The 72,089-nt window shown below is 45.6% G+C and overlaps 1 long non-coding RNA gene across 1 annotated transcript; it reads left to right on the top strand.

The window, feature by feature from the left end:
• The first annotated feature begins 15,454 nt into the window (after nucleotides 1–15,454).
• On the top strand, nucleotides 15,455–51,431 carry LOC147344513 (uncharacterized). The gene is made up of 3 exons (XR_015155520.1): nucleotides 15,455–15,703; nucleotides 45,658–45,776; nucleotides 51,169–51,431. It is a non-coding gene; the product is annotated as an uncharacterized LOC147344513 (long non-coding RNA).
• Nucleotides 51,432–72,089: the final 20,658 nt, after the last annotated feature.

Genomic DNA, 72,089 nt, shown 5'->3' with positions numbered 1-72,089 from the left:
CACATCCTCAGGAATCAATAAGATACTTAGACAAAGATTTAGGGGAAAAGATGCTTATTACAGAGTCATTTATAACAGTTCAAAGACCAGAGCTAAACATCTGGCAAATGGAAAAATGCTTAGGTAAGAGATGAAAAATTATGTAGCTACTAAAAATCATATCCTAGAAAAATAATAATGTAAGAAATTTTTACAGTTATATGTACATATAGATTATGCATGTAATAAGATTAGTTTTATATTAAAAAATTGAAAACAGAGAGGAAATAGAGACGTAGACACAGAGAAGAGATTCACGGACACAGTGGGGATGCGGAAGGAGGGACAAATTGAAGCAGTAACACTGAAACGCATACACTGCCACCCGTAAAACAGGCCACCAGTGGGAATTCGCTGGATGACACAGGGAGCTCAAACCTGGTGGTCTCTGACAACCTAGAGGCATGGGAACTGACGGGGGGTTTCAAGAGGGAGGGGACATATATCCATGGCTGATTCATGCTGATGTATGACAGAAACCAACACAATATTGAAAAGCAATTATCTTCCAATTAAAAATTTTGAAAATGTAATGTTTAATTTCTGGATGAGATGAGTGATTGATTTTCCTATACCTTTCTCTAGCTCCTGAAAGTGAAAGTCACTCAGTCATGTCCAACTCTTTGTGACCTCATGAACTATACAGTTCATGGAATTCTCCGGGTCAGAATACCGGAGTGGGTAGCCTTTCCCTTCACCAGGGGATCTTCCCAACCCAGGTTTCCTGCATTGCAGGTGGATTCTTTACCAGCTGAGCCACCAGGGAAGCCCAAGAATACTGGAGTAGGTAGCCTATCCCTTCTCCAGGGGATCTTCCTGACCCAGGAATCTGGGGTCTCCAACATTACAGGTGGGTTCTTTACCAACTGAGCTATCAGAGAAGTGCTCATATTCTAAAATAAGCATTTGATATTTTTATAATTAAAAAACATGATTAAAAAATAAGCATTTGATATTTTTATAATTAAAAAAATAATTAAAAATGATTTTATAATTAAAATATGATTGAATATAATTAAAAATAAGCATTTGATATTTTTATAATTAAAAAATATAATTAAAAAATAATATTATGTCACCATCTGAGCAACTGAAAGGGCTCGGTGAAGGCAAAAGCGGCAAGGCTGTTCCCTGTCCTCAAGCTGTGGTGATGCGGTTGGGAGAGCTCTGCCATGGTGCTAGGAGTCTTGGTGTGAGGGTGACAGACAGGATGCAGGAAGGCTCTGCAGAGGGGTCGTGCTTGGGTAGCGGCGAAGGATTGGAACCTTTGTCTCTATTTCCACTGGACTTGGTGGTGCTTCCTCTGCCTCTCCTTCCCTAAGATCACTCGTCTTGGGCACACTGCCCCTATGGTGGGTTGACTGTGCTTTAGGGTTTATTCTCTCTGTGATCTACGTAGGCTCAACTCAACCAACACAGGATATTCTCCAAGGTTTATCTCCTTAATACCCTTGCTGCAGCAGGCTTTCAAGTCAGTGCTTATTTAAGGCATCACTTGGCTTGCATTTGCACTGGCAAGGATCACATTGCCCAGAGATCGGGGCTAGACTGTGGCAAGACCCACACTCTTTGAAGGGCTGTTCCAACAAAAGTCTGGAATCCCAGGCCGCAGAGCTAGGAGGTGGATGCCTTGACTCAAAAGTGGGGAAATGAGACCTGTAGAGGGGCAGTGGCTTGTCCCAGACAGGATACCATCTCAATGCCAGAGCTGGGACTGGGTCCTAGCTCTCCTGGCACCTGGGCAGTGTGCCTGTCCACTGCTCCCTGCTGCTGGAGGACTGGCATTACCCTCTCTTCCCACCAGAACACTGGACTCACTGCAGTGGTGCAAAAGGAGACCAGGGCGGGCTGCTGGGATGTGGGGGTGGATGGAGGCTACTTTTAGTATGAGAATATGAGAGTGACGAAAATTATCTTTGTGTGCACATCAGGAGACCATCTGGATATCTTTTGAAATTTATAATTGAAAGAAATTTCAATCTAAATACAATATAACCATCTTCTGTTTTGGTTTGTATAGTTTCTTTCTTGTTTATTAAAGAACTACATGTTCTGGAAGTTTTAGCCAATGTGATAAATAAAAAATGTGAATTATGACTAGTAGACGTAAGACTAACTAAATTAGTTTTAGATATTGTGTTTGCTTGCTTATAAAGTCCAGGGGCACTACCTAGAGAACTATTGCTGAGAAGAGAACAGTTCAGTTCAGTTCAGTTGCTCAGTTGTGTCCAACTCTTTGAGACCCCATGGATTGCAGCACACCAGGCTTCCCTGTCCTTCACCAACTCCTAGGGCTTCCTCAAACTCATGTCCATCGAGTTGGTGATGTCATCCAACCATCTCATCTCTCATCCCCTTCTCCCACCTTCAATCTTTCCCAGCGTCAGGACCATTTCAAATGAGTCAGTGTGGCCATCAGGTGGCCAAAGTATTGGAGTTTCAGCTTCAGGATCAGTCCTTCCAATGAATATTCAGGTCTGATTTCCTTTAGGATTGACTGGTTGGATCTCCTTGCAGTCCAAGGGACTCTCAGAAGTCTTCTCTAACACCACAGTTTAAAAGCATCAGTTCTTTGGTGCTCAACTTTCTTTATAGTCCAACTCTCACATCCATACATGACTACTAGAAAAACCATAGCTTTGACTAGATGGACCTTTGTTGGCAAAGTAATGTCTCTGCTTTTTAACATGCTATCTAGGTTGGTTATAGCTTTTCTTCCAAGGAGCAAGTGTCTTTTAGTTTCATGGCTGCAGTCACCATCTGTAGTGATTTTGGAGCCCAAGAAAATAAAGTCTCTCACTGCTTCCATTGTTTCCCCATCCATTTGCCATGAAGTGATTGGACTGGATGCCTTGATCTTAGTATTCTGAATGTTGAGTTTTAAGCTGAGAAGAGAATGACACAGTCAAATGAGCCAAGGCAGATCCTCAACTGGCTGCAGACTCATAAAAAGGCTGGATAGGATACAACTCTATAAGCATAAAACTATATACACACATATGTCTATTAGTTAAGCTGAATAGATATAAGGGCTGATAGGAATAAGTGGAAATTATCATATGCCCTAAACGAAGCTAGAGGGATAGCACATGAGTGGAAGCAGGAGCCTGACGTTCTGATGGTGCTGGGGACACAAAGGTGGAGGAGAGACAGGGACGCTGCCCTCACCAGGCTTGCATGCTACAGCAGGAAATGACATTCATGGAAGAATCACATACCATGAAACATCACCATCATGAAACTGGTAAGAGGGAAGGTACCTGGGGCTCAGCGGGTAAAGAATCCGCCTGCAATGCAGGAGATACAAGAGACACGGGTTCAATTCCTGGGTCAGGAAGATCCCATGGAGAAGGAAATGGCAACCCACTCCAGTGTTCTTGCCTGGAGAATCCCATAGACAGAGGAGCCTGGCGGACTACAGTCTGTGGGGTCACAAAGAGTCAGCCATGACTGAGAGTTTAAGCAGAGCACAACACACAGGGAGATTTCCCTACGCCAAATAAGACAGGAAAGACACAGTTGCCACATGCAGATTGAACATAGTTAGCAAGTGAATTAAACAATAAAATGTGAAAAACAAAATCTAAAAGAACCAAAAGAACACATCAAGGAATGGTTTGGGGTAGAATCTTTTTTTTCCCCTCTCAGTATAATATTAAAGGAAAAGATTGCTAGACTTGATCATCTTAACATTTAAAGCTTCTGCACATTAGGAAACTACCACAAGCGAAAGTAAAGTGTAAATTACAAAGGAATTTGTAACCTACATAAGCAAGAATTGTCATTTTTCATATATAAAGAGCTTTATCCATAAATAAGAAAACTTGCACTTACACACAGATAGGCTTAGAACAGGATGGTTTCACACATATATGTTAAAATAAACAAATACAAAGGCCAATAAACATGAAAATGTTCGTCATCAATCCGTCATAAAAGGCCCATGAATTACAGTGGTATGTCTTCATAGATTTTTCCCCATGAAATTGGCAGAGATTTAAATGCTGATGAATTAAAATGTTAGGAAGGTGGCAGGAAACAGGTGGAAATATAAATAGGTACAATTTTTCTGGAGGGCAACTTGGCAAAATCTATCCAGTGCTTTAAAAGTATGCCTACTTGCTAATTTCGCTCAAAGACTTTATCTTAAATCAATATGTGTTTGAGCAAAGATGGTGTGAAGGATATTCACTCCAGTGTTATTTACAACAGAACAAAACTGAAAAAAATCTCACAGCCTAATGAAATGAAGGATGGCAGACTATTACACAGTTAATGGAAAAACCTCATTATGGGGACAAAATATGTTGCAATATATGGTTACCTAAGAAAACAACAGGTTACACAACAGAAGAATTTGAGTAGGGAGACCAGAGGCATGAACCCCTCACGTATGGAAACTTGGTTGGGTAGCATTACAATCCAGTAGGGAATAGATGGATGAGTCATTGAATGGCTCTCAGGTAATTATTATCCGTATGAAAAAATAAAAGGAGAGCCTAACGGCACACCACAGACCAACAAATTTCAGGTGGAAGGACAAAATGTGAAAAAAAACTTTAAAACTTCTAGAAGAAAATATAGCATAATGTCGGTGTGATCTCAGAGAAGAATTTCTTAAAAGACAAAGAGATCATACAAGCCATAAACTAAAATTTTGATAAATACTACAATGTGAAACATCAAAAAAAACAAAAATATGTACATGAGAGGATAGAGCCAAAAAATGGAAAGATAGCAGCAGGCTGGAAGAAAATGAATTCAATGCATATAAAGGATGTGGAATTACTGCAGAAGCTCCCAGGTGGCTCAGTAGTGAAGAATTCACCTGCCAATGGAGGATATGTGGGTTTGATTCTTGCGTAGGAACGATCCCCTGGAGAAGGAAATGGAAACCCACTCCAGTATTCTTGCCTGGAAAATCTCATGGACAGAGGAACCTGGTGTGCTACACTCTACCCCGGTCACAAAGAGTTGGACATGACTTGGGAACTACACAACAACAACAGTTACTGCAGAATATGTGAAGTACTGCTGCTCAGCTTGTTACCAACATTCTGAGTCAGTCCCCAGCCAAGGTCCTTCTCCTCTGTATCATCTGAGCCAATAGAATGAGAGTGAATTTGCTTCAAATACAAATGAAAGCCTCATTCTTTGATCACAGGATGGAGAGAAGCGAGCACATATTCTTCCACACCAGCCAGTGGGCGTGGCTGCTGTGCAGGGATCTAATTGGGGGAAGGGGAGGGGGCGGGGCTATCAAGGGGGCGTGGCAAATGCACTGCTCATGCTCCAGATCCAGTGCCAGGCTCAGCCTCTGTGCACACGGCCCGCTGCTGCCATCTTGAATCTTGAGTGCAGTCTTCTGGTTCAGCCCGGAGGCTGAGGTGTCAGCGTGGCCATTTTGCACCAGGAACTGTGGTCTGACCTGCTGAGTGAGGCTTCTGCCTATGACCCCCTGTGAACAAGTAACAGCAGACTAAGCACAAAGGAAAAAAACAAAGGTTAGATGTATTATCCACATTCTGTTTTTACTTCCCGGGAATTGTTAATGGGGCTTTGCTGGTGATGAAGGTTGACAGTGCACAGGAATCGCTGGATTTTTGGAAAAGGTGGCTTGTTTGAGCAGGTGCAGGTGGGGCTGGAGAGCCTGCATTTTTAACAAGGTTCCAGGTGAAGCTTATGCTGCTGGTCTGTAGACCACCTTTTGAGTAGCAAGCCTATTAAGGACTCCTACAGAGTCCCTTGGACTGCAAGAAGATCCAACCAGTCCATTGGGAAGGAGATCAGTCCTGGGATTTCTTTGGAAGGAATGATGCTAAAGCTGAAACTCCAGTACTTTGGCCACCTCATGCGAGGAGTTGACTCATTGGAAAAGACCCTGATGCTGGGAGGGATTGGGGGCAGGAGGAGAATGGGACGACAGAGGATGAGATGGCCGGATGGCATCACTGACTCGATGGACATGAGTCTGAGTGAACTCTGGGTGTTGGTGATAGACAGGGAGGCCTGGTGTGCTGCGATTCACGGAGTCGCAAAGAGTCGGACAGGACTGAGCAACTGAACTGAACTGAATTGAACAGATAAATAAGAAAGGAGAAATAAGCCCACCCTAAGTCTGGCAGAGGGTCTGAACAGCTGATGCTCAGAAGACAAACCCTAGGAGCATTAAGCTTCTCAGTTGGGATGGGCTTGTGCTGTCACTCCAAGGCCCCACGACAGAGGTTTGTTTCTTGCTCTTGTAAAGGAGGCGCGTGTTCTCCATTGGTGGGGGCAGGATGGGGCGCTCTCCTCACAGCAGCCTGGAGCCCAGCTGCTGGAAGCCCTGCCATTTTCACAGTGGAACTGGCAAAGCTGCTCTGGGAACTGGGCAGCTGGAAGAACAAAAGAGGTTTTTATGGGTCAGTCTTGGAAATGATGAGGACTCTTGTTTATTCGCTTGGTCGTGTCCACCTCTTTTGTGACCTCGTGGACTGTAGCCCGCCAAGCTCCTCTGTCCATGGGATTTCCCAGGCAAGAATACTGGAGAGGGTTGCCGTTTCTTCCTCCAGGGGATCTTCCTGACCCAGAGATGGAACCCGTGTCTCCTGCTTGACAGGCAGATTCTCTACCACTGAGCCACCTGGTGAGGACGCTACTGCTCACCTTTTACTGGTTAAAACGCTGAGGTTGCAGCCAACTGCATGGGAGGCTGGGAAGTGTAATCCAGCTGGACCCAGGAAAAAGAGGAACTGCATTTGGTGACCAGCTAGCAGTCTGCCACACATCTGAAGAGATGCTCAGTGCCCTAGTAACCAGGGAAAAGCAATTAAAGCTGCATCATTGTACAGCACTGTTAGAGCAAGATATCAGGACTGGAGGAGGTGCCTTTCACACCGAATATGCTCTTCCCCATCTCTTCATTCCACGCACGTATTACCTCCAACATACCATCAGTTTACTTGATAATGTTCGTTACTTACAGTGTGTCTTCTGTTAACTCCAGCAGGACAAAGATATTTGTCTGTTACGTTAACTGCTGTATTCTTAGTGTCCACACACTGCCTGAATGGAGGTGCTTCAGGTGACATTCTTCCAGTCACCCCAGCACAGAGCCCAGACTCCTGACACGTGAGAGCAGGGGCTCCTCAGCTGTTTGGACACGTCCGCCCTGTGGCTCTTCCCAGCTAAGGCCCCAGGATAAGCATGCCTGCTATGTCAGCCCAGACTCCCAGTCCAAAGCATCCAAGAGGATAACCAAGGACTGTTGTTTTCAGCCTCCAAAGTTGCTTTAGTTTTTAAAGTTGGTTATTCAGGTATAGCTTACATTATTACAAAAAGCTGTGGAAAATTCTTAAAGAGGTGGGAATACCAGACCACCTTACCTGCCTTCTGAGAAACCTATATGCAGATCAAGAAGCAACACTTAGAACCAGACATGGAACAATGGATTGGTTCAAATTTGGTAAAGGAGTATGTCAAGGCTGTATATTGTCACCCTGCTTCCTTAACTTATATGTGGAATACACCATGAGAAATGCCGGGCTGGATGAATCATCAGCTAGAATCAAGATTGCTGGGAGAAATATCAACAATCTCAGATATGCAGATGATATCACTCTATTGGCAGAAAGCAAAGAGGAACTAAAGAGCGTCTTGATGAAAGTGAAAGAGGAGAGTAAAAAGACTGGCTGGAAACTCAACATTTAAAAAACAGATCATGGCATCCAGTCCCATCACTTCATGGCAAATAGATGGGGGAAAAAATGGAAACAGTGGCAGATTTTATTTTCTTGAACTCCAAAATCACTATGAATAGTGACTGCACCCATGAAATTAAAAGACACTTGCTCCTTGGAAGAAGAGCTATGACAAACATAGACAGTGTATTAAAAGAAGAGACATCATTTTGCTGGCAAAGGTCCGTATAGTCAAAACTGTGGTCTTTCCAGGAGTCACGTATGGATGTGAGAGCTGGACCAATAAAGAAGGCTGAGCACTGAAGAACGATGCTTTCGAACTGTGGTGCTGGAGAAGACTCTTGGGAGTCCCTTGGACTGCAAGGAGATCAAGCTAGTCAATCCTAAAGGAAATCAATCCTGAATGTTCATTGAGAGGACCAATGCTGAAGCTGAAGCTCCAATACTTTGGCCACCTGATGTAAAGAGCTGACTCATTGGAAAAGACCCTGATGCTGGGAAAGATTGAAGGCAGGAGGAGAAGGGGACAACAGAGGATGAGATGGTTGGACGGCATCACTGACTCAATGGACATGCGTTTGAGCTAACTCTAGGAGATAGTAGAAGATAGGGAAGCCTGGCTTGCTGCAGCCCGTGGGGTCACAAAGAATCGGACACGACTTAGTGACTGAATGACAACAACAACTTTCATTAAGTAAAATTCACTCCTTTTAAGTGTACACTTTGGTGATATATACTTATAGCCATGAAAACGTATAGTCATGAAACCATCATCACAACCGAGAAATACAGCATTTCAATTGTCCCTCAAAGTCACCTCCTAGGCCACCAAGCTCCGGCTACACTGTCACACAGCAGGCGTGGCAGGCAGCACATTCTCCTGGCTGTACTGTGTACTCATTGGATGACTGTTTTTCCTACTCTGGGAATCTCCTTTCTTGGGAGCTCTGGCTAAGGTCTGTTTTCCCATTAGACAAGAAGCTCTGTGTGACTTGTTCCTAGCGTAGTTCCTAGCATGTAGTTGGTGCTCATTAAATCACTGTTTAATAAATGGAATGTGATGGAGCATGATGGTCTGGAGACTCTGGCTTCAGACATGTGTGAGAAAGTCACATGGCTTCTCAGCCTCATTCCGTTTGAATATCCGGTAGTCATACTACCCTTCGGAAGGTGAAAGGCATATATATACCTGGTCCGGATTAACGCCCTCAGTCATGTCTTAATTTCTTATAAATATTTATCAAGCCCCTACTGTGTGCTAGGCCCTGTCCTAGGTGTTGAGGATGTGAAGGGGAGCATATGTAGATACAGCCTGTATGCCCATGGGGTTTACCATCTCCGGGGGAGGGGGCAAGATGGTAAATGCGATGATCACACACATATGTGCCCTGGTAAATCACGGCACGTGTCCTAGAACCCACCCCCCTCCTCATCCCATCAATGGTCCTACAGTGTGCTCTGGGGCATGAATTGCCATCTTCTCTTAGAATCATTGCTCAGAAGGGGAATTGCTCTTCTATCATGGTTATTTGCTATCAGGGTTAGAGATGTTCTGAGAATCATTCTGTTTATAGTAATAGTGGATTCTTCTGAAATAAACGCGCAGAAGGCAGAAATGGGCAAAACCACCAGGCGGTCGGTTCTCTCTAATAATCTCTGGCTTTAAAACAACAAAATAGACCTTTTAGATAAACTGAGCAGCCTCACAAAGGTTGTCCTGAGAATTCAACCTGGGGACACTTGCCTGAGAATACCAGAAATTTCCACTACTTCCCCCTTACCCTTCAAGGACTTTATGGTTGGGAAAGAAGCTTACTGGATTATAAATATTTCCCATTATGGAACTTTCTGGTAAGCTCCTCAAGTAATTTTAGGTCTCAGCTAGTTTTGTTCTCCCTGCTGCCCAATACAATATCTTCCAGGGCTGCCGTACTGAAGCGATCTAGAGAAAAGAGAAATTAAGATAATTTCCTCACGTCCTGTAAGCATTTACTTGTAAATGCAGGCTGTCCTGCTGTTAGATAAATCAGATATGTAAGAAAACCACGAGAATCAAAGTTCACATCCAGTTGGGCGCTTTAGATGTACGTTGCGAAGGTTGCTACAAAATGTGATAATATCCTTCCAAGGATATGACTAATGAGACTACGGATAGCACATTGGAGACAGCTCAAATGTGTAATTATTGTGAGAATTTCACAGACACATAAATATAATGATCTTCAGCTAAGTAAATTGCTAGCTACCAATGAAATAAATAGGGTCCCTTCAGAATTTGAAATAATTTGGAGTGGTGGGTGGTGGGAAATGATTCACCTTAGCTGCTGTCTCTGGAACAGTAATACAGAAATATATCTGCCAACTCTGGTGCATTTGCATTGTTCTTCATATCCCGTGGAGTTTGTCAGAAGAGCTCTGGGCCCCGCTGCCTTCCGCCCCCTTATTCTGATAGGCCTCTGCGCAGCATGGCTCGGTGCTGGGTAGGAGCAGCTAATATTGTTTACCTCGGTCGGCATCCCAGCCATAATATTTTTCCAAGAAACACTGATGTGTTTAAAGGTCAGGTTGATACTGATTTGACGGAATAACATAAATTCATCTTTCGAGGAGTAAAATGGTGTACATGACTTGGTTTAAAGGTTAAACTGTTTTTTGTGCACTGGGTAGGTCAGAGATAGAAGACTTTAATACCCAAAGTATAATTACCTGTTTAGATAGACACAGAGATGTGGACCAGGGTTTGGATTTTCGGAGAGATGTCGGAAAACAGGAGTCTAGTGACATCTCGTCATTCTTGAATGTATTTCATTGTAAGGGGGAAAAATTCTACAAAGGTGCTCAGTTAGAAGGAGTATCTTTTCCTACTCCTAGTTAGGTGTCTGTTGGGATTCTAGGAGTTGAGTTTTAGAGCACCAGGAGAGTCTAAGAATGTCCTCAGATACAAAGACCCCTCAGGGCCAATAAACTCCCCAATACAGAACTCATACAGTAGGCGATTCATTGGTAGATGAATGAACTGGTGGCGGTTTAGTCACTAAGTTGTGTCCGAATCTTATGACCTCCTCTGTCCATGGGATTTCCAGGCAAGAACCCTGGAGTAGGTTGTCATTTCCTTCTCCAGGGCGTCTTCCTGACTCAGTTTTTGAACCTGGGTCTCCTGTATAGGCGGTCTCCTGCCTTGCAGGTGGATTTTTTTACTGACTGAGCCACCAGTGAAGCCAGATAAATGAATTAAATCCATCTTTTCATTTTTTAACCCACACAATGTGTGTGTGTGTGTGTGTGTGTGTGCGCTCAGTCACTTCAGTCATGTTTGACTCTTTGTGACCCCATGGACTATCCATGGGATTCTGTAGGCAAGAATACTGGAGTGGGTTACCATGCCCTCCTACAGAGGATCTTCTCGACCCAGGGATTGATCCCCTATCTCTTATGGCTTCTGCATTGGCAGGAGGGTTCTTTACCACCAGAGCAACTTGGAAAGCCTGGGGAGTGGTGGTGCTTTTATTCAAATTATTTTACTGCCTTACCCCAGGCAGCACTCACATGTGAGAAGTTATCCCAACCTCTTTCTGTCCCCTTTCTGCCCAAGGGAGCCCTTCATACCTTGCCTGTGTATTGGAGCACCAGGTGAGAGCATGGGCCCAGGAAACACAGATTCAGAGAGATGGAATCCTCCGTGTGCCCTTTAGCAATCACACTTCACTCCAAAGTCTCATTCGTACCACATTCGTGTGGTGTATTTTGATAGGAATTCCATGGAAAGAGCAACAGTGTTAGTTTTCTTTTAAAAGGAATGCAGTTCTGTACATCGATAACTTAGACATATAAACAGGAATATAAACTGGATGGAGAGAGTTTGGGGATACAGGTAGCTTATTCAGTTAGGTTTTCACCTGTGCCCTCTACCCACCTGAGATGCCATAGGTCTTCTCTGGTCCTCCATTGAGCATCTTGTGGGCAAGGAGTCAGCCCTCAGCATGTGTTCGATGAATGACTGAGTGGGTCACATATCACTACAGTCAGAGTAATGCAGTGCCCTGCGGGGAGCACACAGGAGGGTGCATGAATTCTAGAGAGGCTTCCAGAGGCGGGGGCTTCACAAGGGGTTTCAGGTTGACTCCTAAAGGGCAGACAGGAGGCAGCAGAGTGAGAAAGGGCAGAAAAGTGCCAGGTGGTGTCTGGGGAGTAAGGAAATCTGTCCAGAGTAGTACACAGAGTGGGGAGGGATGTATTGGTAGTTGAGATTTTTTTCTTTTTTTTTAAGTAATTGAAAAGTGGTTCCTCTCCTGTATTTTAAAGCACAAGAATGACAATTTTTACTCCAAATTACAAACAGGAATACTGGAGTGGGTTGCCGTTTCCTCCTCCAGGGTATCTTCCCGACCCAGGGATTGAACCCACGTCTCCTGCATTGCAGGCAGATTCTTTACCTGCTGAGCAGTCGGGGAAGTCTGATGAGAGTGAAAGCTTTGTATATCCCCAGAAATGAGATAGAAATATTGGTGAAGGATCTGTCAGGAGGTGGGCCCTGGGTTTCCCCTGGATCCCATCCCAAGAGTAAGTGTCTCTGTCTCACTGAGTCACAGCTGAACCCCCTTTTCCTCCCTGAGGCCACCGCCACCCATTTGGACAAATAAGGAAGTTGAAGCAAGGAAGACAGGCAATGACTGGCCCAGCAGGAGGGGCAGCACGTGGGCAGGTCTTTTCCTGCTGGATCTCACTAGGAATCTGTCCAGTTCCCTCTTGGGAGTGGGGTGGCCAGGACAGTCCCTGAATGCATGGCCTAGGCATCCCACAGAGCATCCAGAGTAGGGACAAAGAAGGCTCCCAGAGGCCAGTTCCTGCCCTGGGGCCCTGTCCAGAGCAAAGGCAAGAGGACTCTGAAGACCCTCAGGACGCATTTCGTCAAGGATTGCTGAGCATCTGCTGTTGCCCCAAGGATGCACAGTCAGGATTTCCTGGAAGGTGTCTGAATAGTTGCCTTTTATACATCAGCCTCCCTAAAAAATGTGTCAGGGCCACAACTCACCCTACAGATGTAGGACTGAAGCCAGGGATTGCCCACTAACAGTGCAGGATGGGGAGGGGGATCCCTGGATTTCTGGTTGAGTCACTGACAGTGGGGAGCAGCTGGAAGCAGTGAGGACCGGCTTTTTCCAGTATTTTCTAAAGCAAGCGGGCAAGCTGGTGAGTGCCATTGTGCATAGGTAATAACTCAGCCGGAAACAAGTGTCATGATTCACATGTCATGGCTAATGTCTAGCTAATATCCCCCAGCAGGGATGAGCAATTACAAATTCCTGAATTATCTTCCCTGTCTGTACCTCAAACAAACAAGCAATCATCTGTTTCCTTAGCTAACCTCCCCTGGGGTGAGATGACTGAAAGGTTGAGAGAGACTGGGCCTCTGAGGTGGAGGCCTGGCGTTGCCACTTCCTGGCTGTGCGTCCTGGGCAAGTTCCTGCGAGGTCCCTGTGTAGTAATTATTCTCATATCTGTAATAATATACTTGTCCCATAGGGTTACTGTGAAGATTAAAGATGATTATTTGCTAAAAGCTCCTTGCACATATAAGCACATAATAAACATCAGCTGTTATTTTTAACTGAAAATTAAATTAAAAAAATTAGGATATGGATATTAATAGATAAAAGTATGCTTAGATTTCACAAATATGTTTAATTTTTCCAAGTTTTATGTTTTAACAAGAGAGCCAAATTGAATCAACAGTTACACATGCCAACTCCTCTGGCCAAGCAAGAAAGCTAAAACAAAATTGCTTTTGCATTTGGCAGATATATTGTGTTCTTCAGCATTTGTTCTCAGGGGCTCAGGTCATCAGCTAGGCTTTTGTTATTTGCACATTTCAAGAAAGACCCAGATAGAAATGGCCAGAGTTGGGGGATATTCAGCATCTCACATTTATAAAATCAAGCCTTTGTATTTTTTCATAGACAATGCTTCATGTAATCCTTCCTTGAAATGCTAATGAGATTCCAGGAGGTTTCCAGGTTTTTCCATGGGGTTGTATTTAGAAACAGACTGGTTTGTGTTTAAAGATGGAAGTGTGTGTCTTGTCCTCTTGAGCTCTTCAAATCAAAGGCCATCGCCGTGAGGACTGTGACTGGGATCCTGGGGTGTCACTGGGCAGCCTGGGTTCAAGTTCTTGATTATTTGTGATTTTTGGTTTACACAGAGATTGAAAGTGGTGGTTTAGCAGTGAGTGCTTCCTTTTCTTTGATTATAAATAATTCAAATAGGACTTCGACTCACCCACAGTGGCCTTAGTAAAGGGACGTCTGTTGGACTGCAGCATGGAAGGCTGAGGAGCCTGGGTCTCCAGGCTGAGCGGTTCTCACCAGAGTGGGGACAGTGATGGGACAGTCATGTGGCTTTTCCCAGGACACCCCTCCATCTCTTTTTGCATCTGCTCAGATCTCTCTCTTCCCTCCCCTGGGTTCCCAGTCTCCATTCCATCACCAGCCACACATGACCCATCACAACTTCTCCAGCCCCCTCTACACAAACTCACAATTCATCTCCACAGCCAACCGCCCCATCTCTTAGTTTTCTCATGCTGACTGTTTGAGAAAGGAATTGCATTGGCTCAGCTCACCTTATCAAATGAGGGCTACAGATCCTGAGTTACTGACCAGCCTGTAGAGGGGCTCCCCTGAGATCAGTGGCCTGCCTGGGTTTGGGGGAGAGGCGGACTGGGGGAAGAGAGGAGAATGCATTTCCCTGCATAAACCTTTGGGTGGGCGGGCAGCATGAAACCACCCAGAAGATGCCCAAAGAGCAGTCCTGCGTCTAGATCCTTCTTGCCTCTTTCCCATGTGCTGAGAAGGTTGTTGACGCTTAAGAAAGCCTCTGGAGCCTTCTCTCTACTTGGACCAGCTCCATCAGTGCCTTCTCTATACAGGCTTTTCTGATTGTTTGCTTTGTTAGTGTTGCCCTGGTCAGATGGAGTGAAGGCCTTGGGCAGGGGGATGAGACTTGGCCTGTGCGTCTGAAGAGAAGTTCCCTTCTCTGCTCCTTTCCTTCCTCATCCAGTGCCCTCATCTCTCTGAGCCCAGGTTTTCTCATCTACTACAGGATGTATTGAAAGCTTCTGTCTTCCTGGGATATTGGTGAAGATTAGGTGAGATACAGGCTTTGAAATCGGTGGAGGGCTTTTCAAGTGTGAGATTATTGTGAACAACACAGGGGAAAGTGGGAGGGAGCCTCTTCGTTTTGAAGGATCCCTTCTCCTTCCCCCCATGTCCCCAAGCTGGAGTTCAGCAGTGAGGGTCTCACTTTTCGGGGTATGAGGAAGGCTGTGGCTACGGCTGGACCAGGCTGTCTTATCTACCAGTTTGAAGATGGCTGCAGTTTCCTCTGCAAAAGGGCCCATTGGCTGACACTCGGTAGCAGACAATGTCCCCCATGTCCTCCCAGCTCCTCTCTTTGGGAACACAGGCTTGAGCTTGTCCCCTCACTGCCTTCTCATCATGTGAGAGGGGTGCTGGTAGCAGGCAGGCAGAGATCCCTTCCAGAAGCTTCTGCATCAGAGGACATTGCCCCCACCCCCCATGGATGACTCATTTCTTGGGTTTTCCTGCTGACCTCTGCCCACTCCGTTTGGTCATGCTGGTGACGGCTCAGGCCTGGCAACTAGAGATTCGTTGACTCAGAAGCAGGCCTGGGGAGTGGAGACTGGAAACAGGATATCAAGGATTCCATGAGCCATCAGGGACCGTGGTCAGCATGTGCCACTGAGAACAAAAAGGGACTCGCCTCAGAGCCCCTCATCCTGTCTCAGATGGAAGGTGTGGCCAAAAGATATGGTCTCATGCTTCCTTAGAGGGTGGGAGCAACAGAGCCATCGCCCCTTCCTGCTGACAAGCAGTGCCATCTCTGGCCATCTGTGTCAACCCAGAGCTCCTTGGGCCTCCTCAAGCACCCGACTGCATGCAAGAACTGTGGAGCCTACTGGTAGCTGAGTGAGTCCTGCGGCCCCTCTGTACTCGTGGTGACAGGTGCCCAGAGCCTGAGTCCTGCACGGTCTCTATGGCCAGACTTGGAGCACACAGGGGGAGAGCCAGGGAAATGAGGAAATGGGGGCGGCTGTGTCTAGAAACGCTTGGAGGGTCAGGAAGACCGAGTGCGCTCTTGGCAAGTGTGGCTGCCTGCCCGCTTTCCTCCCGCCCCTCCTCCTAGCTTCCCCCTTTCTTCCCTTTCCTTCCATCCACAGACATTTACCAAGACTGTCATGTGCCAGCTACTGTATCTGCTGGTGAAGATGCTATGGCTTTTCTAATCCCCTCAAGGCTTTCAAACTATTTCCGACACATAAATATTCAGTCATCATGTAGCAGTGGTTCTCAAATGCTGGTGAGCATCAGACCCACCTGGAGAACTAGTTGGAACACTGATTGCTGGGTCCCGCCCAGGGTTTCTTTTTCAGGAAGTCTGAGGCAGGGGGACTCTTGGGAATTTTCATTTCTTACATGTTCCCTGGTGCCACTCCCATGTTGCTGGTGGTCCAGGGACCAGAGGAGGCAGTAAGCACAAGACCAGGGAAGAACTTATCACACCTGCTAGGGGTGGGTGAGGGCTTCCCAGATGGTGATAGTGGTGAAGGACCCACCTGCCAATGCAGGAGATGCGAGTTCCATCCCTGGGTTGGGAAGATCCCCTGGAAAAGGAAATGGCAACCCACTCCAGTATTCTTGCCTGGAGAATCCCACAGACAGAAGAGCCTGGTGGACCACAGTCCATGGCATTGCCAAGAGTCAATAGACACAACTCAAGCAACTTAGCATGCATGCACAGGAGGTGGGCAGAGGGAGTCAAGGCAAATGATGAGCCGGTCCCCCAAAGGTGGGAGGAAGCCAGGTGAAGACGGGTAGGAAGGGGAGCAGCTGTAACGGCCCTGAGGTGAGGGAGAGTCTGGAGGAGGATGTGAGAGCTGGTCAGTGGAGCCAGAGCCCATTAAAGGGTATGGAGTCAACAAGGTAAGAGGTGACCCTGGATGACTCATTAGAAGTTAGGTCACCGAGAAACGTCTCTGCCTTTGGAGGGCAAACCACTGAAAAGTTTCACGTGGAGCTTTTGTGGAGCAAGTCAGACTTATGTCTTAGGACATTTGCTTTGGCTGGAGGGTAGAGAATGCCAGAGGAAAGAAAAATAGGAAGGCATTGTATTAATCCAGGCAAGAAGTGCTGGCGGCCAGAAGCAGGGCACTGGCAGGCACTGGGATGGAGGGGAGTCAGAGCTGTCATAGACTTGGGAGATGGAGTAGACGGAACTTGGATGCAGGGGTGCGGGGAGGGGAGGGAGGAGTCTAGAGCAATGCCTGGGACGTGGAGGGGACCGTCTTGGTGTTTGGGGTGGAAAGCAGCAGACAGAGCATCTTTTGCACCAGCTAGTCTGCCCGGGTTCCAGGGGACAGGTTATGCCTAAAACATGCTGCCCGAGACCCTTCACTGAAGAGGCATTCATTATAAGGATACCAGGGCATCCTAGGGCACTGACGCCAGGAACGGGACAGTTCTCAGGAGAGGTCTCCATCATGACACGGAAGAAGGTGGCTGCTCTTAGCTCCTTCAGCTTCCTTCCTTCTCTTTGCAGACCTAACTCCTCTCTTCTCTTCCTACCTGGTGGGGTCTAACGGCCCCACTCTCACCCCAAGATATCAGCTTATAGTCTTGCTGAACTCTAGGTTCAGAATCCTGCCAGAGAGAATTTGATTGGTCTAGCTTGGGTGCAGTGGCCAGATTTAGCCAACAAAGATAAAGGATACCTAAATATCGCATGTGTGCGTGTGTGCTAAGTCGCCTGTCATTTCCCACTCTTGTGACTCCATGACTGTAGCCCACCAAGCACTTCTGTCTATGGGATTCTCCAGGCGAGTATACTGGAGTGGGTTGCCATGCCCTCCTCCAGGGGTCTTCCCCAGGGATGGAACCCAAGTCTCTTATGTCTCCTGCATTGACAGGTGAGTTCTTTACCACTAGCACCACCTGGAAAACCCAAATATTGCATGGCAGCATACTTATATAAGAAATGACTCATTGTTTATCTGAAATTCAGGTTAGCTGGGCATCCAGTGTTTTTCTGGCAATCCTAACATAGGACAAATGTTGCCCCTTAGGCTGCTCAGTTATGGCCAGAGGAGCAGGGTATGGCAGCTGCTGGGGGCACTGCTCCTGTGGTGGAAGAAATAGCTCAGAAAGAGAGGGTCCAAGCAGATGCCCTGTGGTTGGGGAATGCTCCCAGGCTGTGGGGTGCTCGGGAGGCCTAGCCTGGAGTGGTGGAGTCTCAGCAGGAGAGAGCAACTCAGACTCAGGGAGTCTGGGAGGAGTGAGTTCCTAGAAATCTTGGTCTCAGGCTCCCAGACCCAGGCTCAGAGAAGAAGTCTAAGTCTCGAAGGAAGAAGGACACCGTCAAAGGTGGGAGTAGAAGTATGGGTTGGCTACTAGGAGGTCACAGGTGCAGGCTGGGTCCAGGGAAGCAGGCAGATCCGCTCATGCGTTGGGCCCAGGGCACAGGTAAGAGCAGGCATGAGGACAGTGCTGTCCTGCCTGCCTCCCCCGGCTGCTCTGCGGAGGATGAGGACCACTGCTCGGCACATCCTGATGCTTCCCAGCTCTGAGCAGAAGCTCATTTGTTTCTGCTGCCTAAGTAAATCGGACTTTAGTTTCCTAAAGTGGGATAGGGATGTCAGAACTGGACACGTGGCAGATCCCAGAATGAGGTGCTGAAGCTTCATTTGTCCTCGTGGGATCATGGGTCCTGGAGTCCAGGGCGGGGCCCAGCTGGGGTGGGTGTCTCTGTCACAGCCCCCATGAGAGGGCTGCGGTGGCTGGGAGCTCCCTGGGGTCCTTAGAGATGTCTCACATTTACAGATGGGGACAGCAAGGCGCACATTTACACGTGGCTGTGCGCAGTGAGTCACCTGTGAAAGATCGCAATCAGGGCTCGAATTCACGTTTGAGGGCCCCTGACCAGGGCTCACCCTGAAGTATTGGGCTACAATGCTGTATTTGCACAAACTCAGGGGAAGCTTCACTGAAGGACTTTTCAGCAAGTTGTTTAAAGCACTGAGACTCTACGGGGAGGCGTGTGGTCCCCGTGGTGAACCCTGTGCACACGGAGGCCAACTTCCCTCAAGGAGAGGGGAAATTTCCACTTGCTCTTTAGTCTTTTCCTCCTATATGTGTGGAATCTGAGAGCTTATATAATGACAGATAACATCTCTTAAAGAACTTTGCCTGGAAGGAAGTGCAGAAGAACAAGACCAAAAAAATGAATAGCAGGAAGCATCAACAGCAAGAATGAAGAGAGGAGGAAAAACACACACACTCGTGCACACCCCAAATAGGAAGCCTTCCCTGCTTGGAAGTGGTGTGGCCTGTCACCACGCGGGCGGCCCTCAGCTGGACATCTGCAGAGACCACCACGTGGACATTCACATTATGGTTCAGATTATGGGTGTTTTTGTTTTCTTTTTTTCCATTTTCCAGATTTTCTCGACTGTGGTTACCTTTTATAATGAAACTGTTTTTTTTCCCCTGTTTTTTTTTTTTTAAGAAGAAAAATCCAAGATGAGTACATCCTTGCACCCATAAAGTGAGTGACTTTTCAGGTGACAGAGAGTACACGGGAAAGGGGAGCAAGGTGATGGTTCAGAGAGGCAAGACTCCACAGGAGTTTCCACTTTCAGAAGCACATGGTTGACATGGTCAGCTTCACCTTCAGCACCACATTACTGATAACGGGCTGGTCATTGGGACCAAAGAAATAATTTGGAATAAAGTTTCCAACAATGGTATGTAAATGTCAAGACTACTTTCAGTGTTTGTGTCTCACCTTTTTTTTCTACAGAAAAAGTACAAATTAATTCAGGTAAAATCAGTTATTGTTGAAACAATTATGAGCCTGGCCAGTGATGAAACAGGGCTCGACTCCTCTGAGTGGATTTGATTTCCTATAATCAATCTTCTGGGTTTCTAAAAACCTCCAAGTGAAAAATCAGTAAAAATCGACTGATTGGTGAAGAGTGGAGTTAAAAGATGTGTTGAGAATGGCAGGAAGGCACTTTCTGGGTTTATTTTTCTGAGCACAAAAATTAGGCCCATTGAACAGTGGATATTCATCAGTGGAGCTCTGGGCATTTGGGAGCAGTTGGCCTTGTCAGGAGGCCCCAAGTACAGTCTTTCCTAAGGTCCCACTTGCTGCTGGTCAAAGTGAACTTGCTGCTGAGCTGTGCAAACCCAGACCGGGGTGGAGTTGGGGGTGGTGGTGAAGGCGGAAAGAGCTCTGGCCTGGGGGTCACCCAGGTGACCCAGGGGCTAACTCAGCCCATGTGATCTGGTTTCCACTGTGGCTCCACTGCAGGGTTGTCATGAGCTAATGAATAACAGATGGGCAGGGCCTGCCCTGGGCTGTGACCCCAACCCATGCATGTTATTATTGCTGTTGTTAGATTGTTTTTGGCATTAGGCTCTTCAAAGGCAGGCTGGAGAATGTGGAAACAGTCATACAAGGGAGAGGTGGGGAAAGCCATGTGTCTTGCTGATGCCAGACAAGAGGCTGGAATCACATTTGCAGGTGAGCTGAAGCCTAAGGAGGTGCTTGGGCTCTGGAGGGACCTCATCCAGTGGGACAGAGAACTGACTTCACACGCAGAGGGAGGGAGGTTCAGCCCAAGCCTGAGGTCCAGACCCCTCCCACCCTGGATGGAACAGGAAGCTGGGCAATGTGGCCTTTGGTGGTTCTGGGGATGGACGGTGAAGCCAACAGTGTGATGTGGTCGCTGCCCTAAACCCTCAGGGCAGTGTTCCAGGACATGCAGCTGGCAGGAGCTAAGCTGCTCTGAGCACTTACTGAGTACAGGCTCCCTTCCAGGGGTGCTGCTCGGGCCACCTCATGTGACCCCAGGCTGTCTTTTGATACAGATTTATTCTTTACACGTGAGAAAAGTGATGCAGGAAATGGTGTCACTTGTCCAAATTTACACACTGCATCGTGAGCCAAGATTCCCGCCCGGAAATGTCGGGATCAAGAGTCCCAGGCTGCCCGTTGCACTCGGTTGCACAGGGGAACTGTGCTCCGTAACAAATGTCCGGCCGTGGACTTGCCGCTAGCACCGAAGGCTGGTCCTGCCCACGTCATAGGCAGGTGTGGACTGCACTCTCAGAATCTATGGAGATGGTTTTCTTTCTTTAATTTGCTAATGTAAGTTACTGTATTCAGTCCCTACTGTTGTTCAGCCTAATTACTACAAGTTTAGTAGCTTAAAACAACACATTTTTTATCTTACAATTCTGAATGTCAAAGCCTTAAAATTCAGCTATCAGCCCAGCTCCATTCCTTCTGGGGGCTCCAGGGGAGAAGCCGTTTTCTTTCCATCTTCTACTGGCTGCACCCATTCCTTGGCTCGTGGCCTCCCCCCCCCCTCCATCTTCAAAGCCAACAGTTTAGCATCTTCAAACCTCAACCCCTCTCCCCGCTCTTCCTCTCTCTCTCTCATCTTTGTTTCTGTTCTCATATCTCCTACTCTGACCCTGCTGTCTTTTCTCATAAGGATCCTTGTGATTGTATCAGCCTCCCCCCGCCCACCCCAGATAATCCAGTATAAGATTCCAAGCTCCACATTTTAACTTAATCACACCTGCAGCATTTCTTTTGACACAGAAAGTAGCAGGTTCCAGGGGTGAGGACACGGACATATTTGGTAGTGGTGATGGTGGTGGGCATTATTCAGCTCACAGCAGTTACATCAGCAGATTTTCTCATGTTGAATTATTCTTGCATTCCTGAGATAAACACTATCTGATCAAGATGCTTTTATGATCTCTACGGTCCTTCTTATAAGGGCACTAATGCCTTCATGGGGGACCTACCCTTATGACTTCATCTAAATCTCATCACCTTTCAAAGGTATTTGTGATGCCAAATACCATTCAGGGGGGTTAGGGCTTCAGTATGAATTTGTGGGGGGAATGGGAGGAGACACAGTTCAGTGTCGGCAGCACTCAGCAGTGCGACTGACGATGTAGAAAGTCACCTGGGTGAGGGAGGGGGGAGTGACTGCCATCTTAGGTAAAACGGTCAGAGGACATTGGAGCAGAGGCTGAATGAAGGTGGAGAGGGAGCCGTGCGAATGTGGGCAGAAGAGTGGTCCTGGAGGAAGGACTTCCAGTGCAAAGGCCTGGGGGCAGGAGTACCCTTAGCAAGACAGAGGACAGGCCCGAGAGGTGACCAGGACCAGAGTGCGCGGTGGTGCCGTACTCTGATACACTTCAGATCCTGCTGGGCTGCAAGTGGAATAAACTCTAAGGGGACAAGATTAGCAGGAGTGTTAGGCTGGAAACTTCTGGGTAAAACTGACCAGTATTCTCCCTTCTCTTGTCTGGGTTTTGATATTAACACGATGTTGCTTCATAAAATGAGTTGGGGGAACTTTTCCTTTATTTACTGTTGGGAAGTGTGTGTTAATTGCTCAGTCGTGTCCGACTCTTTGTGACCCCATGGACTGTAGCCTTTCAGGCTCCTTTGCCCATGGGATTTTCCAGGCAAGAATACTAGAGTGGGTTGCCATTTCTTCCTCCAGTTACTGTTGGGAGAACAGTTTATATAAATGAGAGATAGTTCAGTTCATTTCAGTTCAGTCACTCAGTTGTGTCTGACTCTTTGCAACCCCATGAATCGAAGCACAACAGGCCTCCCTGTCCATCACCAACTCCCGCAGTTTACCCAAACTCATGTCCATCGAGTCGGTGATGCCATCCAGACGTCTCATCCTCTGTTGTCCCCTTCTCCTCCTGCCCCCAATCCCTCCCAGCATCAGGGTCTTTTCCAGTGAGTCAACTCCTCACATGAGGTGGCCAAACTACTGGAGTTTCACCTTTAGCATCAATCCTTCCAATGAACACCCAAGACTGATCTCCCTTAGAATGGACTGGTTGGATCTCCTTGCAGTCCAAGGGACTCTCAAGAGTCTTCTCCAACACCACAGTTCAAAAGCATCAATTCTTCGGTGCTCAGATTTCTTCACAGTCCAACTCTCACATCCATACATGACCACTGGAAAAACCATACCCTTGACTAGACGGACTTTTGTTGGCAAAGTAATGCCTCTGCTTTTGAATATGCTGTCTAGGTTGGTCATAACTTTTCTTCCAAGGAGTAAGCGTCTTTTAATTTCATGGCTGCAGTCACCATCTGCAGTGATTTTGGAGCCCCCAAAAATAAAGTCTGACACTGTTTCCACTGTTTCCCCATCTATTTGCTGTGAAGTGATGGGACCAGATGCCATGATCTTAGTTTTCTGAATGTTGAGCTTTAGGCCAATTTTTCACTCTCCTCTTTCACTTTCATCAAGAGGCTCTTTAGTTCCTCTTCACTTTCTACCATAAGGGTGGTGTCATCTGCATATCTGAGGTTATTGATATTTCTCCCGGCAATCTTGATTCCAGCTTGTGCTTCCTCCAGCCCAGTGTTTCTCATGATGTACTCTACATATAAGTTAAATAAACAGGGTGACAATATACAGCCTTGACATACTCCTTTTCCTATTTGGAACCAGTCTGTTGTTCCATGTCCAGTTCTAACTGTTGCTTCCTGACCTGCATATAGGTTTCTCAAGAGGCAGGTCAGGTGGTCTGGTATTCCCATCTCTTGAAGAATTTTCCACAGTTTATTGTGATCCACACAGTCAAAGGCTTTGGCATAGTCCATAAAGCAGAAATATATGTTTTTTTCTGGAACTCTCTTGATTTTTCGATGATCCAGTGGATGTTGGCAATTTGATCTCTGGTTCCTCTACCTTTTCTAAAACCAGCTTGAACATCTGGAAGTTCACGGTTCACATATTGCTGAAGCCTGGCTTGGAGAATTTTGAGCATTACTTTACTAGCCTGTGAGATGAGTGCAATTGTGCGGTAGTTTGAGCATTCTTTGGCATTGCCTTCCTTTGGGATTGGAATGAAAACTGACCTTTTCCAGTCCTGTAGCCACTGCTGAGTTTTCCAAATTTGGAGTGTATTGAGTGCAGCACTTTCACAGCATCATCTTTCAGGATTTGAGATAGCTCAACTGGAATTCCACCACCTCCACTAGCTTTGTTCAAAGTGATGCTTTCTAAGGCCCACCTGACTTCATATTCCAGGATGTCTGGCTCTAGGTCAGTGATCACACCATCGTGATTATCTGGGTCATGAAGATCTTTTTCGTACAGTTCTCCTGTGTATTCTTGCCACCTCTTCTTAATATCTTCTGCTTCTGTTAGGTCCATACCATTTCTGTCCTTTATCGAGCCCATCTTTGCATGAAATGTTCCCTTGGTATCTCTAATTTTCTTGAAGAGATCTCTAGTCTTTCCCATTCTGTTGTTTTCCTCTATTTCTTTGCACTGATCGCTGAGGAAGGCTTTCTTATCTCTCCTTGCTGTTCTTTGGAACTCTGCATTCAGATGCTTATATCTTTCCTTTTCTGCTTTGCTTTTCACTTTTCTTCTTTTCACAGCTATTTGTAAGGCCTCCTCAGACAGCCATTTTGCTTTTTTGCATTTCTTCTCCGTGGGGATGGTCTTCATCCCTGTCTCCTGTACAATGTCATGAACCTCCTTCCGTAGTTCATCAGGCACTCTGTCTATCAGATCTAGTCCCTTAAACCTATTTCTCACTTCCACTGTATAATCATAAGGGATTTGATTTAGGTCATACCTGAATGGTCTAGTGGTTTTCCCTACTTTCTTCAATTTAAGTCTGAATTTGGCAATAAAGAGTTCATGATCTGAGCTACAGTCAGCTCCCAGTCTTGTTTTTGCTGACTGTATAGAGCTTCTCCATCTTTGGCTGCAAAGAATATAATCAATCTGATTTCAGTGTTGACCATCTGGTGATGTCCATGTAGAGTCTTCTCTTGTGTTGTTGGAAGAGGGTGTTTGCTATGACCAGTGCGTTCTCTTGGCAAAAGTCTATTAGCCTTTGCCCTGCTTCATTCCATACTCCAAGGCCAAATTTGCCTGTTACTCCAGGTGTTTCTTGACTTCCTGCTTTTGCATTCCAGTCCCCTATAATGAAAAGGACATCTTTTTTGGGTGTTAGTTCTAAAAGGTCTTGTAGGTCTTCATAGAACCGTTCAACTTCAGCTTCTTCAGCATTACTGGCTGGGGCATAGGCTTGGATTACCATGGTATTGAGTGGTTTTTATTGGAAACGAACAAAGATCATTCTGTCGTTTTTGGGATTGCATCCAAGTCCTGCATTTCGGACTCTTTTGTTGACCATGATGGCTACTCCATTTCTTCTAAGGGTTTCCTGCCCACAGTAAATAATCTACTCACTATTTGAAGATTTGGTAAAACTCTCTTGTCAACATGCTGAATCAGAGGCCTTTTGTGTGAGAAGAGTTTGGCCTCTGATTCAGTCTATTTGATGAATCTCTTCTGATTTCTATCTTTTCTAAATTTACTATTTGTTATGTATTTACAGAATCACTCATTTTTCCTTAAGTTTTCAAACTGTGGTATAAAAATTTTATATTACATCACAGTGTTCTTCTGATTTTTAAAAACTTAATTGTGACTGTAATTATATTCCCCTATTCATGCCTAACTGTCTGTTTTGCTGTTGTTCAGTCATGCCGTGTCCAACTCTTTGAGACCCCACGGACTGCAGCACGCCAGCCTTCCCTGTCCTCTGCTGTCTCCTTGAGTTTGCTTAAACTCATGTCCATTGAGTCGGCGATGCCATCCAACCATCTCATCCTCTGTCATCCTCTCTCCTGTTTGTATTGTATGTTCTCTTTATCTCCTTCTATCTCTTCTTCATCCAAACTTGCCATATATTTTTCTATTTAAATTAACCTCTTAAAAAACAGGTATTGTGTTTTGTGGACTCTGTTCTTTTATCTGTGTATTGCTCAGTGGCTTTATAATTTCCTTCCACTTTCTTTGTGATTATGCTGATGTTTTATTCTCACTGGTTCAGCCAGTTTATCCATTTTTAATCTTTCTTTTTTCTAATGTATGTACTTAAAATGCTGACTTTCCCTCTATGTAAAACATTAGCTAAGCGCGCAGATTTCGATGTGCAATACTGAACTGTGTTGTTAAATTTCTAGAATGTGGGTTCGGGTGTTCTTTTGGGGGGAAAACTCTCAGTCTTCATGATCAATTTCTGAAAGAGGTGTGCCAAACTGTAAGACCGGCTTACCAACCTCTTCTGGTCTTTATAAGTGCGTCACAGATTTGGAAACTATGTTGTGTATAAAAGCTCAGGCTTAAAGTTTTCATCAATGTAAAATATCCCTGTTGCCTCCTTTAATCATTTTCAATTTTGTCTGGAATTAATTTATTGCATCTGCTTTCTTTTTGTGCTCACTTAGCTGGGACATGATTTTTTCATACCTTTGCATTCAACCTTTTCTTGTTTAAATGTGTATCCAGCAAATAGTCTATTGCTCTACTTATTTGAGAAGAGAGGTAGCTACTACATGCTGGAAACCAGAAGCTTAACATGTAAGTTCTTGTGGGCTAAAGTGAGGTGAGCCCCTTTCCCTGAATCAGAACGCAGGTGGTAGCTGGGCCTTCTGCTTCTTGAAAGTCTGGTTGTGGGGGACCCTCAGCTCTTGGTCCAGCCCCGCTTGCCTGTCCCCTGTGCTCCTCTGCCAATACCTCCTTTTGCACCTGCTCTGCTGGGGAAATCACGTCTTTAAAAAAAAAAAATTCCAGTGAAATTCAAATAACATGAAATTAATCATTTTAAAGCAAACAATTCAGTGGCATTTAGTAACATTCACAGCACTGTGCCACAACCACCTCTTTCTAGTTCCAAAATCTTTTCATCACCCCAAAGAAAACCCACATCATTAACCAGTCGCTCCCTCTCTCCCCTCCTGGTGGTAGTGGTTGGTGGTTTAGTCATTAAGTTGTGTCTGACTCTTGAATCCCATGGACTGTAGCCCGCCAGGCTCCTCTGTCCATGGAATTTCCCAGGCAAGAATACTGGAACGGGTTGCCATTTCCTTCTCCAGGAGATCTTCCTGACCCAGGGATCAAACTTGGGTCTTCCGCACTGCAGGCAGATTCTGCAAGAAGCCCAATGAACATGAGTTCAGTTCAGTTCAGTTCAGTCGCTCAGTCGTGTCCGACTCTTTGCGACCCCATGAATTGCAGCACGCCAGGCCTCCCTGTCCATCACCAACTCCCGGAGTTCACTCAGACTCACGTCCATCGAGTCGGTGATGCCATTCACCCATCTCATCCTCTGTCGTCCCCTTCTCCTCCTGCCCCCAATCCCTCCCAGCATCAGAGTCTTTTCCAATGAGTCAACTTTTTGCATGAGGTGGCCAAAGTACTGGAGTTTCAGCTTGAACATGAGTAGTACCAGTTAAAAGGCAAAAAATAAATGTCTTCTGAGGATGATTTGGCTTCTTATAGACTTTGACCACAGAAAGAGAACGTGCCAAACATGGATACAACCATTTCTGATTACATGTAAGTTAAATTCCTTGTTGTAAATAGTCCTGTTTACAGATGTCTCCTAAGCCATCTGTTTATTTACTTACATTGCAGGAAAATACATATAACATTAAATTTAACATTTTTAAGTGTCATTCAGTGACATTAAATACATTCACAATGTTGTGTAAAAACCACCACTGTCCATTTCGGAACTTTTTCATCATCTCAAACAGAAACTCTGCCACCATTAAACTCTTAACTCTCCACTGCGCACCCCCCAGCCCAGGTCACCTCTGTTCTGCTACTGTGTGCATTGCCTATTCCAGGTGCCTCATACAGGTGGGATCACACCATACTTGTCCTCTGTGCACCTGCTCATTTTCTGAATTTTATGTTTCATCATCAAAGCATTCCATAGGAGCTAACCCCACATGAGGCCATTAGAAAATACCTTATATTTGTATGATACTTTGCACCTTTTTTTTCAGAGCAGTTCTCCTGGGTTCCCTTACCCTACTGCTCTCCGCCCGGGTGCCCTTTCCCAATAAAGTCTCTTGCTTTGTCAGCACATGTGTCTCCTCGGACAATTCATTTCCGAGTTAGACAAGAGCCCAGTTTCAGGCCCTGGAAGGGGTCCCCCTTCCTGCAACAAATGGCGACTCTGGCAGGGACTCTTCTTCGCTGAGACTAACATCCTGACCACTCCGGGTACTCAGGGGCCAGCTTGCCTGCCAATGGACCAGACCCAGCGGGCGCAACTGGGACCCTTTTGTCCCTGGTCTCCTCCTGACGTGGACAACTGGCCAGAGTGCCCCAACTGGTAAGGAACAAGAGACTTTATTGACCTCTCTCCCCTTCCCTCTCTCTTCCCTCTCCTTAACCCTTCCTATCCTTCCCCGTTTTTCTAGTCCCCCGGTCCTGGACACAGGAATCTGGTCAAAGGGCCCTCAGCCTGAGGGCCCTCCAATCCTGAGGATTGGAGACTGATCACCTCCTCTTGGCAGAGAACTCGAATTCTGGTTCTGGTCTGGCCTGATTTCTGGTAGGACCGAGTTCCAGTCCTCCCTTCTCTGGAGGCCCAGGGAAAAGTCCCATAACGCCTGGGTATCTGTAGGTGGCAGGAGACGTCTGTAAGGCCACCCCTTTCACCCTACCCCTCCTCCTCCCCCTTCTTTCAACCTGGCTTCCTTTCCTCCCTTGAAATCTTTGATGTTAGTACTTGCATCTGAAGTTCTGTGTCTCTATAGGAGGTTTTCTGAGAGATTGTATTCTTGTATTTAATGGCTTCCCTGGTGGTGCAGAGGTTGAAGCGTCTGCCTGCAATGTGGGAGACCTGGGTTCGATCCCTGGGTTGGGAAGATCCCCTGGAGAAGGAAATGGCAACCCACTCCAGTTTTCTTGCCTGGAGAATCCCATGGACGGAGGAGCTTGGTGGGCTACAGTCCACGGGTCGCAAAGAGTCGGACACGACTGAGCAACTTCACTTTGCACCTTTTAAGAGTTTTCTACAGTATTAGCCTGTTTGAGTCACATAACAACCGTTTAAGGCAAGCGCAGCAGACCTCCTTGCTTTAATGAGCCCGAAGTCCAGAGAAGCTAATTGTGTTGTCTAAAGTCACACAGTAAGTGACCGAATCAGGATGAGAAGACTGCATCTTCAGATTTTATTACCTTCTTTAGCATCTGGCAACTTCTCAGAAGTTGGGAATGATTTATTTCCTTTGGAATCTAAATATAAATTTCAAGTAACTCCATTTCGTACAAGCAAAGGAGGAGTCATGCTGAATTTATGAGCGTGTGGTTAGGGGCACTCATTATGTGGGTCAGAACCCTCCGGTGGAGGGCCTGACAGGGGCTGGAGTGCTGCGTGCGTGTCTGTCCTCATGTGGTGGTATCCCGCAGGCCCACCGTCTTCACCAGGGTTTTCTTCCGGGGGGAAGGCTTAGGACACACAGGAGATGCTCTTCCAAAAGAGCTGGGCATTTCTCCAGGTGCCAGAAAAAGCAGCCAGTGCACAAACAGGCTGGAAGACAATTTTGTTTTTCCAAACTCTGAACTAATCAAGATCTCACTGGGTACATGTTTGCAAACAAGAAGGAACAATAAACGTATTCATCATCTTGAGTTTTATTTGTAGTTCTATTGTGTAGGACGGTCATTTGTTAGGACTTGATTATAGCTGTCACTCTGTGAAAACCCTGCTCAGAAATGAAAGCGGGCTGACATATGAAATGCAAAGGTCCGTCTTTCCTCATCAGGCACTAAAGATTCTTGTGAAGGTGGGAGAGGTCGGATTAAACAGGGAAAAGTTGACAACAGCAGAGTAATCAAACCGCCGTGAATGCATCTGCTGGTCGATCCTCTGAATTTGAGGGGTTTTTCGCTTTTGGATGGCAGCTCCTTGTACATGCACTTTCTTTCTTTTTTCTTTTTCTTTTTGGCTGCACTGGCCTTCGTTGCTGTGCACAGGCTTTCTCTCATTGCGGTGAGTGGGGGCTACTCTTCGTTGCGGTGGCCAGGCTTCTTATTGTGGTGGCCTCTCGTTGCGGAGCGCAGGCTCTAGGCATGCAGGCTTTAGCAATTGTGATGCACGGGGGCTTAGTTGCCCTGTGGCATGTGGTATCTTCCCAGACCAGGGATCGAGCCCGTGTCCCCTGCATTGGCAGGCGGGTTCTTCACCACTGGACCACCAGGGAAGTCCTACATAGTCTATCAATGCAACAACTAAGATTTGCTTTGGTACGGGGATCTAATCTGTGGTCTTAAGTCAGAGAGCAGGGAGAACTGTGGGGACACGGGTTCTGTCCGTGAGGTTCCCAGCATGCCTCTGTACACAGAGTGAAGGCACCCAGCCAGCCAACAACTGCCCCTTTTGGGAGGGATCTCACCACCAAATCCAAGTAATCTGGCGTCCATCGCCTCTGCACCGGGGCCCTGCCACCTCCCATTTACTCCAGGCAGAACTAAATGACCAGCTTGCTGGGGACTTGGGGATTGAGATCCCTGATGGAAACCAGTTATATGCAATTTCCCAAATGTCCACCACCCACCCCCAAACCCCTGCCTCTTTCTTCCTGTTGATAGTTGAACACTGGGTGCAGTGATGGGAAGAATATGGATGACATCAGGCTCTCATGGAGCACATCCCATTGGCCAGGGACTATTATAAACTCATTACCTTCAGTAAAGTGTTCAGTTCTCACAGTTCCAAATGAGGTGACTTCTAGCGTCATCATTCCCAGTTTACAGAGAGACACAAGACTCAGCCCCACACCCAACCTCAGCCCCAGAATCTGAGCTCCTAATCGCTGGGCTGCACCATCTCTCGAGTGCACTGAGGCTGAGGCCAATTCTGTTGTTGAGGCTCCTTACCTCCCGGTCATGTTTAGGGGAAAAACATATTTCATTAAGGTTACTAATGGGACAAAACTGCAGAGACACGTTGAAGGAGTGCAGTAGGGCAGCTCTGGGCACTTCTGTACCCTCTGGTTGCTCAGTACTCATATATAGTGATTCCAAGTGGTGTCACGGTGTGTTCCTATAAATCACGTGGTTCAAAAGCTCAGCATAATGTGGATCATATTTCTTCACCAGACAATATCATTGATAGTAGCTAACATCAGTCCTGAATATCCATTGGAAGGACTGATCCTGAAGCTGAAACTCCAATACTTTGGCCACCTGATGCAAAAAACTGACTCATTAGAAAAGACCTTGATGCTAGGAAAGATTGAGGGCAGGAGGAGAAGGAGACGAAAGAGGATGAGATGGTTGGATGGCATCACCGACTTGATGGACATGAGTTTGAGTAATGCCAGGAGTTGGTTATGGACAGGGAAGCCTGGTGTTCTGCAGTCCATAGAGTTGGACAGGACTGAGCACCTGAACAGAACTGAACATCAGTACAGTGCATCTGTCTCTGATGTATCCTCATAAACCTCTTATGTGAGCATTCAGAAAGTACTTGCATGCACGCATGCTCAGTCGCTTCAGTTGTGTCCACTCTTTGTGACCCTGTGGACTGCAGACTGCCAGGCTCCTCTGTCCATGGGATTCTCCAGGCAAAAATACTGGAATGGATTGCCATTTCCTTCTCCAGGGGATCTTCCCAACCCAGGGATCAAACCACCATCTCCTGCTTGGCAGGCGGATTCTTTTACCACTGAGCCATTAGGGAAGTCCTGTGAACCCATATGAAGACCATAACAATGGCTAACACTTTTGTATTGACCATTCTGTACCAGACTCAAGATTCTGTTTGAACTTGAAAGAAGAAATTTTAAAAAGTATTAAATAAGTCCTACGGTGAATATTTTTTACCAAAATAGATTGGCTGTTCCTCTCCATCAGTTTGAATTAGTGAGATTTACAGCATATGTATCAGGGAAAGAAAACTTCTTTAATTTAGTTCCTGGCTGCCAGACAGATTGTCAGATTTGTGCTACTGACTAGAAAAATGAATTTCTCACAGTTCTGCAATTAAAACCCTACCCGCTTTCCATTCCCAATGATGTGATGGGATAGGCACCATCTCCCAGTAGCTTAATATTATTAGATTAGCAAGAAGATGTCTGACATGACTCAGTGTTGTTCTTGAGAAATAATTAGCTACCTAAGTGGGTAGACCTCCACGGAATACAAGTATATCTCTTTTTATAACATTTAAATTTGGAGGCTTAATTATCCAGTGAAAAATAGTCACTTTAGCACTTTAGTCCATTTGGCTATATATTGACATTATTAAAATGCTTTCCTGGTCTTTATGTAAATTGCTTTTTTAAAAAACCAATTTATCTCCTAGCAACCCAAAGTGAAATAAGCACTGAAAAATGACATCTCAAGAAGACTTGGGGCTCTTAATCCAAGCAAATTCCGTAGGGTTTATTTGTGGATGGTTTGAATGAACAAATGGTAGATTTGTGCTTGTAGGTGTATTTGCAGCTGAGTCACGCTCTCAATTTTTAAGCAGCTAATTAAATAATCAAGTTCACACAAATAAACAGTAAAATGTAGTACATTTGGTCACCAGTTCCAGTCTGTAAGTACGCACTCAGCAGCATGGGGAAACCAGCCAGGAGGTTGCTCGTCTGCACTTCAGGGACTTGCTAAAGCTCTAGTCCTCTTTTCTCTTTTTGGGGAAGCGCCTGGCCATGGGGTGCTGGCAGCCACCTCTCCTCCCAGAGCCTGGGTGCCCTCCCTTGTGAAATGTGCCTGAAGTCTGTTCTAGCCTCTAAGTTGAGAAGAGAGAGTGATAATGGGGTGAAAATGCTTTATTGCTAGACATCCCAGAGGCAAAAGCCATAGCTCCTCCTCTGGATGACTAGCATGTAAGATGGAAGCTGCAGACCCAGCAGCGACCTGGCAGGCACTACTCTTTGTAACCCTATGGACTGCAGTGCACCAGACTTCCCTCTCCTTCACTATCTCCCAGAGTTTGCCCAAACTCATGTCCAATGAGTCTGTGATGCCATCCCCCCATCTCATCCTCTGTTGCCCCCTCTCCTCCTGCCTTCAATCTTTCCCAACATCAGGGTCTTTTCCAATGAGTTGGCTCTTTGTTGCAAGTGGCCAAAGTATTGGAACGTCAGCTTCAGCATCAGTCCTTCCAATGATTATTCAGGGTTGAATTCCTTTAGGGTTGACTGGTTTGATCTCTTTGCTCTCCAACGGACTCTTGAGAGTCTTCTCCAGCACCAGAATTGTGAGGATGTAGGGGAAAGTAAAACAAGGAAGCAAGAATAGCCATCAGGACATGTGTGAATGATAACTTATTCCCTTGGGCAACTGGGCTCTTGGCAGGGACCCTGGAGAAGCCAGAATCTTTCAGGGCAGGCTAGGGAGGCTGGGCTCTTATCTGCCAACACTCTTCCCTTCCTGACTGAAGGCTGCCCCTGGGAACCTGAGCTTTCCTGTACTTTAGGGTTGTGCCTGCTGGATAAAGCCGTGGTAGAGAATAAGAAAGCTACAGGATTCAAGGTGGCAAGCTGGTCTCTGGCTGCTGCTACTGAAGAGTCCGAGTGGGGCCAGGGCTATCAAGTGGGCACAACTCCTTCTGCTGTGGGCGCAGATGCCTGAGGGACTCTCTGTGTCTTCTCTGTCTGCCTCTGATTGTTTTACTCCTTCTGACAGCAAGAGGGCTTTCTTGAGGGAACTCGATCTCAAGCCCCTCTGGGCTGATATCCATCAGGGAGGTCTCTTCCCTTCTGGCTCCAGCGAAGTCCCAGGGAAGGACTCTGATTGTTCTGGTAGAATCATGTGACCATCCCTGGGCAGTCCAGGTGATGGGGGTTTATAATTGATCCAGGATGGGTCATTTACCATCAGAGGGGTGGAGTCTGTTCCCAGAAGTGGAATTGTGAGGCCAGAAGCAGCTTTGGGGCACTTTCCACATTCAGTTCAGTTCAGTTTAGTCACTCAGTCGTGTCCGACTCTTTGCGACCCCATGAATTGCAGCACGCCAGGCCTCCCTGTCCATCAGCACTCCCGGAGTTTACCCAGACTCATGTCCATCGAGTCGAGGCCATCCAGACGTCTCATCCTCTGTCGTCCGCTTCTCCTCCTGCCCCCAAACCCTCCCAGCATCAGGGTCTTTTCCAATGAGTCAACTCTTCGCATGAGGTGGCCAGAGTACTGGAGTTTCAGTTTCAGCATCAGTCCTTCCAAAGAAATCCCAGGGCTGATCTCCTTCAGAATGGACTGGTTGGATCTCCTTGCAGTCCAAGGGACTCTTAAGAGTCTTCTCCAACACCACAGTTCAAAAGCATCAGTTCTTCCGCGCTCAGCCTTCTTCACAGTCCAACTCTCACATCCATACATGACCACTAGAAAAACCATACCCTTGACTAGACCTTTGTTGGCAAAGTAATGTCTCTGCTTTTGAATATGCTATCTAGGTTGGTCATAGCTTTCCTTCCAAGGAGTAAGCGTCTTTTAATTTCATGGCTGCAGTCACCATCTGCAGTGATTTTGGAGCCCCCAAAAATAAAGTCTGACACTGTTTCCACTGTTTCCCCATCTATTTGCTGTGAAGTGATGGGACCAGATGCCATGATCTTAGTTTTCTGAATGTTGAGCTTTAGGCCAACTTTTTCATTCTCCTCTTTCACTTTCATCAAGAGGCTTTTTAGTTCCTCTTCACTTTCTACCATAAGGGTGGTGTCATCTGCATATCTGAGGTTATTGATATTTCTCCTGGCAATCTTGATTCCAGCTTGTGCTTCTTCCAGCCCAGCATTTCTCATGATGTACTCTGCATAGAAGTTAAATAATCTGGGTGACAATATACAGCCTTGATGTACTCCTTTTCCTATTTGGAACCAGTCTGTTGTTCTGTGTCCAGTTCTAACTGTTGCTTCCTGACCTGCATATAGGTTTCTCAAGAGGCAGGTCAGATGGTCTGGTATTCCCATCTCTTTCAGAATTTTCCACAGTTATTGTGATCCACACAGTCAAAGGCTTTGGCATAGTCAATAAAGTAGAAATAGATGTTTTTCTGGAACTCTCTTGCTTTTTCGATGATCCAGCAGATGTTGGCAATTTGATCTCTGGTTCCTCTGCCTTTTCTAAAACCAGCTTGAACATCTGGAAGTTCATGGTTCACGTATTACTGAAGCCTGGCTTGGAGAATTTTAAGCATTACTTTACTAGCATGTGAGATGAATGCAACTGTGCAGTAGTTTGAGCAGTCCTTGGCATTGCCTTTCTTTGGGATTGAAATGAAAACTGACCTTTTCCAGTCCTGTAGCCACTGCTGAGTTTTCCAAATTTGCTGGCATATTGAGTGCAGCACTTTCACAGCATCATCTTTGAGGATTTGAAATAGTTCAACTGGAATTCCATCACCTCCACTAACTTTGTAATGATGCTTTCTAAGGCCCACTTTGGAGAAGGCAATGGCACCCCACTCCAGTACTCTTGCCTGGAAAATCCCATGGACGGAAGAGCCTGGTGGGCTGCAGTCCATGGGGTCGCTAAGAGTCGGGCACGACTGAGCAACTTCACTTTCACTTTTCACTTTCATACATTGGAGAAGGAAATGGCAACCCACTCCAGTGTTATTGCCTGGAGAATCCCAGGGACTGGGGAGCCTGGTGGGCTGCCGTCTATGGGGTCACACAGAGTCGGACACGACTGAAGTGACTTAGCAGCAGCAGAATGGTCTAGTGGTTTTCCCTACTTTCTTCAATTTAAGTCTGAATTTGGCAATAAAGAGTTCATGATCTGAGCCACAGTCAGTTCCCAGTCTTGTTTTTGCTGACTGTATAGAGCTTTTCCATCTTTGGCTGCAAAGAATATAATCAATCTGATTTCAGTGTTGACCATCTGGTGATGTCCATGTGTAGAGTCTTCTCTTGTGTTGTTGGAAGAGGGTGTTTGCTATGACTAGTGTGTTCTCTTGGCAAAACTCTATTAGCCTTTGCCCTGCTTCATTTCTATACTCCAAGGCTGAATTTGCCTATTACTCCAGGTGTTTCTTGACTTCCTGCTTTTGCATTCCAGTCCCCTATAATGAAAAGGACATCTTTTTTGGGTGTTAGTTCTAAAAGGTCTTGTAGGTCTTCATAGAACCGTTCAACTTCAGCTTCTTGAGCATTACTGGTTGGGGCATAGGCTTGGATTACCATGATATTGAATGGTTTGCCTTGGAAATGAACAGAGATCATTCTGTCATTTTTGAGATTGCATCCAGTACTGCATTTCAGACTCTTTTGTTGACCATGATGGCTACTCCATTTCTTCTAAGGGATTCTTGCCCACAGCAGTAGATATAATGGTCATCTGAGTTAAATTCACCCATTCCAGCCCATTTTAGTTCACTGATTTCTAGAATGTCGACGTTCACTCTTGCCATCTCCTGTTTGACCGCTTCCAATTTGCCTTGATTCATGGACCTGACATTCCAGGTTCCTATGCAATGTTGCTCTTTACAGCATCGGACTTTGCTTCTGTCACCAGTCACATCCACAACTGGGTGTTGTTTTTGCTTGGGCTCCATCCCTTCTTTCTGGATTTATTTCTCCACTGATCTCCAGTAGCATATTGGGCACCTACCGACCTGGGGAGTTCCCCCTTCATTATCCTATCATTTTGCCTTTTCATACTGTTCATGGGGTTCCCAAGGCAAGAATACTGAAGTGGTTTGCCATTCCCTTCTCCAGTGGACTGCATTCTGTCAGACCTCTCCACCATGACTCGTCCGTCTTGGGTGGCCCCACACGGCATGGCTTAGTTTCATTGAGTTAGACAAGGCTACCTTTCCGCATTACATGTTGGCAAACACCAGGCAGCCCATCTGGCAGGCTTCAGGCAATTTGATCTCTGATTTTGGGTGCTTCCCAGCTGGTGCAGTGGTAAAGAATCTGCCTGCAATGCAGGAAATGCAAGCTTGATCCCTGGGTTTGGAAGATACCCTGGAGTAGGAATGACAACCCACTCTAGTATTCTTGCTTGGAGAATCCCATGGGCAGAGGAGCTTAGTGGGCCATGGTCCATGGGGTCACAGAGTCAGACACGACTGAGTGACTGAGAATGCACAAGGAGATTTTGGGGCCTTGATCCCTCCCCTGTAGAAGGTTTCTGAACACTAAATTAGCCCTTTTCTCCCTCTGTTCCACTTTTACTTCCAACTGACCAAGGACTGCAAATTAGGAAGGTGCTTAAAACTCATAAACCCCATCTACCTGGGTATGTTTTATGACTTCTGGAGAAAATCTCTCCTTCCATTTATCAAGAATGAAGAAAATTCAGAGAAAAGGTTTTCACAGAGGATATTACCATGAAAGAGTGAATGGAGAATTTTAAAATATTTTTCACACCTTAGGGCAATTGACATTTTAGTAAGATTCATGCTTTTGCTCTCCCTTACTGGAAATAATACTCACTTGCCTGACCTTAGTGAATGTTAAGGGGATCCTTTCATAGCTTGAAGACAAGTGCAATATGCAGAAAACTAGTGGTAAAAGCAAGGGACATTGACTGGTGTGAAACTGAAACCAATTCTCCAAAATATCACTTTCCATGTCTGACCAAAAAAAAAATGTCTTCTCAGAAATGGATGTTCATTCATTCTCTCCTTCAACTAATATTTAGTAAATATCCAGTAGGTTCTTAATAAATTGCGTTGGCAGAGGCCAACAGCATTCCTGCTTTCAAGGAGCTAACTTTAAGTGGGGAGACAGATGATAAACATGGATGAATGAAAAAACAAGAATGAATGTCTTAGAAATGCAATTAAATGGACAGTGTCAAGGAAGTCTCACTAAGGATGAAACCTGGACCTTGAGTCAAGAGTTAAATAATCTGAGTCCTTGGATGATGAGCTGGGGGAGAAGCAATTCAGGCAGGGCTTGAGCAAGTGCCTAGGCCAGAGGAAGAAGCTAGTTTGGGTTGTTCAGAAATGAAAACGGAAGCATGAGTGTCTGGAGTGCAGCGTGTGTGGGGGAGGGAGACGGGAGGGGGCTCAGAAAGGGATTCCATCGTCAGGTCAGGGCCGAGGTAAAGAGTGGGGATTTTGATCTCAGTGCAACAGGAAGCTACTGGAGGGCTGTGAGCTGGGGAATAGTGTTTGGGGGTCTTGGGTTTTGAAAGGTTATTCTTGCTCTTGTGAGGCCAACCTGCAGGAGTTCAGGTAGAATGAGCTTCAAGTGGTAGCAGAGGAGAAACCAGAGATAAACCTGGCAGAACTTGTGGGTGGGTGGGGTGAACAGGGTGAGGAATGGGAAGGTCGGAGGATGGGGCACCCCACCTTCCCTTGGCTCTGTTCTTGAAGGAAAGCAGAGACCACTGGATCCTGGGTCAGCCCACATCCAAATTTGGTTGCACGTACGAACTGTCTTCTCTGTCACTGATAGAGTCTTGTCTGTGCTATCTTGGGAGAAAAGGAAATCCAAGTCAGAGAATGACAGAAAACTTAGTTTTGTTCAAGGAAGACAATCTAATGCCAGTTGAAATGTTGTTTCTGTGCCAGCAAACAAGTTCTACTCAATCGGTATCCTTGTGTGACCCAAGGACTTGTTTTCGTCATTCATAGTAGTCAAGCTGAGCCACGCCAGAATTAGGTTTTGATGTGAGTTTCAATTAAACAGCTTCAAAGCCTGTGGGTTTGGATGCATGTACTATCAGCAGCTCTCAGAAGACCATCCTCTCCTCACCTGAAGCTGAAAGTGATTTGGGGAAACCCACATCACCACCACTCCCCCCAACCTCTGCCGTACCAAGTCATGGATTCTTCTGGGAAGTCTTTCTTTTTCCGTCCTGCAGGTGGATGGACACAACTTTCCGTTTGCACTTCAAGACTCTATGATGGACACAGTTATTTTGTAAATTCAGTAACTTATTTTACTTTGGCTGTGCTGGGTGTTCGTTGCTGTGCAGGCCCTCTCTAGTTGTGGCGAGTGGGGACTACTCTTGATTGCAGTGCTTGGGCTTCTCACTGCAGCGGTGTCTTCTCTTGCTGCAGAGCACAGGCTCTTGGGCAGGCGGGCTTCAGTACTTGGGGCTCATGGGCTCAGTAGTTTTGGCTCCCAGACTCTAGAGCACTGGCTCAGTAGTTGGGGCCCACAGGCTTTGTTGCTCCATGGCATGTACAGTCTTTCTGGGATGAGGGATCGAACCAGTGTCTCCTGGATTGGCAGGCAAATTCTTTACCACTGAGCCACCATAGAAGCCCCACAATTATTTTTTAAATGGAGAAAAGAGTATTTGGATTAATGACTCTAACTCTGATAAGTAAGCCATTTCCAAGGCACTCTCACATATAATATGTCACTTGTTCATCTTCCCAGCTCTGTGAGGTCACAGAGCCTTGTCCTTTTAATTCCTCTTTCTCCTCTCTTAGCTCAAATTCCCCCAGATTAAAAAAGCCCCTACTCCTTCCCGTTATTTGCGCAGTCTACAAATTCTGCTGCCAAAGAGCTGAGTGGGAAAGGAAGTGATTGTGCAGGGCACAGAGTCAAAGGAAATAACATGAGAAAATCCTTCTGTTATAATTTCAAGTAAAAAGAGCAGGATGCAAAATTGCCTATACAATCTGGTAAGACTATATTCAACACGCCCATGTGCCTGGGGAAAAAAAAAAAGACTTGCAGGAAATATTCCATAATGTTAACCACAGTTGTTTGGGGACGACAGGATTATTTTTACTCTGAATTCTTAATATTTTCCCATGACTTTAAGTAATGGATATTTGTAGTAGATACGTATTGTTTTGTTAAATCAGAAAGAGCATTTGAGACCTTTCAGAAAACGTCTTCCCTTGCTTCAGTCCTGTGCTCCCACTGAGGGCTGCCCATTACTACATCCTACCTCTCTGGTTGGAGGGATGGACACATATGTGACTCAGATTGAGCAGTAATGCCACCCCAGTAATGCCACCCCATTCCCTAACCCCAGTTCAGGGACCTGCATAGGAATCAAGCCAGACCACACCAAATCCTTCCTTTGGTCCTACTAAGTAGAAGAGGAGGGCAGGAAAGAGGGTCAGATGATGCAGTGTAAGAAAGATGCCGTTTCTGGCTTTCAAGATGGGAGGGGTCACAGAACAAGGAGTGCAGGCAGCTTCCAAAAGCCTGAAAAGGCAAAAGAATGGACTCACTCAAGCCTCTAGAAGGAAGCCCTGTCAATACCTTGACTTTAGCCTAGGGAGAACCGTTGTAGACCTCTGACTTTCAAATAAATTTGTATCAGTTCAGTTCAGTTCATAAATTGGTATGGGTTTTTTAAAAATTCTGTTTTTAGTTGGAGAATAATTACTTTACAATATTAATGAATTTAATGACTTCCCCCATACATCAAAACGAATTGGCTGTATGTACATATATGTCCCCTCCCGCTGGAGCCTCCCTCCCACCTCCCACCCCATCCCACCCCTCTGGGTTGTCACAGAGTACTGGATTTGGGTTCCCTGTGTCACACAGCAAATTCCCACTGGCCACCTCTTTTATTAAGACGTATGGTGAAGTGTACGTTTCAGCGTTACTCTCTCAGTCTGTTCCTCCCTGCTCTTCCCTTACTGTGTCCAAAAGCCTGTCCTTTACGTCTGTCTCATCTGCCGCCCTGCAAGTAGAATCATCAGTACCATCTTTCCAGATTCCATCTATATGTGTTAATATATGATATTTGTTTTTCTTTTTCTGACTTATCCTTTACGTCTGTCTCATCTGCCGCCCTGCAAGTAGAATCATCAGTACCATCTTTCCAGATTCCATCTATATGTGTTAATATATGATATTTGTTTTTCTTTTTCTGACTTATCCTTTACGTCTGTCTCATCTGCCGCCCTGCAAGTAGAATCATCAGTACCATCTTTCTAGATTCCATCTATATGTGTTAATATATGATATTTGTTTTTCTTTTTCTGACTTACTTTACTCTGTATAATAGACTACTGGGCATATACCCTGCTGCTGCTGCTGCTAAGTCGCTTCAGTCGTGTCCGACTCTGTGCGACCCCACAGACGGCAGCTCATGAGGCTCCCCCGTCCCTGGGATTCTCCAGGCAAGAACACTGGAGTGGGTTGCCATTTCCTTCTCCAGTGCATGAAAGTGAAAAGTGAAAGTGAAGTCGCTCAGTCGTGTCTGACTCTTAGTGGCCCCATTGGACTGCAGCCTACCAGGCTCCTCCGTCCATGGGATTTTCCAGGCAAGAGTACTGGAGTGGGGTGCCATTGCCTTCTCCACATATACCCTGAGGAAACCATAATTGAAAAGGACACATGTCCCCCAGTGTTCACTGCAGCACTATTTACAACAGCTAGGACATGGAAGCAACCTAGATGTTCACTGACAGACAAACGGACAAAGAAGATGTGGTACATATACAATGGAATATTACTCAGCTATGAAAAGGAACATATTTGAGTCAGTTCTAATGAGGTGGACGAATCTAGAGCCTATTATACAGAGTGCATGGGTTTTTAAAAAGCATTTTACTTATCAAATAAATAAGCCAAATTTATTTGAGTTGGGTCTTGACCTCCTTTGTGGCACACTTGCTTCTCTCTAGTTGCAGTGTGGGCTTAGCTACCCTGTGGCCTGTGGGATCCTAGTTCCCTGACCAGGGATCGAACCTGCATCCCATGCATTGCAAGGCAAGGGATATTCTTAACTACAGGACCACCAGAGAAGTCCCTAAATTTGTATGGTGTTAAGCCACTAAGTTTGTGGTCACCTGTTGCAGCAGCAGCAGGAAACTCATCCACAGAAGGGAGAGCATGGTTCTGGAGGTGGAGTCTGGTGTTAGTCAGGAACCAAGGCACAGCCAGCTGGCTGTAGACCCTGCTTGGGGGAACCCCTCCTTTCCCACTGCAGCCATGACATTCAGGGGCAGCTGTCAGTGATGGTGCTCCAAGCTTTAGTTCTAGGGGTACATGCTGGGTCCTGGGATTAATGAGAAGGGTCAGTCACTCTGCAACTCCACAAGCAGACCATCTTTCCCACCATGTCCTGCAGAAATAGGGCACTTGCGGTGGAGGGGCCCTGCTGTCTGGGAGCCGTCAGCAGACAGGTCAGCTGAAGGGTCCAGGGGCGGGTGCTGAGTACTCCCTCCGGGCAGCTTGAGTCCCCGGGGTTGGCGGACAGGCCACTATAGGGTGCTCCCCCAGCCTCCACTTCCGCCTCACAGACACTGAGCTAAAAATCAGTCAAGGAGAGGAGAAAGGAAAGGGTTGTCAGAGTTCCAGGAATGCCACTGAATGAACAGGGGGTAAATGTCTCTGTCGTTAAATCAGAAAAGGTCTATTTCTGGAACAAGAGCTCAAGAGGAAGCCCTCACGCCACACTGTCGATGATGATGGTTTAAAATGCCATCAATCTAACAAGCTATTAAGCAGAACACGTCCCATCTTGCTCACTTGAGAGCTGCACCTTCATAAGAACAATTTAAATATTTGCTGAAATTTTAGATATATGCTAAACATTAACACATTAAAATAAATATCATATGTTAAAATTTGTTTGACTGTACTTTTTACATGACAGGAAGTTGGCAAAACATCAGAGATGACCAAATGTTATTCTTGTGTATATGTACACATACAGCTGATGGGTCACTACTCATGGATGCTAAGTAATAGAGCAGAGATGCGTAATTCGTAAATTATACACTGATGGCATAAAGTTTACATTTCTTGTTTTTATTTAAGCAAAATTATTAATTCTATTGTCATAGTAAAGATTTTCACCTAACTTACATATTATATGAAATAATGCCACATTAGACCTCTCTTGAGTAATCATAGTTCTTAGTTTTTTATTATTTTCAAATTGGAGAAACTTTGTGAGTTATTTAATAGTAACTCCAAGAGTGGTCAATAAACTTCAAGCAATAGTTTGAGTCCGAAATGAATTGTGAATTGTACATATCACGTTCACATATTATGATGGAATCAAATATGATAAAAAGGTGGTTCAGTGGTAAAAAGAATCTGCCTGCCAGTGCAGGAGATGTAGGAGACACTGGCTCGATCCCTGGGTCCAGAAGATCACCTGGAGAAGGAAATGACAACCCACTCCAGTATTCTTGTCTGGAGAATTCCATGGACAGAGAAGCCTGATGGGCTATGGTCCATGGAGTCGCATAGAATCGGACACTACTGAACGACTAAGCACAGTTAGCGATTTTAGTCATCTCTTAAAGCAGTGTCTAGATTTATTCAATATTTCTTAATTCCTTTTTTCAACTTTTTCAGTGCTGGGATATTCTAAAGAAAACTGAAAATATCACTAAGTGACTTAACTTTTTAAGATCTATACTTCTTTCAGATCTCTATTTCTTATTCCATTAATGACCAGAAAATATTCTCTATGGAAAATAACTTGGGAATTATTTTTATGTAGATATTCATAGTTATCCCATTATTTTTTTAGTACTAATTTCGTTATAATTAATGAAATGCCACATATTTCACAAGTATTTTTTTAAATTAATGATTAAAAAATGAAGTAGCTACACACACTATTCTTTTATTTTCGAACCTTCTGATAATATTGTTGAGAGCAAGCAATAATATATACCAAGCAACAGTGGATAATGCAAACTCAAGATTATTTCATTTTCCACCCATTTGCTTCTTTTGGTAGAGCTTCTGTTGTTTTGCTTAACTCTTCTCATATTTTGTTTAAATTAAATCTAGTTGCTAGAACAGCAATTAGTTGGCATTCCCACTGTATGTATGAGGAACCTTATAAAGTCAAATTCGATATACGTTTGATGAAACTGTTTCCATTTTGGGAAGATCCAGAAAATACTTTTTATACTTGCTTAATTATTCTGAAGGACACATTGCTAGGGACCAACTTGAGATCATGCGTCCTAGTAACAAATCCCTACTGTGGGCTACATGTGGAATGCTTCTGAATTTTTTACGGAATTCTGGCCCATACACCCTTTTGCTTACCAACTCTGTTTGTGCCAATTTCGTAAACTTACTCTCAACCATCTTTCAAATCAATGCCTAAGATTCAAAGTTCTTCTTCTAGTTTCTTAAAAAAAAAAACAACCTGTACTTCTAGGTATGAAAACAATGCAATATGTTCCTGTTTTCTTCTTCAGCAACACACATAGCAGGTGTCTGTTGTTCAATATGACTTTTGTCGGTGGCTCCAGTGGCAGCTAGTTGCACTGAGTAATGCTTGCTTATGTTTTCATGGTATATATGAATGATTCTCTCACTTTGTTTTCTGATACATTAATAATTTAATTTAAAATTATCCACCCTAGATAAGGATTGCTTGTTTTATTACTTTTAACCGTCTTACAGTTTTGGCCATTCTAACATAAAAATTGGAATTATTTCTAGTAAACCTAGAAAAATCGTATTGTGTTCTGTAAATATTGTGCTATTATTGCCGTAAAAAGTGCCATAACTCTTGGACACAACAGAATATTTTTTCAGAACATCACAACAGAGTTCTAAATGGGTGTTTACTTGCCTTGTTGACCACGATTGGTCGTTTGCTATTTATTCAGCCCACTTTTCAATTTTTGGTTCTTGCATGTGCACTCTTTTTCATACGTGTATGAGTGACACTTATATAGTTTTGGAAAATCCAAATGCTTTTGGTCACAAATAACTTCAAAGGTGATCTTGAAAATCAGTTGTAAATTATATAACACTTTATGTAACAGCATGCTCTGTCTTTCTCCTTGGACTATGAAAACCTGCTTTTAGAGGTTCTTTTTCCATTTGAAAGAACTTTGGTATAAAATTAAACACTGAGTTTGCTGCCATACTCATCCAATGAAAAATTGAATTAGCTGATTTGAATTGGATTGTGTTTTGCTAGAAATATTCTTTTGTAGTCAAAGTGGGGTTTGATGCCAATTTTAGGATCATCCTACGATAAGTGAGTGACACTCCAGAGAGTTCATCTTTCTCATCCAATTTGCTGATGTCGTGAATGGATTTTTCTGCATCTTGCAATGGACAGACCAGAGTTGCACCTGCTGCTTCTGAGTTGTGAATTCATTATGAACAATCCTCTTTTTCATTCTTATTGCTTTGATCAGCGATTGAGTCTTCATGTAGTAAAGAATATGAGGTTTCAGGGATTTCATCTAAGCTCTTGAAGTTGTGAATTTTATTTGAATAATTCTCTGGCTCATCTTCATCGTTTGATCAGTAATTAAAACTTTATTAAATATAGAATTAATAATATCTAACTAGTAAATTTTGGATGGGTTATACCTGTCACAGGCTTCCCTGGTAGCTCAGCTGATAAAGAATCTGCCTGCTATATGGGAGACCCTGGTTTGATTCCTGGGTTGGGAAGATCCCCTGGAGAAGGGATAGGCTACCCACTCTAGTATCCTTGCTTGGAGAATCCCCATGGGCAGAGGAGCCTGGTGGACTATAGTCCATGGGGTCGCAAACAGCTGGACACAACAGAGTAACTAAGCATGCACATGGACTTCTCATTTTATTAGTATTATTTTTAGCTTAAAAAATTTTAGATAGGCCATTTATTCAAAGGTATTCTATTTATTTTTTCTTTTCAGTTTTTTTCTGAGCTCTACTTTTTCTTTTTTTGTTCCTATCATGATCTTGCCTTATATTTATTCTCGATGTTTCAAAGATTAAAAATAAAATGTAGTTGTACTTAAAGTAAAAACAATTTACATATATTTATATCAAAAATGAAATGAAAGCAAATGTGACAAAAATCAACATTTTCCACGTTACTAAGTTACTTTCTTTTAAAATAGTAAAAATCTCTATTAAAATCCAAGGGGAAAATGGAAAATATCATTAATGACTATAAAAAGTGAAACTATTTCTAAAGTTGAACTTTTATATAACTTTGCAAATTTAGCTAATCATATTAGATAGTTTACAAATGCAGGATTACTTTCAATTCTAGCGTTCAATATGCAGTCACAAGCACAGGAGTTGATACCATGCTTCTTCTTGTTATATCTAGATCCATATATGTGCATATTTAAGAGTATTATGAATTATTTCACTATTGCAAAATGTTTTTCAGTGCATCTGGTTCACAAATTGGAAGAGGAACAGGAAAATGGACTCTCAGCCTCACAAAGAATGCTTCATTATGCCAGAACCTCCTGTGTTTGTCCTGTCCAGGAGAAAGCATTTGACAAGGTAATTAATTAGTAGTTTATCTTACCTAAGCATTTCTGCTGCTCAGATCCTCCCCTCTTCTGAAGCTGTGTCTATTTCTGACATCTACAGGTAGAACCCCAAACCTTATGGCATTTGAGCTCTGATACTTTTTGTTTCACGGACATAGAGCAAGAAATGTATAGATGTGCTTCTCTAGGGCCTGAGCTGTGTTATTCACTTAAGTGGATGCTTAGAGTTGCTGCCGGAACTATACCAGCATCAACTGTCAGAGCGCCAATGACAGAGGCACTGTGTGTTCTTTACAACATGTGTGTGTGTGTGTGTGTGTGTGTGTGTGTGTGATGTGCACAGCCCTCAGAACTGTGGCTTTCCTGGTAGCTCAGAAGGCAAAGAATCTGCCTGCAGTGTTGGAGACCTGGGTTCGATCCCTGGGTCGGGAAGATCCCCTGGAGAAGGGAATGGCAACCCGTGTCCATATTCTTGCTTGGAAAAGTCCATTGATAGAGGAACCTGGAATGTTACAGTCTGTGGGGTCACAAAGAGTTGGACACGACTGAGTGACTAACACTTTCACTTTCAGAATTTCAGAGGCCCCAGAACAGAGGCCCCTCTGGCCTGAAACTAAGGGTGGCGCTGACCCTAAGTACTTTTATGGATGGAGAGATTTGGGAAACAAGGTTTTTAGTCTTTCCATCCATCAATCCATCCATCTTTTCTTCTATTCATTTACTCAAAACAAAAACAAAACCACAGAAACTACTCTTTGAAACCTCCTGTGTACCCGGTGGGCTTCCCAGGGTGCTGGTGGTAGAGAACCTGCCCGCCAGTGCAGGATACATAAGAGACACAGGTTTCATCCCTGGGTGGGGAAGATGCCCTGGAGGAGCCTGGACAGAGGAGCCTGGAGGGCTGCAAAGGGTCAGACACTAGCGAAGTGACTTAGCGCGTGCACGCGTGCACCAGGTACTGAGCTAGGTGCTGGAGTCCCAGCCTGGGCCTTTGAGAACCCTTTTGGGGGAAGAAAATAGGCAAGGCTGAATGGATGGGTAACTTGGAGATGTTCTTGAGAGTGGGAGATCTCCAGGAAGAGAAGAGGGAGAAAAAAAGAACTATTCAGAGTGAATAGTCTGTGCAGATGTATGGATTCATGAAAGGGCTTTGATGTCTAGGTTTCAACATGGCTTGATAGCAGGGTTCCAGGAAGCCAGGAATACACAATGAATCTAGAGAGGTATACGGTTGGAGCCTTGTTTTGAATGGCCTTGTTGCCAGGTGAAGGAGTTTGTACCTTATCCTATAGACACGAGCAATACATGATCGTAGTGTTGGGGAGGAAAGGCTTTTACCTTCTTATGTTAAATGCCTGGGGTCCTGCAAATTAAAATCACAAAATCCAGATTAGCAAAAGAAAAAACAGATTTAACTAGCTACATACAGGAGAGTTCACAAAGAAATGTGACTCAAGGAGGTGGTTAGAATTCACAGCTTATACACCAGCTTATCTTACTCAGCCCCCCAGGTGGTGCTAGTGGTAAAGAACCCGCCTGCTGATGCAGGAGACGGGACAGGGGCTTGATCCCTGGGTTGGGAAGGCATGGAGGAGGGCATGGCAACCCACTCCTGTATTTTTGCCTGGAGAATCCCATGGACAGAGGAGCCTGGTGGGCTATGGTCTATAGGGTCACAAGGAGTTAAACACAATTGAGGCAACTTAGCTCTCAGCATACAGGGGATGGGATGGGGCAGAGGGGCCCTTCTGGGAGAACTGCTTCTTAGAAGCAGTGGGAAGGGCATTTTCAGAAAAGCAGATGACTTTTTGGAAAGATACATGGGCCCTTAGGAGAATAGATGGGAGACATGATAGTCTTGTGACAGTGTCTGTTTGGGTCAGAGAAAGGAAGATTAGAGCTGCTGTAGGAGAGGGGATTTATGACCACTGAGTTCTTTGGGGAGGCTCTGCTTTTAGGCAGATAAGGGATTTCAGGAACTCAGATGCCTCAGTGCAAAGTAAATTGATAGTGGTTTATTGTGAACCCCTTCAACAGTATGGAGATTGCTTTGGAATGGCAGAGAACAGAGAAACCTAGAAGACCCCCCCAAGAGACTGTGATGCATTCAGGAAAGAGATTTTGAGGCCTCGATCAGTGATTCTTAAAGTGCAACGTGCACACGTCACATCTGGGAATCTTGTTAACGCAGGTTCTGATTTCGAAGGTCTGGGGTGGGACCTGAGGGTCTGTCTACATTTCTATCTTGCTCCCAGTTGCTGCCGAAGCCAGTGGTCCGTGGACCATTCTAAACAGAAGGGCTTTCCTCAGAGCAGGAGGTGGGGATGGGAACAGAAAAGATTCTTGCCTTCAGCCACACAATAGACTCATCTGGCCGGTATCCCAAGCAGTCACAGCCAAACCTTTGCGGGTGGGGCTAGGTATCAGTGTCTTATAAAGCTCCCCAGGTGGTTAAAGCTGCAGGCAAGGTTGAATGGCCTTGTCTCTGAGCCAGTATCAGCAGATTACCCTTCCATAAGCCACACCATTCCCATCCCTGTACATTAAGTTCTCTGGCTGTTAATGTCAGAGCTGATTCCTGGCAGCATGCTTAGAATGGCTTTGGGGAACTGAAAGAGGAGTTGAAGACAAACAGCAACAAGATAGAAATTGTGACTATTTTATCTCCGTCTTTTTTGTTGTTTTTGATTTTGCTGTCTCATGGAGTGAAAAAGCAGAAACAAACATCTTCTGTTGTTTACCATGATTGGATAAACATCCTTGAACCGTGAGCTGCTACTGCTGTCCACAGAAGACTGAGCTAGACAAAAAGCAAGCATGAAAAAAAAAATTGTTTTCCTTTGTGTTAAAGAATGTCAGTTGCTTTTTCTAATTACAAAAATTATACAGGCTGATGGTAAAAACTTTCAGACATGATGGACAGGTAAAACCCAGAAAGGGGGCAGTCCCCAGTATCAAGCTGTTTTATTTTAATTTCCATTTAAATAAAAGAACTCAACCCAAAAGGAAGGCGCTGAAGCTCCAATACAATTGGAACTGAAAACAGCATTCTTGTCAAGATTTCATGGCATCAGCCCATTAGCTGTTCATCCTCCAAACTTTCTCGAACGTGAAACAACTCTCATCATCTCACCTGGAGCGATCACTACTTAATGGTAGTGATTAACTCTCCAGCTCAGAAGGCAACTGGTTATTAAATAACAACCTCCTGCCACGTTATCTTTCTCCAAAACAATGCACTCACAAACCCCCGTGTTCTCTTCGCTCCAGCAGTGCCATGGCTCCAGGGCAGGTGCACGAATGGATTCATCCCCAGGCAGGCACCTCCAGCCAGCAACTCTCTCTAGAGGTTTAGGAATATGTTGCAACAATTTCTAAATGGGGAGTGATTAAACTTCCTTTCTGTGGTTAAAAACTCACAAGTTCCTGTTATTGATGAAAGGTTAAATCATAAATCTGTTAATGGAATTAAAGAAATGTAGATTAATTTTAAAGCATTGATTGGCACAATTGTGGGACATCTGGGGGAAGCTATTAATATTAAAATTCTGCAAATTCCTGAGTATGCAAGAGGAAGACTGGAAGGAGCGGCATGTAGGCTGCAGAACAAGGTGGCAGAGTCCATTAATCCAAGATGGAAACAGAACCTTGGGACTGAGGTCCATGCTGGGTTAGGACAAGCATACCTGTAGGAAGCCTGTTCATTTCATTAGAACTAAAGGGACACGGGTCACTTTGGAAGTATCTGTCTCAAAACAACTGGGACCTGAGGTGCAGTGAATGAATGAAAGGGGGTGGGGTGAGATAGCTGGTGATCTGGCTCACATGATAATTTAACAGTGAGATGATAATTTATTGAGTGATGGGGAGTATTATCATGGAGGTCCATAGATGGAATATTTTAGCCAAAAATTAAGCTTTCAAGTTTCTCATGTTTCTTTATTTCCCCACGTAAGGTCAAGAGGCAAGTTTCATCAGTTGAAATCTATCAAATCTAGGCCCTTTTCCTATTCAATAGCCCTTCTCTGCACCCCATTGTTTCTTTTGATGCAATTAATCCCACTCACCTTCCTGGTGTGTCCTGAGCTCTCCAGCTATACTCATCAGAAGCTCTCCCCAGGAACAGCCCACCAGCAGTGAAGTAAATTTTCAAGTTGAGTTCTGTTTCCCACAGTGCCTATCACTCTTGTGAGGGGATTTCGTTCCCTTTTGATTAATGATGCCATTTTGCTTGGAAGAGCTGACCTACTGATTCAGGATGAGGAATTCAGGAGCTCACATTGTAGTGAATGGTTTTCACCTTTCGGGTGCTCTTTATTTACTCTTCAGAGTCCTGTTGATGTTTGAGAATACAAAATGCTCCCCGTTCGCCCATTTCTCATCTTTCTGAGCTATTGTTTCACTTTGGAAGCATTTGTGAAGCCATTCAAGCCACAGTGATGCTGATTTTATAAATAAATTGGGATCAAAATATGAAGGAGTATGTCCCTGTTAGGGAAAGGGGAAAAGGGCCATATATCTTTAGATCCACTCTAATCAACCACAACTACCTGGTTAATTCAGGTAGAAATGGGGTCTCTTTCCAACTAAATGATCCAGGTAATTTAGGCTGTGAACTTTGGTGTGCTCTGATAGACACTGATTATAAATGACTCATACATTACTAAATGACCAATTAATAAATGACTCATCCAGTGATAACTAAATACTTTGAAAAAAATTATTCCCACCAGAAGTCTTGATTTCTTACTATTTATGATGATATTCATAAACTCATCATGAAAGCACTCGAAGTATATTGCTACATGGAAGATGCAAGTTGCAGAATAATGTACATAATATGCTACCATTTATGATAAAAGTAGGAGGAAAATAATATATGTTTGCATTGGATTGTAAATGCTTTAAAATCTCTGCAAAGAAAAGGAAACAAAAACAGGGACTTCCCTGGTGGTCTAGCAGTTAGGACCCTCCGCTCCCAATGTAGGGGGCCCGGGTCTGGTCCCTGGTCAGGGGAACTAGATCCTGCATGCCAACCAAGAGTTCTCGTGCTGCAACTAAAGACCCCACATGCTGCAACCAAGACCTGGTGCAGCCAAGTGAAGCAATTAATTAATTAAAAGAAACAAAAATAAATGCAAATCTAATAATGCTTATCCTCTATTGGGAGCGATGAGGAACTGGCGTCTTTTAGGAATTTTTTTTTTAACATTTGAAGTATATGAATGAATAATTTGGCAAAAAACAATAATTTTTTAAATGTAAAGACCTTCATACAAAGTAACTGGTGACGAGTGACTAAACGAAGGAGTGTCATCTTTAGGTACTCTGGCACTTGTTCTTTGCCCAAAGGGAACAATGAGGCAGAAACAAGGGCTAATGCATTTGCCTTCTCTCCCCAGCAACTCAAGAAGAAAACCTGACCATTGAGCCCGAGGTGGCAGGAAGAACTCCAATCACACAGAATGTTGCTAGCCAGCCTATGGACTGCATACCCCCAAATCTGGTGTTGTGATGTCCACTCAAAATGGCTTAAATGAACATTTTTTTGATGTATATATAATAATCTCGAATTTTAATATACAAAAACCCATTTAATTATATCCTTTAAATTTTATGGTTATGGGAGGTGCATCTCAGTAAAGCTGTTTAAAAAAATCAGAAACACCTGCTTTTCTTCTCAATTGTTGTAAGCTCTTTGAACACACTTATGTACCAATGCCTTTAGGAGAGTTGGCTCAGCAGGGTACATATTTGGTGACTGAATGATGATTCACACTCAGTTCAGTTCAGTTCAGTTGCTCAGTCATGTCCGACTCTTTGTGACCCCATAGACTGCAGCATGTCAGGCTTCCCTGTCCATCACCATCTCCCGGAGCTTGCTCAAACTCATGTCCATTGAGTTGGTAATGCCATCCAACCATCTCATCCTCTGTCGTCCCCTTCTCCTCCTGCCTTCAATCTTTCCTAGCGTCAGGGTCTTTTCCAATGAGTTAGTTCTTCGCTTCAGGTGCCAAAGTATTGGAGTTTCAGCTTTAGCATCAGTCCTTCCAATGAATATTCAGGACTGATTTCCTTTGGTATTGACTGGTTTAGTCTCCTTGCAGTCTAAGGAACTCTCAAGAGTCTTTTCCAACACCACAGTTCAAAAGCATCAGTTCTTCAGTGCTCAGCTTTCTTTATGGTCCAACTCTCATATCCATGCATGACTATGGAAAAACCATAGCTTTGACTGGACGGACATTTGTCTGTCTAGTCACATTAATGATTCACATTAGCTATATAGATAGTTCAAATTCAACTACTAATTCTCTCTGGCTTATATTGGAAATCACCTCTGTATCATTATCTGGATCTCCATTTCAGGAATCTTTTTTTTTTTCCTCTTACAGTTTTTTTGGTTAAAAACAGAAATAGAAACCATTTTATGTCTCCTCTTATGAAGAAATCATAACTCAACAGTAAAAAAAAAAAAAAATCAAGTAACCTAACTTAAAAATGGGCAAAGGGCCTTATGAGACATTTTTCTGAAGACAATATACAAATGATTAACAAGCATATAAAAAGATGCTCAACATCACTAATCATCAGGAAAATGCAAATCAAATCCACAATGAGATATCACTTCTCATCCATCATGATGGCTACTATCAAAAACTCAGAAAATAACAAGTATTGGCAAGGATGTAAAGATACTAGAACCCTTGAACTCTGTTGGTGTGATTGTAAAACGGTGCAACCACTATGGAAAACAGTATGGAGGCTCCTCAAAAAAAAGTGAGCCCCCAAATGATCTAGCCATCTCACTTCCCGGTATGTACCCAAAAGAATCGAAAGCAGGGTCTGAAGAGATGTTTGGGGACCCAGTTCAGAGCAGCACTGTTCACCGTATCGAAAAGACGAAAGCAGCCCAAGTGTCCATTTACAGATGAAAGGATAAACAACATGGGATGCATTCATACAATGGAATATTATTCAGCCTTAAAAAGGAGGGAACACCTGTCACACACTACACTGTGGGGATACGCCTTGAGGACATTCTGCCAGGTGAAATGAGCTGGTCGTGGAAAAACAAATACTGCATGGCTCCATGTATAGGAGAGATCTAAACTAGTAAAATTCATAGAAACAGAAAGCAGAATGGTGGTTTCCAGGGACTAGGACAGGAGAAAAGGGAAGTTGTTTACTGGATGTAGAGATTAATTAGATGAAAACAGTCTGGAGGTCTCTTTTACAGCAATGTAAAAATACTTAACACTACTGTGCTGTACACTTTAAAATGGTGAAGATGGTAAATTTTATGAGCTTTTTACCAAATAAGAAAAGAAATCATCTCTAAGGTTATAAAAGTTTGCTTATTGGTGAAGCTTAGTGATTAGGTACATGGAGGTTCATTATGCTACTGTCTCAATTTTAGAGTGCTTGAATTCTCTGTTTAAAAAAAAAAAGGTAATTGAGAAATCTGGATTTCTGAAACACCCAAGAGGTTTGAGGATATGTGAGCCTGGACTGAAACACTGGTTTGCTCATGGGTCACTTTCAGCCACACAGAGAAAGAAGGGAGTTCAGCTCTGCCCATTAGACCCTGGACCAAACTGGTAGGAACCTAGTCCGCAACAGCAGGCAGCCCGGTTTTACTTCTCAGGTTCCTCTAACACACAACAGTAATCTGCACATCACCCTAACTCTGCAATTCTCTATGAGAGAGATGTAAATATACTGATCCTAGGACATGTATTTCTGATCTATTTTATTTACATTCTCTATGTTACCTGCTACCTGATTAAATGTCTCTGCCTCCCTTCCTGGAACCGGCAATATCAACAGTCTTGATGTTTTATTAAGCTTTTCAAACATGCCATTGATCCCCCAGCCTGAATACGTTGCTTTGTTACCATGGCTTTAGTCCCAGTGCAGCTTCCGGGGATATTTGCCAGAATATTCTTGGATTCATTTGTAATCCATTTAGTAACTTACATTTGAAGGATAATTGTTTGTGTAATATATTAACCACATTATTATGCCTGTTGATGCTACCTTGGTGAGCTGGTGAATTCTATAAAAAGAACAATAAATAACAATATAAAGTTAACCAAATATGGAAGATTGAGAGGCTAGGCGAGCTTTTATCTGGGGTATCTCTACATTATGCCCAAGTTCCAGATGAAAACGGAAGTGATTGCACAACTGGATTTTTTTTTTTAACCTGCTACCAAATGTCTACACATTTGGACAGATCACAGAGAGATGGATTGAGTGATGTGGACACAGATGTGACCGTGGACAATTGAAAGAAGACTTGACTCAGGAGATAATAAAGGTGATGTTGAAGAGAAAGTCACAGGGAAACAAGTTTAGGAAATAAGAATATATTATGAGAGGATAAAATGCCAGAAAGTAATAGTGAAGAGATATTTGACATGTACGGGCTTCCCTGGTAGCTCAGTTGGTAAAGACTCTGTCTGTAATTCAGGAGACCCCAGTTCAATTCCTGGGTTGGGAAGATCCCCTGGAGAAGGGAAGAGCTACCTCTCCAGAATTCTGGTCTGGAGAATTTCATGGACTGTATAGTCCATGGGGTCATAAAGTACTGGACACGATTGAGTGACTTTCACTTTCATTTGACATATACACACACAGTCACACAATGTTGAACTTAGAAAAAGCAGGATTCTGGGACAGGGAGGATTTAATTTGAATCCCATATAATTTACATTAGTCTCATGAACTTCTTTACTGGGGCGGGGGTAGGATGAGAGGCATGGAAAGCATTTCTAAGTGCAATATTCCTCCCTGTTTGGATAGCTGACTGACCTCTCGACACTGGCTCATGAATTTCTAGCCCTTGAGTTATGAGTCTGAAATACAAATTGTCCCCCAAATAATAATAGAAACAAAGTGTATGCCATTTGGTGTGGTATTTCATTTCTGAGGCCAGCCTTTGATCTCTGCAGCATATTGAGAAATCAAGTTACTGGGTGTCTTTTTTTTCCCACTTCAGCCATTTGTCACATATGCCATAAAAATCTGAATTGTCCCTCTTGATCTTTATCACAGCTCACTATTTGCTTTGATCTCTGCCTCTGTGTATGACATTTGTGCATGGTTTCCCCGTTTAATTGTCTGACTTTGGGTTGCTATTTTAGTTTAAAAGTTAAGAATTGTTTTGTATGGATGTGAGAGTTGGACTATAAAGAAAGATGAGTGCCGAAGAATTGATGCTTTTGAACTGTGGTGTTGGAGAAGACTTGAGAGTCCCTTGGACTGCAAGGAGATCCAATCAGTCAATCATACAGGAAATCAACCCTGAATATTCATTGGAAGGGCTGATGCTGAAACTCCAATACTTTGGCCACCTGATATGAAGAGCCAACTCATTGGAAAAGACCCTGACGCTGGGAAAGATTGAAGGCAGGAGGATAAGGGGACAAAAGAGGATGAGATGGTTGGATGGTATCACTGACTCCATGGACATGAGTTTGAGTGAACTCTGGCAGTTGGCAACGGACAGGGAGGCCTGACGTGCTGCAGTCCATGGGGTTACAAGGAGTTGGACGTGACTGAGCGACTGAACTGAACTGAATATCCTCAAGTCAATAATCCAGGTAAATCACTGGATTTCCCAGTGACACCTGGTCAGTGAGGTCAGCAACGTCGGCCTCCATGCAGTTTTTTCATGTATGTGAATTTCTGAGTTGAAAGGAGATGCGTCTCATGGAAAGTTCATAACGTGGTCTTGTGTCTCAGTTGCCAGGATCTGTGTAGCAGACCCCGAGGCTGTACACCAAGCACACACCTCATTTCTCGCAGTCGGTCCAGTGCACGTCCCTCAGTTTACCTCCTCCCATGTGGTCACCCATGAGGAGGGAGGAATAGAAAGAGGTATGAGGTGTGCGCGTGCAGCCCGCCTACTCTGGCGATCTTTGTGCACATTTCCTGGCTAGTGGCGCCTTCAGAACCCACCGTTCCACCCCCTAAAGTGGGGTCAGGTTCTCACCTGGGGCTTTGAAATTGCATGTATCAGGGAAAGGGGATAGACATTTCAGGGGCACCATCCATCCATCCATCTGTCCCCACCATCACATATGGGAAGCTGGGACCTAAGATGCTTCCCTCTTTCTGGGCTTTTTAAGACTTTTACTTTTTTTTTTCTTAGTTCTGTAGTAGCAAGGCACCTGGGGCTCTCCCAGCTCAGAGTTCATGCTTGTGTCTTCAGGTTCATAGTCCAACTTTGCTTCAGTAAAGGCAAATGGGAAATGCTGGGAGGCAATGGTTGGAGGGAGCGAGAAGGCTGGGGAACTGAGACGTGTTCACAGAGCACCTGAGAATGCAGCTGAGTCCGCAGAGCAGTTAGAGGAGGCTAGTGACAGGGGTGAGCACCCTCCGGAGAAGAGGACCCCAGTGTGGTGGTTTTCCCCACCCCAGTCTCTGGCATCCAGCTCAGCATCCTGAAGGTGTGTGGAGGGGAGTGGAAAGTCATGTCCACCCTTGAGGATGGGCCCCCTTCCGTCCTCCAGGGCAGGAGGGTCTTAAAAGCAGGACGGGGTTTTCCAGGAGCAGTGCCCACGGTGGCCCTAACCCAGCAGGCACCCCACGTGTGGGACGGAGGCAGACCCTTCCTCTGGGGCACGTGTCACCAAGTGATGATCACGGGTTGGCAGATACTGGCTTGGTGTCTGTTGGCCTGGCACATAGAAGGTGGTTGATGAAAATTTGTTGAACAAATGAGTAGAAGACCATTTTTACTGGGGGAGCTGAGAAAGACCCTCAGTGTGGCCGTGGAGGGAGGCAGAGGCCCCCGAGTGAGAGAGGTGAGGCTCGTTTGAGGCACGAGGCAGATCCTCACGAAGGACCCGAATCAGTCACAAGTGGGCGGTTCAGTGGGAACAAGAGGAGGAGGTCAAATGAGCTGGGTTCAGACTGGCAGGTAGGAGAGGCGGAGTCGGGGGCTATGGGGAGGCAGCGGGCAGGTGTAAAGAGCTGGGCGGGGAGGAATCAAACCTGGACTTCTGGGGACTTCCCTGGTAGCTTAGTGGTTAAGAATCTGCCTGCCAATGTGAGAACATGGGTTCAGTCCCTGGGTCGGGAAGATTCCACCTGCCACAGAGCACCTAAGCCCCTGTGCCACAACTACTGAGCTGGTGTGCCACCATGACTGAAGCCCGCCCTCCTTGAAGTCACACACTGCAAGGACTGGGCCTGTGCCCACTGCAACGAGAAGCCCACACACCGCAAAGGAGAGTAGCCCCTGCTCACCACAACTATAGGAAGCCTGTTCACAGCAATGAAGACACAGTGCAACCGAAAATTAATTAATTAAAAAATACCCCCGAACTTCCTGGTATGAAGGCTTCAGGACAGGGAGGGTATGAAGAAGGAGGAACAAAGAAAAAGAAAGAGAAGTGAGAAGGAATGGGGAGGAAAGAGGAAGAGGAGGACACGGGAGAAGGGAAGGAATAAAGAGAGAAAGGAGATAGGGAAGAAAGATGGGAGGGAGGGAGGAGAGAAGAGAAGGAAGAGATGGAGAGGAAAATTTCCTCCTCTCCTGTTCAGGCCAGGAGGACATGCTTATTTTATAAAGCATCACAGAAGGTGAAGGAAAACAAATAGTGGAAGGAGGGGAGCAGCTGATCTGTGATCTGGCGTGGGGGAGAGCCGCCACGGATCCATGATGAAGGCGGGAGATTGACAGCGGAGAGATGGGCCGGGCAGAGGGGTATAAACAGGAGCTCCGGCTTATTTGTAACTTTCATTTTTAGGTAAGGATGATTGGCACATGGATGGCTTGGATGAAGGGAGCCCCCTGATCTTTAACTTGCAGGTCACATGGAGAAAACTTGGAGAAAGCGCTCCGACATGGAGATGTCAACTTGAGTGACAGCCCCGTGCGAGGTGCTTGCACTGGCTGCCTCCTTTACATGCATCACTTCACAGAAATGATGACTGCCATTTGAACAGAAAGACATCCTTCCCGACCAGGGTCAGGAAACTGACAGGGCCCACCCATTAATAGAAATAACTGTCATTTAAAATAAAATGCTTGGTGGAAAACTTCAGAAATCTATTAGATAACAGGGGGCCCATGGTCGGGGCACCCATGAATCACAGGTGCTCAGATATGGTGGCGGCGAGTGGGAGACAGTTACACCCGGAGTAGTTGATTCCGCTCGTCGGGTGGCTTCTTCATGCTGACGTGTCAGCCGCTTCTCCTAATTTATTGCCTGCCTGTGTCTTAGTTAGGAGCTTTCCCTGTGGGACTATGGAATCTGAAGGAAAAGAGGAATGACAACATAGTTTTGGATTTGAAGCCTTCTTACAGCAAAAACTCTTTGGTGGTGGAGTTTCTTTGGAGAAGATGCTTTCCTGATAAAATAACAAGCTGTGCTCACTGCTGAGAGAGGCTCAAAGCCCAAGACCTCCTCTGAACTTTCTTGATGTATAATTTTTTTTTGATGCAAATGAAATATTACATTGCATTGAGATATTTTCCTACTGAAGAGGATTATATGATATTTAGGAATTTTTTCTTGAACTTTAAGTAAGTTTCTTAATTAGAGGGTCCTAAACTATATAAGGGGCTTCCCTGGTGGCTCAGTAATACAGAGTCCTCCTACTTATGCAGGAGACATGGGTTCAACTCCTGGGTCAGGTAGATCCCCTGGAAAAGGAAATGGCAACTCACTCCAGTATGCTTCCTTGGAAAATCCCATGGACAGAGGAGCCTGGCAGGCTATATAGTCCCTCAGGTTGCAACAGTTGGACCGGACTTAGCAACTAAACAACCAAATTACACATTAGTGATGATGCTTGATAATATGCTAGCAAGAAATGGTCTTTTATGGCCTATTGCTGGGTGTGTGATGTCTGGCTTGTGCTCAGGCTGATGGTATAAATAGAGAACCTGGGTGTTGTGCCCTCTGTCAATCATCTCATGAGATATGATCTTTAGAGCAATGGTAAGATGAGTATTAACGGGACCCTGTTTTACCAGGAGACAGCTGAGGTGCTGAATGGTTAAGGGCTCGCCAAAGAGCAGGCTTCAGCAACACGTGAACCGTGAACTTCCAGATGTTCAAGCTGGTTTTAGAAAAGGCAGAGGAACCAAGGATCAAATTGCCAACATTCGCTGGATCATCGAAAAAGCAAGAGCGTTCCAGAAAAACATCTATTTCTGCTTTGTTGACTATGCCAAAGCCTTTGACTGTGTGGATCACAATAAACTGTGGAAAATTCTGAAAGAGATGGGAATACCAGACCACCTGATCTGCCTCTTGAGAAATTTGTATGCAGGTCAGGAAGCAACAGTTAGAACTGGACATGGAACAACAGACTGGTTCCAAATAGGAAAAGGAGTACATCAAGGCTGTATATTGTCACCCTGCTTATTTAACTTCTAGGTAGAGTACATCATGAGAAACGCTGGGCTGGAAGAAGCACAAGCTGGAATCAAGATTGCCAGGAGAAATATCAATAACCTCAGATATGCAGATGACACCACCCTTATGGTAGAAAGTGAAAGGAACTAAAAAGCCTCTTGACGAAAGTGAAAGAGGAGAGTGAAAAAGTTGGCTTAAAACTCAACATTCAGAAAACGAAGATCATGGCATCTGGTCCCATCACTTCATGGGAAATAGATGGGGAAACAGTGGAAACAGTGTCAGACTTTATTTTTCTGGGCTCCAAAATCACTGCAGATGGTGATTGCAGCCATGAAATTAAAGGACGGTTACTCCTTGGAAGGAAAGTTATGACCAACCTAGATAGCATATTCAAAAGCAGAGACATTACTTTGCCAACAAAGGTCCGTCTAGTCAAGGCTATGGTTTTTCCAGTGATCATGTATGGATGTGAGAGTTGGACTGTGAAGAAAGCTGAGCACCGAAGAATTGATGCTTTTGAACTGTGGTGTTGGAGAAGACTCTTGAGAGTCCCTTGGACTGCAAGGAGATTCAACCAGTCCATTCTAAAGGAGATCAGTCCTGGGTGTTCTTGGAAGGAATGATGCTGAAGCTGAAGCTGAAACTCCAATACTTTGGCCACCTCATGCAAAGAGTTGACTCATTGGAAAAGACTCTGATGCTGGGAGGGATTGGGGGCAGGAGGAGAAGGGGACGACAGAGGATGAGATGGCTGGATGGCATCACCAAGTCAATGGACATGAGTTTGAGTGAACTCTGGGAGTTGGTGATGGACAGGGAGGCCTGGCGTGCTGCAATTCATGGGGTCACAAAGAGTCAGACACGACTGAGTGATTGAACTGAACTGAACTGAAAGAGCAGCCACCCACCTCAGACTCCAGGTAACAGAGCCACCCAGAAAGGCCAGTTTACATCCACCACTTAGATGAGAAACCTGAGGCTCAGAGGTTGTACAGCTGAGAACAGGAATTCATCCATCGTGTATCATGCTTGAAAACCTACTGCAAAGAGCTTTCAAAGAAGACCCTCTCTGTCTTCAGTTGCTCTGTAATGAGTCTCCACAAATGTAGTGACTTAGAAAAACACCCATTATCTCACAGTTTCAAAGGCAGAAGTCCACTGGGCTCAGCTGGGCTTGGTTTAGGATCTCACAAGACAGAAACCAAGGTATTGGTTGGCTGGGCTCTTCTCTAGAGAAGAATCTGCTGTTCAGGTTGTTGACAGAATTCTGTTCCTTGTGGCTGTAGGACTGAGGTCCCCAACCCCTTGCTGACTATTGGCCAGGGTTACTTTCAGCTCATACAGGTACTCTCCAGTCCTTGCATGTGGCCCTCTCCACCTTCAAAGTCAACAGTGATGCATTGAATCCTTTCTGTGCTTTGAATCTCTCTGATTTTGCTATCTGCCACCAACCAGAGAAAAGTCTCAGATTATATTTAGGTGCAAATGGATACTCTCCCATCATAAGATTAACTGATCAGCAACCTTAATCACAACTGCAAAACCCCTCTGCCACATCACATACCATGATCGTAGGTGCTAGCTCATCATACACACATCATATCACAGGGAGGGAACCTGAGAGTGAGGGTCCTCTCGGCATTCTGCCCGTCACAGGTCATGGGCTGGGACTGCTGGCCCTTGAGTACTCAGCCATGCACCCTTAGTTCGGGTGTACGCACTATTTTCTTCCAGGAGGTTGAAGCTGAACCTAGTTCTGCTCAGGGCACTCATAGTTCCTGAGCAATAAAGGATGGCCAGATGGAAAGAACATAGACCCAGGGATCTGGACATCCAGGTTTAGCCCAGGCTCTGCCACTCACTCACTCTGGGACCCTGAATAAGCAGCATCACTATGCTCTCTGTAAGGGATGATTGCTTGAGAATCCAAATACAAATGTCTTTGAAGGTCCTACCATGTGCAAATACCCTACTAGGTGATGAGGATGACCCAAGGAAGGAATGAGGCATGCGTTCTGCTCTCAAGGAGCTTATGACCTTGAGTAAGAACACAGCTCACCAGCCAGAGTCCACAGAACCAATTCCCCATCAGTGCCCAGCTGGCCAGTCCTGTTTTCATCCAGCCCCCTGCTCCTACAGATCTGACTGAATTACAGTTTGCCATCTAGGCGGGCCACATCCACCCCCTGGCCGTTCTCATTGCCCAGTCTGCTGGAGCACTCCTTCCCACGCAATACAGGCTCCTGCCTTGTATCTACGTGGCTGTGGAGGGTTGGGGGTAACTTCAGGGCCACAGTGTAAAGGAAGGAAAATTTTAAATAGACCCCAGAACTAATATCTCCTAGACTCTATGGCCATCCCCTTGGCAGGGGCCCCTTTGGTTCTCTCTCTCCTTACATGTCCATTGCAGATGGCCACGCTTGGCAGAGGCAGCTGGCTCCTCCCAGAAGTGAGAGATGGCTTTCGTCATCTTCCTCTAATGAGATTCGATTCAAGGTTATGTGCTTCCTCTCCATCCAGAGAAGGAAAGAAACCCATGCCCCGATTGATTTCCCTGACAAGACGCAGCTCCCTGCCTGGCAGAGACCTCTTGGCACAACAGCTCACGGAGTCTGATCATGTCGGGGTATCAGCCTCCCCAGCCCAGAACAGGCTTTGGGCTCCATGCTGTGTGATCACGGGGATACCGATATGTCCTTCCCACCCCCAAACGACCAGACACCCAGTCTTTTCTCAGGGACAAGGTGAGACCCCACCTGTAGCTAAGGAAGAAACAGTGGGCCACTTTAAAATTGCAGTTCTCATTTTTAGCCATCAAGGTTTCAGAAAAATAAATATGTTATTTATTTATATATAATATGTTTGTTTGCTAACTGGGTGTACTGGGGCTAAACTTAACACTGTTTGTTATATAAATTTATATATATAAATATATAACATATATTATATAATATAATATATAGCAATATATTAATATATATAACAAATACATAATATAATATATAATATGTAATATATTGTTTTATATATAATATATAATATATAACATTATATGATATATTAATATATACTATATTAAATATATAATAAATATATAATATATAAGAATATATATTAATTTATATAACAAAACAGTGTTAAGTTCAGCCCCAGCGTGCCCAGTTGGCGAACATCGGGAGCCATGGAGGTGTGTCCCGGGTTGAATGCCCTGGAAACAGACTCTGAGAGGGAAGGTTGCATGCAGCGGTGTCCCTGGGAGCGAGGTCTCAGGAAGCAGGGATGGGACAGGGGAAGGGCCCGCCGTGCAGAGGCAGCCCCGGCCCCAGACGGTCCGACAGGAGCTCTGAAGCCAGAATGTGCCCAAATTGAGGGAAATGGGCTGAACTTGATCTCAGCCAGTGAGGGGCTGAGGCTCCCTTGAGGCACATGACCTTGAGCCAGTGTGTTCTCTGCAGCCAAAGGCAATCGCCAGCGAGGCCTGCCTCTGTGAGCAGCAGGGGTCGTAAATGCCTGGGCAGAATACCCTTATTCACTGTTAGGAGGTGCCAAGAAAGGGCTGAGAGTTACAGAGGAAGAATAAGTCCATTCCAGGAAGGCTGTCTGGAGACGGAGCATATGTGCAGCCTTTGGAGGAGGGTAGGGTTTGGAGGAGGAACCGCCTCACAGATACGGTGGGCCGGGACCTGTGCCCACCGGGCAGCCCACTTTGATGGTGCAGACTGCCCACAGCTCCTTCCATCTAGGAAAGCAGGAGGCTGGGGCTCGGGGAATGCCAGGATACCGGCCGTTCTATCAGGGTTTGACCCCGTGATCTCCCATCCATCAGGAAAATGCACGGGGAAATAAAAATAATGGCGAGGTTAATTAAGGGTGCCTGCAGACTTCTTTTTAACCTCCTCCACTTCACTATGTCAATAATAACTCGAGAGTAGACTTTCCCCAGGATATTCCAAAGCGTGACTAATTGCAGTAACACTGAACACATTTTCCCCTACTCTGCATCCCCTCCAATTTGGAGAATGATTTTGCCCTTTTCCAGATATATGATGCAAAGTGGGTGAGTGCGTTTGAACATATTTACATAGTAAAAGCTCAGATGCTAAGACCTGGTCAATTCTAGGCAGTTCTTTAGAAACCAGACTCAGTAATAGCCTGACAAGTGGGTGCCCTACTGGGGTGTGAGGGCATAGACCAGCAGAATCCCCTACTTGCATTTATAAAAATGCCTTTTTGAGAATTTATCTAGAATCAAATATGCAAGTTTTCTTTTTATGAAAGTGAAATTTACTTTTAAGACGTTCACATCATTTTTCCAAAGGCCATGTAAATATACTTATTGGTTAATTTTTATTTTAACTCCTGCAGCACAAGCCTCTTGGGCCATGTATGAGTCCAGTGAGGATCAGGCAGTTTATGCGGCCTCGTGGGAGGTGATGCATGTCTGGAACCCATCAGGGACTCAGACGACTTGCAGACTGTGCTTACCACATGCCTGTCAGCCCAAAGCACCAGAGAAGGAAGCCTGCTGCGTATTCATTGTGTGCCCCGAGCAAGGTACTCGTATAGATGACCAAAATGGCCATCAGTTATTTACTTCCTCTGTCTACCCCCATGGCTTGTCCCTTCCCACGCTGGCTCTGGCTGGCTGCATGTCTTGCTTTGGCTTCTGGGACATGAACAAATAAGCCACTGAAGGCAGAGAGAGTGCCTGGGATTGCTCTTTTGCTACCTTTGGAACCAGTATATCCACGTGTAAACAAACCGCACGTAGTCTGCTAGTTGAGGAGACACGTGGCCTGCTGCTGCTGCTAAGTCACTTCAGTCGTCTCTGACTCTGTGCTACCCCAGAGACAGCAGCCCACCAGGCTCCCCTGTCCCTGGGATTCTCCAGGCAAGAACACTGGAGTGGGTTGCCATTTCCTTCTCCAGTGCATGCAAGTGAAAAGTGAAAGTGAAGTCGCTCAGTTGTGTCCAACTCCTAGCGACCCCATGGACTGCAGCCTACCAGGCTCCTCCATCCATGGGATTTTCCAGGCCAGAGTACTGGAGTGGGTTGCCATTGCCTTCTCCGACACATGGCCTAGCCATCTCTATTGTCCAGCTGATGACCAGCCAACCACCACACGGGTGGGTGAGGCCATTTCAGACCAGCAGTCTCCAGCCAACTTGCCAGCTGACCACGGATGCATACGGATCTCAGCTGAGATCAGCTCAAAAGAGTCCATCTAGCCCAGCCTCAGTTGCTGATGGGCAGCGTTGTGAGCTGGATAAACGGTGATGTTTAAACACTAAATTAGGGAGTGCTTTGTTATACGGCAAAAGTTAATTGATTCAGTCCTAGCCCTCAGTCTCTTCATCTATAAAACAGAGAGTAATTACTCACTTCAGAGGATTTCTTGAAGCTGAAACGAGTCCTAGCCTATAAGCAGTGTTCAGAATTTGCTCCATCTTTTTCTGCAAAAGATGAAATGTTGCAAATTGACCCCAATTCTTTGCTCCTCTCTCCCACCACATTCTTGTCATGGCCCTTTCGGGGGAGTGTTGACTTTGGGCTTGGCCCTATGACTTGCAGGCTTCCCAGATGGTGCTAGTAGTAAAGAATCTGCCTGCCAGTGTAGGAGATGTAAGAGACATGGGTTTGATCCTTGGGTTGGGAGATCCCCTGGAGGAGGGCATGGCAACCCACTCCAATATTTTTGCCTGGAGAATCCCATGGATAGAGGAGCCTGGTAGGCTATAATCCATAGGGTCACAAAGAGTTGGACACCACTGAAGCAACTTGGCATGTATACATGTCATGACTTGCTCTGGTCAATGATAATTATGGGCAGAAGTGACAGTGACTGGTTTGAACCTCAACTTTGGGCCCTCCGTGGGCCCTCCAGCCCCAGTCATTGTCATCCGAGGAGCATCCTATGGATCAGCCCTGAGTGCAGCAGGAGGAAGAGACGCAGGTCCTTGGAGAGCTACCACCAAAATCCCCCCAACCAGAGCAGTCAGAAGCAGATTTGTTGACACCAGATCACCAATATATTGGTGAGGGTTGGGATAGTTTGTTATGCAGCATTATTGGGGCAGTGGCTAACGGATGCAGATAAGATCCAAACTCACTGACCACATCTGAAAGGCTCTGTTCTGGTCAATTCTAATCAAGGCCAAAGAAGAGGGTTATAGCAGGGACTGGCTCCTTCCTTCTGCCATGTATTTTCTTACTCATGAAACCCCTACAGAGCACTCTGTTGGGAGCAGCAGAACTGAGAACCACAAGCCTTTCTACATTTGACAGACAGTCTGCCACGTGTCAGGGACTGTGTCAGCCCTCTACAGGCACCGGGACTCCTAACACTCACAACAGCATTAGGAGGTAGGTTCTAGCCATACCCACTCCCCAAGTCAGGAACAGAAGCCAGTGGGGGTTGGGAAACGTAGCCAAGGGCAGGAGAGCCAGGAATTGAAATCCAAGACCCAACCTCAGCAGTGTCCCCCACTGATCAGAACTCAGCAGCCTAATTCCACTTGGTAAACCCCAAATCGCCTGGGTTTCAGCTGCTGCCAGACTCAGCCAGCACTCTGTGCTTACTGTCGATGCCTTAAAATAAAATATCTCAGTTTATGAACTCAAGAATGCCTTTGTGAAGGAAACATTTCCTTATGTCCAGATTCTGCATTCATAATGGGAGTTCCATGAATCACTTTATCCCCTCTTCTTTTCTTTTTTGGAAACCTCTGTTGCAAGTGTGCAGCAGAGCACTCATTTCTGTGAACACATTTAATTTTCACATCTGAGTTGGTTGCAACTTCGAAAAGAGCAGGTATTGTCAGGCAGAGCGGAGCCTTGGTGAAGAGCTAGTGAGTTATGGAAATTTCCTGCGACGGAACAGTCTCATTGGAACTCTGGTCCTCTGCTCATGCTTTTCTGCTGCACAGATGATCCTACCAGTAGGAGATCGTATAATTTATCCACCAAACTGGGACACCTGTTACAGTGAAAAGGGCTTGGGAAAATAGATGCAACCTGAGACTTTTCTGGGCAAACCAGGATGTGTGGTTACCCCACCCCATCAGGGAACTTTACAAAAATAATAACTAACCTTTGTAAAGGACTTTATGGTTTACTAGCCATTTCTATTGGAGAAGGCAATGGCAACTCACTCCAGTACTCTTGCCTGGAAAATCCCATGGATGGAGGAGCCTTGTAGGCTGCAGTCCATGGGGTCGTGAAGAGTTGGACGTGACTGAGCGACCTCACTTTCACTTTTCACTTTCATGCATTGGAGAAGGAAATGGCAACCCACTCCAGTGTTCTTGCCTGGGGAATCCCAGGGACGGCGGAGCCTGGTGGGCTGCCGTCTATGGGGTCACACAGAGTCAGACACGACTGAAGTGACTTAGCAGCAGCAGCAGCAGCAGCAGCAGCCATTTCTATAATGTGAAACATTATCATATCAGAGTATGGTTTAACAGGTGAGAAATCTGAAGGCCTGGAATTTGAAATGCCTGTGGAAAAGCATGCACCCCGCAAAATGGGGGCTAGAACGTAGCTTTCTAACTCCAGATTGTTAGGATTTTGTTGGGTCCTTAAAATTGTTTTCCATGGCCTGTGCATAGAAGTCTACTTGCTAAACATTTGTTGAGTGAATGAGTGAACGCAGCAGTCAAGAAACAGCAAGACACGCAACGGCGCTGTATCTTGTGATTCTGTGAAGGACTCAGAGGTAGTTTGTAACGGACAAAATGGCTCTGTTCCCTTGGAACTTCTCTGAAATCGCCTAATAACTTAATTGCTCCTTAATAAGAAGGGATTCTGCCAATATCCCCTTCTTCTGCTCTGGGGTTGCTAGAAATGAGTACTTTGTTCTTTCCGGCGTGGGAGGATTTGGTTGATCTCTGTAATCAGCAAAGTGGGAACGATGTCTTTTTTCTTGCGTTCTCGGCTCCCTCACCCCTCCGGCTGTCCTTCCTGCTTCTGAACCTTGAGATGCTCTTTCATTTGTGACCCCCGCCTTCCACCCGGTGTCAGCGGGGGTTCCGCTACCTTTTATGAAGGTTTTGAAAGGCTTCCTCTTCCCCTCCAAAGTTTCCACTGAGGCTGTGTTTGCTGTAAACACTTACAAAGTTAGTTAAGTGGTGTAATTCCCCGAGCACTTCTTTCTTACATTAGCCTTCATTTTTTTCTGGAGAAAAATGCTTTCACTCCTGAGAACCGGAGACAGCAGGGAGCGAGGCGAACGGTATGTCCTACTAAAATGTTTTGGCCACGGCATTCTGTGAATAGAGCTTTTAATGATTTTTTAAGTAGTAATGTCTTCTAGACATGAACTCACAAGGAAGGAAAGAGAGCACCCATGTCTCTGTGCCCAGCCCTCGGGGCTTCCATGACAACCTGCCTGTTCATAGTCTCCAGCAGTTCAGCAGGTGTCTCAGGGGCTTGCTTTGATCTTCAGGAAGACCTTTCTCTGCCTTCTTGGACTAATCGAGCCACCCCTGCCCACTCCAACACGGGGTGAAAAAGTCCCGAGCAGAGGACCTCTTAGAACTGGACCAGAAGCCTGTGTTTGGGTTCAGCCATGGCCACAGCATTGACCTTCACCATCCAGCCAGACGGTGAGGTTGCCGGACGTGTCCAGGGTGTTCAGCATGTAGGAAGCTGAATGTGGCTGTCAGCGTTTGCCAGTTAAACAGACTGAAATAAAAATAGAAGCGAGGGGTCACCCAGCCCAGGGCTTTCAAACAGTCTTGTCCCCACAGGATGTGGGTGTCCCTCCCAGACGCCCAGCCTCCTGGCCGTTGGCTCTCCTGGCCTGTCTCCTTCAGAGGCCTGTCTGCCAGTACTGGGGTCAAAAGGGCCTTTGAGGTCATGTTCCCTGGGCTCAGCTCTGCAATGCATTCGTCAGGTTCTCCAGAGATACAGAACCAGCAGAGGCAGAGACAGAGGTGTAGGTGGAGATACAGATATGTAGATGTAGATACAGACAGATATAGATATGAGGAGATTTATTACAGAAGTTCTTCAGGTGATTATGTTGCAGCAAGGAGGATCCTTTTCAGGGTCTGAAAGTGGGCTGTTGTCTAACACTCACTAAATGAACTGTCCAGGAGACACGTGGGCTGACAAAGCAAGAGACTATATTGGGAGGGGGCACCTAGGCAGAGAGCAGCAGGTAACCCAGGAGAACTGCTCTGCCATGTGGCTTGCAGTCTCAGGTTTTATCGGGATGGGGTTAATTTCCTGGTTGTCTCTGGCCAGTCACTCTGACTTGATCGTCCCTGGTGGGACACACTGCTCAGCCAAGATGGATTCCAGCGCAGGGGATTCCAGGAGGTCACGAGGACACGTGGGCTGCCATCTCCTCTCTCCTTTCAACCTTTCCTGAACTCTTCCGGTTGGTGGTAGCTGGTCAGTTCCGTGTTCCTTACCAGGACCTCCTGTCACAAAATAACTCATGCAGATGATTACCGTGGTGCCTGACCAGGGTGGGCGGTATCATTCAGTGTTTCCCCTAACAATTATGGAAGCTGAGAAGTCCCGTGATTTGCTGTCTACAAGCTGAAGAACCAGGAAAGCTGGTGGTGTAATTCAGTCTGAGTCCCAAGACCTGAGAATCAGGGAGCTGGTTGTGTGAGTTCTGGTCCAACTCTGAAGACTCAAGAACCAAAGGATCAAGGCCTGAGGGCAGAAGAGGATGGATGTCCAGCTGCTGCAGAGAGAGAATGTGCCCTTCCTCTGCCTTTTGGGGGCTTCCCTGGTGGCTCAGAGGGTAAAGTGTCTGAGAGACTTTGTGGGAGATTTGGATTCAATCCCTGGGTTGGGAACATCCCCTGGAGAAGGAAATGGCAACCCACTCCAGTACTCTTGCCTAGAAAATCCCATGGATGGAGGAGCCTGGTAGGCTACAGTCCTTGGGACACAAAGAGTCACACACAACTGAGCATCTTCACTTCTGCTTTTTGTTTTATTTGGGCCCTAAACAAATTGGACGATGCCCATCTGCACTGGTGAGGGGTGCTCTTCTTTATTCAGTCTGCCAATTCAAACATCAGTCTCTTTTGGAGACACTCTCATGGACTCATCCAGAAATCATATTTTACCAGCTCTCTAAGCCCCCTTAGCCCAGCCAAGTGGACACGCAGAATAGGCCATCACAGGCGTACGCATGCTCTAGAACTCCCATGGGATCAGGCTGGGGCTGCATGGGTCCTGAAATTACCCCACTGCCACCTGTGTCCCCAGGAGCAAGCCTTTAATAAATCACTCACACGAATTCTTGTCCTGGAGGGACCTAATGACTCCCATTTGTAAGAAAAGTGCAGGTTTGCAGGAAGTGAGAATTTCAGCAGGACTCTCTCAAGAAGGGACACCCCTCTGTCTCTGTGCCAGAGTTTGCTCAAGGAACTCCAGAGTATGAATTTCTTTATCAGCACATATGCCCAACAGGTTATCAGCCTTCAACATGACAGTCAGTCTGCAGGTAGCACCTCGGGTGGTATGGCACCTTACACGCCAGCACGCACTTCCACGGCTGAGTCTGTTTGCTCACTCACTCAGTGGTTCATGCACCTGCTGAAGGCCCAGGACTGTATACACCCGGACCTGTGCTTGGTGTAGGGACTCAGGCAGGTGACATCCCCTCCCAGGACTCCAGGGGGCACAGTGGGGAGACAGGCCAGCAGCCAGGGTGAAGGCCAGCAGGGGAATAAAGCATCGTCCATCTCCCCCACACCTTTGCTCCCTGAAGGCAATGCCACGTCTTGTTCATCTTTGCATCTGCCTGCCTGGCCCCAGACCCTCAATAGGAGGAACCTATAAAGGCTGCCCTCCCGGACCACCTGGGACTGGGTAGGCCGAGGGTGGGGGGAAAGCTTCCTGGGGATGCCCAGCCAGCCACGATTGGGTGGAGATGGGCGAGGAGCAGAGCAGTGCTCAGGAGGCCGCAGGCTGTGAGACGAAGGCCCCGTCCTAAGAAACTCAAGCAGTGGGCACTTCTGAACCCAGGGGAAGGAGAGTGGGCGGCACACACCCCACCAAGCCCGAGGAGCCTCTGGGTCACAGACTAGAGAGGGACGAAGTGGGAAGATAGAAACCGTTCAGCAGTTTGGGGGCTGCTGCTACTGCTAAGTTGCTTCAGTCGTGTCCAACTCTGTGCGACCCCAGAGACGGCAGCCCACCAGATTCCCCCATCCCTGAGATTCTTCAGGCAAGAACACTGGAGTGGGTTTCCATTTCCTTCTCCAACGAATGAAAGTGAAAAGTGAAAGTGAAGTTGCTCAGTCGTGTCCGACTCTTAGCGATCCCATGGACTGCAGCCTACCAGGCTCCTCCGTCCATGGGACTTTCCAGGCAAGAGTACTGAAGTGGGGTGCCATTGCCTTCTCCAAGTTTGGGGGCAGGAGAGGATGAAAAACACTCCAGAGTCAGCTGAAAATGAAACCACTGCATTTTTAGAAAGCACTACATCCCAGATGCAGAAGTGAGCAGAATTGGGGTGACTGTTTGCATCTCCCGAGGTGTGATTATGAGCTGCTTCGAAAAGCCATCTACTGTGTGTTGAGATCTTAAAGATGCCCAGGGCAGTGAGGACCAGGAGAGCAGGGGTCTGGTTCCAGCCCTGCCATCAGTCCTCCATTTGACCTTGGGCAAATCATGTGACCTTTCGGGCTTTAGGCTAAGTGAGCTTTGAATTTGCTTCTGGCTCTAACATTACAGGATCCAGTCTGAAGCCCTCCTTTCTCAAGGAGGAAGTGGACAGTGGGATCAGGTAATGGTGTGGGGCCACTCCAGTAGCCTGGCCAGTAGATGGCAGAGCCAGAGCTCACACTGTCCTCTTTGGCAGGAGGAGTCTGCAGCTGACCTGACAGTTTTGGGGGCACGTCTGCCTAGACCATAGGGGACAGCCTTCCTCCTCCAAAGCCTGACCACTTGAAACATCTTAGCTTTCTGAAAAAAGAGAATATCAGCAGAAAGCCCTGAGGGCTTCTGAGGAGGTCAAAAGCTTACAGTGTCCTAGCTATGGAAGAGAGTATGGTAGTAACTGCAGTGATAGTGATACAGCAGTCTGTGAGCTTAACACATCACGCACACACAGGCATACCACTGCTGCTGCTGCTAAGTCGCTTCAGTCTTAGACGGCAGCCCACCAGGCTCCCCCGTCCCTGGAATTTTCCAGGCAAGAGTACTGGAGTGGGGTGCCATTGCCTTCTCCCAGGCATACCACTAAATACTCTTAATACACTATGTTACTTACGTGGGATATTTAGTATCAAAAAGGCTATATCTGTCTTCTCCTCCCAAATCCTCCTAAAAATATCCAGTGGTACCCATAATATCCTCCAGCCATTCAAATAGGGTTGCTTCTACCTTCGGAGAAGGCAATGGCACCCCACTCCAGTACTCTTGCCTGGAAAGTCCCATGGACGGAGGAGCCTGGTAGGCTGCAGTCCGTGGGGTCGCTAAGAGTCGGACACGACTGAGCGACTTCACTTTCACTTTTCACTTTCGTGTATTGGAGAAGGAAATGGCAACCCACTCCAGTGTTCTTGCCTGGAGGATCCCAGGGACGGGGGAGCCTGGTGGGCTGCCGTCTCTGAGGTCACACAGAGTCGGACACGACTAAAGCGACTTAGCAGCAGCAGGGACATTGACCATTAAGGTCAGTGAAAGGGCAGGGGAATTCATGAGCAAGTGTTCTTGAATCTAAGCTCAGCAGCATGAATGCCCCAGTTCAAGGTGGCAAAACCAAGCTGAATGTAGCAGTGAGGGGTGGCAGTGAGTGGTGAGCACCTGGCCTAGAACAGGTGAAGGTACTAGTCACCCAGCAGAGGGAAGCCTTCTTTACAGCTGGAATATGATAAAATTTGATTGAACTTTGTTATATTTGGGGAGATATGAAAATGTCTTTGGTTGGGTTGTGTGTGTTAGCCACTCAGTCGTGTCCATCTCTTTGCAA

This window comes from Bos grunniens, chromosome 26 (genome assembly GCF_055505025.1).
Source record: "Bos grunniens cultivar Pamir isolate PY7600 chromosome 26, Bosgru_T2T1.0, whole genome shotgun sequence".
Classification (NCBI taxonomy): domain Eukaryota; kingdom Metazoa; phylum Chordata; class Mammalia; order Artiodactyla; family Bovidae; genus Bos; species Bos grunniens.
The sequence above is the reverse complement of the archived record's forward strand: the minus strand, read 5'-3'. Positions and strand labels throughout refer to the sequence as shown.